Consider the following 72,089-nt stretch of genomic DNA (forward strand, 5'->3'; position numbering starts at 1 on the left):
AAAAGCACTGTTGGTAAAAGCCGGAATGTTTGATCGGCTGACCAAGGAAAAAGTTCAGGTGATGATTGCCATCACTTTGTGGTATAAGGTGGACTGGAGTCAATTTCTTTTCAAAATCATGACGGATATGATTGTTCGGAAGAGTTCTAGTTTTGCTGTCCAGATCAGCACAATGCTCAAGGACGCTGGTTTTGCCTTTACTACTGAGCATGATGCTTCTTACGTCACTATGGCTGATGCTAACAACGTGCTCGCCTTAAGGCCAAAGCCATCCGTTGCTGAGTTCATTGCTTTGAAGAAGGAAGTGGGAGATGCACAAACTGAGGCTCAAGGACCTCAGAAGAAGATAAAGAGAAAAAGAGTGGTTCTCTCCACTGATTCTGACAAGACAGTGTCTGGGGAGTCTGCTGCTCCTACCAAAGTATCTCTACCAGCAACCCCTAGCAAGAAGAAAGCTCGCACTACTGTTCGCATCAAGAAAACAATTGCAATCAGTGATTTAGACACTCTCTCCTTGAGACAAGTGTTTCTAGAAGCAACCTCTTCTATGCCAGAATCAATCCATGTTTCTAGACCAGCAGCTACTTCTACTGCTACCACCTCATCTACTGCCCCAGTTTTCAGACCAACTTCTGGAGTTGTTATTCGGGAATCCTCCGCTGGGTCTTCTGCTTTTAGACCACTATTGTCTATGCCATCCTCTGATAAAGTCAAAGGAAAACTTGTTGAAGAACCACAATCTCATGACCCAAATCTTCTGTTTTAACCGGTGTTGATCTTCACATCGAGGAAATTGAGAGAGCTGCCAATGAAGGCACGACGTTCTTCGATGAATGGCATAAGGTTCGGATTTTCCATCCTTTCTCTTATTTCAGGACAAAAGGAACTTTTGGAAGATTGATGAAATACGAGAAGAAAGTATTTGATCTTGCCAAGACTCAAAATGTAATTGAAGCAATGAGAAGACGAAGCTTCATTCTTGAGCAACTTAAACGACAAAAGCTGGAATCTGTGTTGAAGACTCTTCAATCAAATTTTGATGCATTGATTCCCACTGCTGCTCAAGATCAGAATGTGATCTTCATTCTCACTGATCGACTGAAAATGATGAATGAGAAACTTCTTGCTCAGGAACAGGCATTTGAAGACTCTTCACAGTATTCAGTAGGTTTCGTTCCATTTTTTATCAGACTAAGCCAGTTGAGGAACAGGATTACAGCTTCACCAAAAGCTAAGATCTCCAGTACTCATGCATCACCGACGGGACTTACTCAATCTTCATCTCTTATTTCTGTTCGAGATTTGGCTTCGGTGGACGAAGTCATTGAATCCATTGTTATTTTTACCTCCGCTACATCAGAAGCAGTTCAGACTGCAAATGTAGTCCCACCAGCAGTCCAACCAACAGTTCAAACAGCAAATCAACCCTTGACATATTCAGATGCTACTCGATCTCCATCATTTCCAAATCTAGAGATCTTCTCTACTGAATATCGAGTGGAAATGGAAGATATTTTATATGATACATCTTCATCCATTCCAGACTCTGAACAACTGGAAGCCTTGGAAGCTGCCAAACCACAAGAAATTGCAGCACCTGGATCATCTACTGCTGCTGAAGAAACCTCTTCTGAACAGTCCGTTGCAATTGCTACTGCTTCTACCGCATTTGACCCTTCTACTGCTTGGTTGTTCATCCTATTGATTTACCCTCTCAAATTGCTCATACTGCGCATCTTGCGGATATCAAAGAGAGAATGCTTGCCAGAAGCCCCTCTCCAGAAGAAGAGCAATTCAATCTTGAGTTTGAGTTTGACACACTCAGACGGAGTGTTGAAAGAATCTCAAAGATCGTCAAGCAGCTATCTCATGAACATGCTGGTGAGGTCTATGCCACCACAAATTTTAGAGAACGAGTCACGAAGTATGTAATCGACACAGCAGAATCATTGACAAAACTTGAGGTTGGATCCAACCTTTTCAGAACTAATATCCTGAAAAGCCACGCTGACCTCGTGGTTGGTCAATCTGATGTTCTTCGTAGAATTTCTAATCATGATGAGTCTCTTCACTCCGTATCTACCAAAGTTGAATCAATGGACTCCAGACTCGAAACTATCAACACTCAGATTGAGTCATAATCTCAATCGATTCAGGCTTTAAATGAACAAGTTTCGAGTCACACACCACTTCTGGAGATACTGAACAATGGCATTGCTAATCTTACTGGACGAGTGGATCTTTTACTCATTCGAGTGCAGGTTATTGATGCCAAAAAAGGTGAAATAGAAAGCAGACAAGCAGAAGGAAGAACTGGAGGACTTCAAGCTGAATCATCCTTCAGAAATCTAGATCCTCCTCAGGATGAGGATACTATGTTCCGGGACATGGGAACAGATGACTAGAATTTCTTACTACTTTATGAACCTTTTTCAAATGTTTGTTTACTTATGAATCATCTAGTTTTAATTGCTACTTGCTTTATTATTCATCGTTACTAACTTCTAGGTTTTGGCATCACCACAAAGGGGGAAATTGATAGACATAATTTAGTTGTGGTGATGAGAATCAAAAACAGTAGGAATAACAATTATCAGAAGTCAATGCAAAGCAGAAGCTATCGATTCGCTTTTAAGCAGTACTTTAGTTAGTACTCAACGGCTTAGAAAAACAGAAGCAGTATTAAGCAGAACTTGGCTTCACTAGAACAGTACTTAACGGCTTTTACTCGGATTGTTTCAATCTTAAATGTTACTGTTACTTTATCAAGTACGAGTATTAAATACTTCATTAAATGCTGAACAAAGTCATTTAATACGCATTACCTATTTTGGTATGAAACAAGACTGATTGTTTTGTAGTCTTTTTTCAGGAACCCTTTTAAGCATTTAAGTTGTTTCTATCTCAGGTCAAAAGAGCCGTTCTAATTATAGACGTTGGATTCAAGTTATCTATATATATGGATCAATCCCATTTAGAGAACAACGCTGATTATTTTTATCGAGAAACATATTATATATCCAATGTTACTTTGAGCAACCACGAACCAATCGTTATCTTCAAGCTCAATTTGTAGAAAAACAGTACACGCTTCATATCTTACATCTGATCTTTGGAGATCATTTTGTACTGCTGTTTCTTCACATCTTCAAGCTAAACATGTTACAATAATTTTCAAAGAAGAGTCTGTAATCTGGAAAAGAGTCTTTTCCAGAACCTTGTTGTATTGAATTACATTGTGTCGAGTTACTAAGAGTTTCAGTAGGCAAAAGATAATTGCTAACTGAAGTGGGTGTGTACAAGTGTGTACTGTAAAATCCAAAGTCTTTTAGTCTTTTAGTGATACCTTCTGGAAACAGAAGAAGGGGAGACGTAGAAGATTTTTTATCTTTGAACTTCCAGAAACAACTACTCGTCTACTGCCTACTGTTATTATTGTTTTTCACCTTACTCCATCGGATCGTTTCCACACTTATATTTGTGATCTGCTGGATTTACGCTTGAACAAGAACAGCTACAATCTCTAACGGGATTCTAGCATACTTTGCAAAAACTATCGTCAAAGGAAAGAGTTTATTCATCCCCCTCTCCCCCTCTAAACTTTACATCGATCCCCAACATTGTTTATTTTCTATTTAGACTATTATTCTTAATTGAATTTCAATCACAACATAAAAATACAATATTAATCACAACCTAAAAATACAATATTAATATATTATACAAGTAATTATTAATGCTTGCTTGCTTGCTTCCTTCACTGTTGGCCTTCTTTATTTTTATAGATTGATTTATTTAATAAATCTATTAATAATAATAAATCTATTATATATAATTATATGTTTTAAAATTAAATTTTTTTTTTGAAATATGTGTTTATATAATTTTGAGAGAATTCGAAATGAGTCTTCCTGAAATATCCCTTTGATCAATTGATTTTATGTATGTTTTCTTGAATGCAAACTTTCAATATTTTGAATGCAAACTTTCAATATTTTGTTATAAATTATATTTATTTTTTGGTTGTATTTATATTAGTATTTTTGAAATGGAACAATAATTTAAAAATAAAATATCCGAAAATCCAATGAAGGGAATAAAAATCTAAAATTAAAATAGCAGGAAATTTATGAATTTGAAATGATACGCGCCATGTAATCAATTGAAATTGCTTCAAAATGTATATAAAAATATAAGGAATGAGACAGTGAAATTTAAAACATATAACTAAAATATGAGTTATCTTATGTTAAATCGAGAGTGTTTTGTTTTGCTTCATATTTCAATATCATTAAATCATGTGAGTCTTTTATATTTTTATGGAAGTTACATATATGTTAATGATATAAGGACTTAATTTTCTCCCTTCAATCCCTTCATATCTCTAATTTTTCAATCATCCAACCAAATAATACAAAATATTTAATAATTACCATATATTATAAATATTTATATTTTATATCCTCTCATATCTCTAATTTTTCAATCAGCTAACCAAATAATACAAAATATTTAATAATTACCATATATTATAAATATTTATATTTTTTATTCGAATTAAATTAAATATTAAAAATTATAATAATAATAATAATAATAATAATAATAATAATAATAATATAGTGGAGCATCCGTGCTTACAAAGCACAGATAATACTCCACCTCACTCTAATCTGTGCTTACGAAGCACGGATTAAAATAATTTTGCAAAATTATTTTATTTTAAATTATTTTTTGAATATTTTTTATTTTTAAATTAATTATAAAAAAGAAAACCCCTATCTCTCCTAGAGGCTACATCAATTACTCTATTTACTTAAATGTGTTTCTTTGAAAATTTATAACTTTGTGTTATTATAAGATCTTTTTGTTACTTAGTTTTTACATCTTATTTTAGAATTAAACCAACGAAATTTTAAATCTTATTTTAGTATTAATCTCTCCAATTGGATAAAATAAGTTGTAGAAAGAAAAATCGAAAGATAATCTAAATTTAATTTAAATTAATCAATTGAGGGGAAGAGAGAAGAAAATATTAGGATAAAATAAATAGGGAATAAAAGGATTTATTGAGGTTGTTTGATTACTTTGGTCAAAGTATAGATAATTATTAAATATTGTCTTGATTAATGTAAACTATTTTATAATAAATAATTTTTTCTTAAATTATTTATCAAAATCTAAAGTAATATATATATATATATATATATATATATATATATATATATATATATATATATATATATAACTCTTTCTCAATCCTAACATATATTATATATATGTTAGGATTGGGAAAGAGTTTAGAGGGGGGTGAATGAACTCTTTCAAAGTTTTCTCTTTTAAAAGATTGATTTCAACCGTTTTTGAGATGGTTGAAAATTCTTCTCAAACGGTTGAAAATTTGAGCCACTATTAAGTGCGGAAAACGGTTCACAATTTCTACTGACAGCTTAAACACGTTAGTAGGCTTAACAACAAACTGAGGCCGGAAAAGTAAGTTCTTGCGAGAAATAAAACGACACAAGGTTTTTTTACGGATTTTCGGAGATTAAGTACTCCTACGTCACCCCTTCTTCCTCTTCAGGAAGAATTCCACTAAAAGATTTTGGCTTTACAAACTTTTTGCAACAGCCCACTCCAATCAGGACTTATCACACTGCCTGTTTTGGAACTCTTAGTGATCTTTTTACACTTCTGGATTTTAAGAATACTCAGTTCACTAGAAACCAAGACTCTAAAGGTTACTGATATGAATAAACAATTTGGTTTATGTAGCACGAAGATGATCCTTAGATGATCGAGTGTATTTCTGTTCAACGCGTGCTGATTGAGCGATGAAGTATGTAGAATTTTGATAGCGCTCTAGATCTTTTGAGTATGCAAGCTGATGATGATTTTTAGCTTTGAATAGAGTGATATTTTTCTTGTGTTTTTCATCTTGCATACTTCTCTGTTAATATAGCTGATTTTCCTAACGGTCGGGAAGGACAAACAACGTTAACCTATTCCCCTGAACAGATGTGTCGCTGTCGTCTTTTTGAGCATTAATTGTTCTTCAATCGACGCATTTAATGTTCTTTTTGCTCAGCGTAGTTCTGAGACACTTTTCTTGAGGAGTTCCTTATATGGTAACTGTTTTCAGCATCAGAACTTAGTAGTCTATAGTTGATCTTCCTTTTCTGGGATAGAGACATAACTGCAGATTCTTGGGACTGGTGGAAAGATAATTTGATTTAAGGCGGTGTAATACTTTGAATGTCTAGAGCCGGTCAGAGAATGTCTTTCAATAAATGAGCAATAAATAGTTTTCTTTAATGATCCGGTTCTTGAAGAAGATCATTTAAGTCCAACTTCCAGCGATCTGAAATTCAAGCAGTTATACTTCTTGTGTTTTATCTGGTTGAAATATATTCCTGGTACTAAGCTGGGCGGTTGAGCCGATACCTGTTACAAATATGAAACGCAGTTATTTCCTCTTGATTTTGTCATACACCAAAATACTAGGGTAATAATAGTTTCTTAAAAATTTCTCCCTTTTTGGTGATGACAAAACCTAGCTGAAAGGCTATACAACATAATGATCTAAAAAGAGATAAAGAGAAATATTGTACTTCATTAAGTAAATGAAATTACAATCTTTAAAATGGCCAACTTAATATTTCTTTTGACCTGAATTTTGTTCTGCTGCTTTGGCTATGTCTTCCTTCTCTTTTAACTCTTGCAATTCTTTCATTACAGATAATTCTGCTTCTTGAATTACCCTTTATCGCTCTCTTTCCCCTTTTTTGACATCACCATGAACAAGGAACGTCATAATTTCTGCAAGATGAGCACCTTGGACATCGATATGTTGTTCAACATTGGTTTGAAGACGAGTAATTTGTTCCGATAAGACAAAGCACATGTTGAGATGTGCAGAATTATGTCTATCCTTCCGGAGAGAAACATTTGTTTGCATGGTGGAAAAATCTTTGCGGAGATAAGACTTCAATGTTTGAAAGGCTTCCTTTAGATCAAAATGTTTGCTATTTAGAGCCAGAATGGATTGATCCACAGTGATAAGTCTGGTCAGAATCTCTTGTTGGCAGTTTTCTTCTAGATATTCTTGATCTTCAGGTTCACCTTGATCAGATAATAGCCTGTTCTTAAATGAAACCAATTGAGAGGAGGATTCTTTGCCAACACATTTTGACGGCTCAAGCTCATGGAGTTCAGCCGTTATGTTCACAATGATGTGGTCAATGTCTTCAGTCGAAGCAGAGTTTTTAGAGCCGGTGACTTCTGCTTCATCTGGTTTTGCTGATGGAGGAGAACGAGTAGGTATCAAGGAAGTGGTGAGCGCGGCCTCCTATAACTCTTTGGGAGAGGGGAGAGTGGCTTGATGAGTATCATTAGTAAAAGGGGTTTTTGGAGAAACCGGTTTCTCTTTAAATGTGGCAGCTTTATCAAAGTCAGATAAAAATTTAGCTGCCTCGTCAACACAAAGAGTTTGAGCTTCTGAAGAACAAACCAGAGGCTGTTGAGCAGATGCAGTAGTGGCAGAGATTGTGTGCGAATTGGATAGGAGGTCCGGAGCATTCTAATGGCATTGTTGTTCAGCACTGGGAACGTCCTCCGTCGTGATTCTTTTAGAGAAAGGTAAGATGTTCTCTTTATCCCTTACCGAAATGGTTTCAATCAGACTTTCTGATGAGGTTTATTTAGTTTTCTCGTCAGAGGAGGAAGTTGGATGAGTATGGTATTTGAATTGTGCTTCCAACGTTGAAGAACTTAATTCTTCGTTCAGCTTGATTTTGGAGTTCTTCGTTGGACAAGTGGAAACAAAGTTGTTTTGTCTTAACTGGATCAATGCTCGGAGAGCACTTTCTTTCATCTGAATTTCTAAAAACTCGCGACGGCCAAAAGCGATTGGTATTTCAGATGTTTCTGTCCATTCTAAGATGGACCGTTCGAGCTTAGCGGCAGTTTGATCTTACCAGTTTGAATTAATGAGTCAAAGGTGGTGGTTGTACGAAATTCAACCCATCGATCGAACATCGCCATTTTTTTCTGAACAATTTCATTAACTCGTTCACTGGTGAGAACGATAGCGGTATAAATTGAGTTTCTTTTTGGTGGTTCTTCAATTAGAATATTCTTCCCCTTGTCTGTGGGATGAAGGATTGGAACTCCAGAGAACGATGATTCAATGTTGGGTTCAGCAATCTGAATTCCTTTGATCTTGATGGAGGGAATCTCAGGTATTGGTGGAGGAACCAATGGTGCAGAGAGATGCTTAATCATCTTGATCGTAGTTGGTTTTGGCTTATCAGTTCGTTTCTTCTTGAAGACTTGGGAGACAGGAATGTCGTCTCTGGATTCATCATCGGAGTTGGATTTTAAGATAAGCTTCCTCTTGGTTTCTTTTGGAGTAGAAACAGTCTTTGATTGCTTCTTTTGTTTCACAAATTCTACCCCAGTCTCTGTTTTGACGGAGATTATCTCCTCATCAGCTGGTCCATTTTTCTTGATGAATTTTTCAGCCGTTACCCAGTTGAACAGCTTGGTCTTTCCAACTTCAGTCATATCAACCGGTTGAACCCCTGCATCAATCAGCATGTGACAGATTTGAACCACAAAGCCTTGCGATTGGTTTTCTTTCTTGACCATAGCTACCAGTATCTTGAATAGAACATCAGACCAGTTTATCTGCAGATTAGATGAGATGGTAGCCATAAAAAAAATTTCTCTAAAGTTATCTTGTCATATGCACCAGCCTTGGCAAGAACTTCTTTTGCCACAATATCAGCCATCAGTCTAAATTCGATCTTCCAATCGCGTTTTTGACAAGTTGGAGATGAAATTGGAGAGTTTTTGATTGAGAAAGTACTTCGCCACATTTCAATATTTCCCTCTGGAAGTGTGGAGAAATCAGTAATTCCAGTCGCGGGTAATCTAAACAAATCAGCAAACATCTTCTGGGTGAATTGGAGGTTTTTAGTTTGAACAACACAAACAATTTCTCTGTTCTTCATGTATGCAGAATCGAAGAATTCCTTCAATAAGGTGTCGGAGTATTTGTTACTGCAACCCAGAAAGGAACGAAGCCCAGAAGATTCTAACATATGAAACATGGCTTGCATAGGCTTGTTAGGCATGGAAAATACTGATGTCAATATCTTTTGTCCGAGAGTGAATAACAGGATTGTATGTGATTGCTATTGCACTGGTGTTGTCGCAGAAGATAAGAGATTCAGTGGCTTGGACGCCATAGTCTTTTAATTGTTGTTGTTTCCACAGCATCTGAGCACAACAACTTCCAGCCGCAAGGTATTCTGCTTCAGCGGTTGATGTAGCAATTGATGTGTGTTTCTTACTAAGCCATGATATTAGTCTTTCGCCTAAGAACTGACATGAACCGCTCGTACTTTTTCTGTCGATTTTGCATCTAGCATTATCTGCATTTGAATAGCCTTCAAGATTAAGATTTGAATCGTTGACCAGCTCGAGTGGATGATCCTTTTTCCACTGGAGACATGGTCCATATGGATTTGGCTCGGTTGGTTGAATGATATCAACTTCTTGTTCCAGTGCCCTTTCTTCTATTTGAATATTTTCCGGTTGTTGGCTGTCCTCTGGTTCATTCATTTGTTTTGTTCTTGAACGGTTGGAATTTCCTTGGAGATGATTTCGCTTGTTTTTCTCATATCTATCTCATCATCACTACTGGATTCAAGGTTAGTGGCGTTAAGATTACTCATTAAATCATTTTTGTTGCTACTACTATTGTCTTGACATATAGATGATTCATCAAACAATATGTATGGATTTTTCAACAGTGAGAGTTCATTGGTTATAAAATTTTTATGCTTTGCTCACTGCTAAATATTCTAAAAAGATACAATTATCAGCTTTTACATCAAATGTGGTGAGATGTGTCTAGCCATTAATATGAATGAAACACTTACAACCAAAAATACGTAAGTATCCAACTTCTGTCTACTTTCCGGTCCATATTTGATATGGAGTCTTTTCATTATTTTCATTGATCATGGATCGATTTTGAGTATAAGAGGCTGTGTTAATGGCTTCTGTCCTAAACCTTTGTGAAATACTGGATTCGGCCAGCATGGTTCTAGCTGCTTCCTTCAATGTGTGGTTTCTCCTTTCAGCTACACCGTTCTGTTGAGGTGATCTTGCAGCTGACAGTTTATGTTTTATGCCAAGATCTTCAAGATAGGATGACAGGAATTGGTTCAAAAATTCAGTTCCTTTGTCACTCATGATTCTATCAATTGCTTCACTTTTCTCATTTTGAAGTCTTTTGAACAGCTTTATTAGTTGAGCTGCGTTTTGATCTTTGGAGTTTAGGAATGTTACCCATGTAAATCTGGAGAAGTAATCAATTACTACAAGAGTATATCTCTTTCCCCCTAAGCTTATTACCAGTATCGGTCCAAACAAATCCATATGAAGAAGTTCCAGACATCTTGCTGATGAGTTTCTTCCTTTGCTCTTGAATGTTGAACGGACTTGTTTGCCCAATTGACAGGCATTGCAAATTCTATCTTTGGCAAATTCAATGTTAGGCAAGCCATATACTATTTTAAGTTTGCTAATGGTAGCAATGGATTTGAAATTAAGATGATTGAGTCGCTTATGGCAAAGCCAATTTTTATTTCCATTTAAGGCGATAAAGCAAGTAGGTGCATTGAGACAATCATCATTCCATTTTACTTTATATGTATTTTGCTCTCTTTGACCAGTTAACACGATATTTCCAGCAGCGGTTTTAACAATGCCTATGAGTTTTTGAAATTGAACGGTATAATCATTGTCACATAGTTGACTTATGCTTATCAGGTTATAACATAGATTTTCTACAAGAAGTACATTTTAATGATAACTTTGTCGTGGATAATCTTACCTTTAACAACCACTATCCAGGAACCAGATGGATTCCTCCAAGTCCTTTTTCTTTGATGCCTAGCATTATTGAAATAAGATATTGGTTCCATTTCCTAGTTGGTTCTTGAGCTTTTTAGACCCTTAGGAGTCCACACTTGAATTATCCTGAAGAATTTTTCATGATGTGTCCTAAGGTGAGTGCTGTTATGTGCATAATCAGGTGGTTTATGCAAGTGTTTTTTCTCTTCCAGTATGTTGTTTTGGCAATCTGTCATTGTCACTCAACATGTACCTCTTTTGAACAGGTCAACTATTGTGGTAATGGTTAGGTCTAGTTTTTGAATGATATCCGGTTGAACCTGACTTTCTGCTAGCCTAACCTGAACCGTTGTGAACGGTTGTATTTGTCCTGCGTGTGAGCCATGATCGGTTGGATTTAGCATTCTCAATTTCAATGTATCCTAAACCATATCGCCTTCTGTTATTTTCAAGATTTACATTCTGAGTGCTTTGATCTTCAGACTTACCATGTTCGTATACCGTACTAGATCTGACAAATTTAATTGGTTTTAAACTCTCTTTTTCTAGTAGCGGTTGAGTTGGTGCTCCAGAGATGCTGCATTCATTAATGTTATAACCTAGTCTGGTTCTGTCTCCGACCGGTTTCTGCATTTCTTGCATCCTGTTAAGAGAAAGAGAGGATTTGTTCCAAGTGTTGACTGTGTTTATCAACCGTTTATTTTCTTTTAACATGGCATGGAACAATCGTCGTAGGTCATCGTTCTCAGCCGCTAGCAGACTTAGCTTTACTTTTAAATTGTCAAACTCCTTTTGCTGCGAACAGCTATATAGAGTCAACTTGTTTTTCAAGTTTTGTTTTTCTGCTTTAGCTTCATTGAACTACTGTGATAGCCCTTTAAACTCATTTACCATGTCGTGTAGTACTGTGACAAGATCTTCTCGTGTAAATTCATCAGAGTTAAAATCAAATACCATTTCATCTGTAGATTCTTGATCCTCTTTGGCCATGAGACATTCTACTATCTCATCTTCGCTTTCACTTGAAGATTCTTCAGAGATGGATCTTTCTGACTCTGATTCAGCCCATTTTCTTTTATCTTCTTCGACAACTAAGACTCGCTGATTCTTCTTTTTGATGAATTTGTCTTTACCCCGTCTTCTGTCACCTAATTTCTTTTCATCTTTTCAAGGACCTCTTGCATTCTGCAATAAAATGTCCTTTTTTTTCCACAGTCAAATCAAGTTTGACGATCATTAGTATGGTCCTTTTTGAAATAAGGTTTATTCATTTGTAGTTGATTCTTACGCATGAACTTGCTGAAGTTTTTAACAAATAGAGACATGGATTCATTGCTTAATTGCTCGGCCGATTTCTTACTTGTGGACTCTTCGACTGGAAGAGTCACTGTGGTAGCTGCCAAGGCCTTCGTTTATTGAGAGGTGGATGGTTCTTCTTCAATTCATATTCCAAGCTCGAACTCATACGCTTTAAGGTCGGCGAAGAGATCATGAAGTTCCAGCTTGTTCAAATCTTTGGATTCTCGCATTGCTATTGTCTTTACGTCCCATTCTCTTTGAAGAGCTCTCATAACCTTTAAAGCAATTTCACGGTTAGAATATTATTTTCCTAATTAAATGAGTTCAACGATAATACCGCTGAACCATTCATCAAATTCTGCAAAAGTTTCTCCTGGTTTCATCTTTGCATTGTCAAACTTTTGGATAACAACAGTCAACTTGTTTTCTTTTGTCTGATCGTTGTCTTCCCATGGTTGAGTGAGTTTTTCCCATATTTCCTTTGCAGTAGTGCAAGTCTTGATTTTGGCGAACATATTTTTGTCTGGTGTCTTGTAGAGGATGTCTTTTGCAACATTGTCCAGATTTGCCTTATTTTTATCCTCAGCTGTCCATTCGGATCTGTGCTTTTCGACCATTTGATGAGCACCTTCAGTTGTGGCGGCAGTTGTATTTACTTTCAAGATTTTCATCAACCCATCAGTGATAACATACTACATATCGTCATCTTGGGCTGCCAGATGTGCCTGCATACGAATTTTCCAATCATCATAATCTTCTTTAGAAAACATAGGAATTTTGTTGAAAGATGCCATAAGTACTTAAAAGATATCAGTGTTTGAGAAAACCCTGCTCTGATACCACTTGTTAGGATCGGGAAAGAGTTTAGAGGGGGGTGAATGAACTCTTTCAAAGTTTTCTCTTTTAAAAGGTTGATTTCAACCGTTTTTGATGCGGTTAAAAATTATTCTCAAACGGTTGGAAATGTGAAGCCACTATTAAGTGCGAAAAACGGTTCACAATTTCCAATGAGAGCTTAAAGACGTTAATAGGTTTAACAACAAACTGAGGCTGGAAAAGTAAGGGCTTGCGAGAAATAAAACGACACAAAGTTTTTTATGGATGTTCGGAGATTGAATACTCCTACGTCAACCCTTCTTCCTCTTCAGGAAGGATTCCACGAAAAGAATTTGGCTTTACAAACTCTTTGCAATAGCTCACTCCAATCAGTACTTATCTGTAACGTCCCGAAAATTTAGAAGTCAACACGAACCACATGCACGAATTATTAAATTCTCTTGTATTTTAAGTAATTGTTTTAATTGCATTAATTAATTATTTTGTGCATATTTACATGTTTAAAATATATTTTCTAAATGGTTGCATTAAAATGTATTTTTAAAGGTTATTCGAGTTGCGATCGAGGAACGGAGACAGGGGGCTGAAAAATAGAAAATAGTTTTTATTAAATAATTGCTTTTAATTGTTTAAATTAAGGGTGATGCTTTTGTTTATTTTTGAAAATAAGGGGTTTTGAGATGATTTTATACGTCGGGACGTAAATTTTATCAGAGTTGATTTTTCAATAAAAATACGAACGTAGTAGCAACCCGGCTAATAAATTCACAAACTTATTTAAGCAAAATTATTTTAAATAATTTTTAAAAGCACTAACGGGCTTAAGGGGCCTAATTAACCATGTTAATGGTTCTAAGCTACCATTAGCCTTTGTTATTAATATTTAAAGGGCAATTAAACCCTTCCCCACACCATAACTAACGGCCACACACTTTCACACGCCTCTTTTCTAAAAACTCACCCCAATACACGGCACACAACACACACAACAATTGAAGAAAATCGAGAAAGCTAAGGAGAATTCAGGCCGAGGTCTTGCTTCGTTCTTCGCCAATCGTCAACGAATAATCGTGCGTTTAAAACGCAAAGGCACGCCATATTTCTTTCCTTCAAACATCAATCACATCATAATATTTATTGGAACATGTTTTGAAAGAAAACAAGGCACACAACTTGATATTTTCGTAACTACGCATATATGTGTTCTAAACTCTTGATTTTTCATCCAAAAACATGTTAGTTATGTTGTCAAAGGGGCTGCCATGATTAGGAATTGTTAGAGGATATTTTTACACGTTTTAAAGGGTCCTAGACATACACAAAACGCTGCAAACTAAATAGAACACAAGCTGGAACCACCTTACTGTCATGGTTTTTGAGGGGCACGGTTTAAGGGCTAAGGTGGCTAGGCTTGGCTTTGGCTGGGACCAGGGACTAGCTAGGGGCGTGGATGAGTCAAGGTAAGAGTCCTAGTCATGCTAGGACTCGAGGCAAGAGGCTGGGGAGGAATCCTAGCAAGCTAGGACTCCACCCGAGAGTTACAGCAAGATGGAGCGCAGGTTTCAGTAGGTTATGCAAGGGAGAAAGGCTCGGCCTGAGGGATTGGGCTGGGCTAGGTTAGGTCCTTAGGGTCCTAGAAGGGTGCTAGACGGGATGTTTCAGGGCCTTGTTGGGTTGGCTAGGTCCTAGGAACAGAAACAAGAGTCCTTGTCAAAGTGGTTTTCTCGGCCAGTTCGGGTTGCTGGGAGGTTTGGCTGCGGTTTTCAACTGGGGCTCGAGTCCTAAGGGTTTTAAGGGTCCAGGAGGTTGCCTAGGGGGTCTGGTCATGAGCTGGTACAAGGTGGCTCGATGGGGCTCGAGCCCAGCACAGAAAACGTGAGGGAGAAGCTCTTGGCAGCAAGTTAGGCGTGAAGTTGCTGTCAAGGTTCAGGGGCTTCGCTGCTTGGGTTTCAGGACTTGGGTGTTAGAAAAATGATTTTTGTACTCATTTAAAATCGATAAAATAATTTGAACGAGCTACGTAGCAAACAGAATTATTTCTCGATTACCAATTAGGGTGAATGAGAAATTAATTCAAATATATATATATATATATATATATTATAATATTATAATATATTATTATATTGTAATATTATATAATATATATATATATATATATATAATTAAAAAAATTATTGAAATCACACGGCCATTTTGTCTTGTGCGAATGGCCAAGATTGTTTTAATTCAATTATGAAGTGATGTGATGAAGTAATGCATCATTTCATGAAGGCTTTTCATTTACTACAAATAGAACCCCTCTCATTTGCATTCATTGCACCAAATTTTCTCCTCTTCTCCTTTCTCTCTAGTTTAGTTCTATATGCGAATTTTTAAGCACTAGCGCTTAAAGTTCAAATTTTCAAGATATAAAATCTTGAGTTTGAATTTTCTAAGCTTATACGCTTAAATTCGAACTTTAGAATTAAATTCGAGAGTTGTCTTCTAATTTTGAGTTTTTTAAGCATTTGCGCTTAAACCCAAGTTTTGCAAGACTTAAACTCTTGGAATTGGATTTTTAAGTTTAACGCTTAGAATTTGAAATTAGAAAGTTTGCATACCATCTTGATAGCGTTCTAAACATTTCAAGTTCGTGTGACTTTAAAATTTGTAGTGCTACTATTTTAAAGTCATAGTCGTTGTATCTTGGTAAACGAATTTCCAACAACCGTGGGCATCGGGCGGGGCAATATCGTTTTAAGGAAAAAGAGTCAAACTCTTGCCTCGACTATTTTCTCATAGCCATTTGGTTCACCCATTTCTATCCCTTAATTTCCCAAGTCAAAAGAATACCTTACCGACAATCTTAAAATGATATTCGAACTAAAATGGCCTCAAAAAGTACAACGACGACTCCAACTGTCCATCATGGAGAAAAACCTGAAAAGTTCCATGGTATTGATTTCAAGCGGTGGTAACAAAAAATGCTCTTCTACTTGACCACCTTAGTTTTGGCGAAATTCCACAAAGAAGATCCACCTAGTGTTGATGAAGGAGAACAAGATACTCAAAAGAGGGCAGCCGTTGATGCATGGAATCATAGAGACTTCCTATGCAAAAATTATATCTTGAATGGACTAGACAATGCACTATACAACGTATATTGTCAAGTGAAAACGGCAAAAGAATTATGGGAGTCACTTGACAAAAAGTATAGATCTGAGGATGCCGGCTTGAAGAAATTCATTGTCGGACGATTCTTAGATTTCAAGATGATTGATTCCAAGCCGATTATGGCCCAAGTGCAAGAGTTACAAGTAATTCTACAAGAAATTTATTCGGAAGGAATGAACCTTAGTGATTCATTCCAAGTGGCGGCCATGATTAAAATGTTGCCTCCTATGTGGAAATATTTTAAGAATTATCTAAAGCATAAACGCAAAGAGATGAATCTTGAAGACTTGATTGTGCGCCTAAGAATTGAGGAGGACAACAGGGCATCTGAAAGGAAGGCTGGAAAGAGCAATTTTGAGGCGAGAGCAAATTTGGTGGAACAAAACTCTAGCAAGAAGAGAAAGCACCAAGTAAATGGTCCAAAGAAAGGAAAGGCCAAAAAGTTTAAAAGAAATTGCTATAATTGCGGCAAGCTTAACCATTTGGCACGAGATTGCCGAGGTAATCAAAAGAAGTCAAGGGACCAAGTGAATATCACCAAAGATGAGAAATTGTCAAATGACATGACGGATCTCATGCTTTCTGATGTTGTGTTTGAATCCAATCTAGTGGACAATCCAAAAGAATGGTTCATCGATACAGGAGCAACAAGGCATGTTTGCGCCGAAAAAGAAATGTTCTCTGCCTATACCCCGATTAGTGGACGACAACTCTTTATGTGTAACTCTACTACGTCAAAAGTCGTGGGACTTGGAAAGGTGGTGCTCAAGATGACATCCGGCAAGGAACTAACTCTTATTGATGTGCTACATGTTCCGGACATTCGAAAGAATCTTGTGTCGGGATCAGCACTTGTCAAGGCTAGATTTAGACTAGTGTTTCATTCTAGCAAATTTGTACTATCTAAGAATAATATGTTTGTAGGAAAAGGCTATCTAGAAAAGAGCCTTTTCAAACTGAATGTGATGAATCTACTTCGTAACATTGAAAGCAATAAAAGTACGAATTTTATTTACTTGGTTGAGTCGTGCGATTTATGGCATGATCTTTTGGGTCATGTAAGTTATAATTCATTACGTAAGCTATTAAATTTAAATTTATTGCCTTCAATTGACGTAAACAAAAAACACAAATGTGATATTTGTGTTGAGGAAAAATTTACAAAGGCCTTGTTTCCATCCGTGGAAAGAAATACAACTCCTCTAGAGTTAATTCACACTGATTTATGTGATTTGAAGTTTGTGCAAACTAGAGGAGGAAAAAAGTATTTCATTACTTTCATTGATGATTGCACAAGGTATTGTTATGTCTATTTGCTACGTAGCAAAGATGAGACTCTCGAAGTCTTTAAACACTATAAGAATTAGGTTGAAAACCAATTGACTAAACGAATAAAAATTATTCGCAGTGATAGAGGTGGAGAATACGGAGCACCATTTGACGAATTTTGTTGCGAAAGTGGCATTATTCATCAAACTACTGCGTCATATTCACCACAATCAATGGTATTGCTGAAAGGAAAAATCGCACTATTAAAAAAATGATGAACGCAATGTTATTGAGTTCAGGATTACCCCAAAACTTGTGGGGGAAGCAATCCTTTCAGCCAACTACATTCTTAATAAAATACCACACAAAGTTAAGGACGAAACTCCTTACGAATTATGGAAAGGCCACAAGCCTTCCTACAAATATTTAAAAGTGTGGGGGTGTTTGCCAAAAGTTGAAGTGCCAAAACCAAAACAAGTAAAAATTGGACCAAAGACAATAGATTGCATATTTATTGGATATGCAAATAATAGTATTGCATAACGATTTTTGGCACATAAATATGAAATAAGCGATGTGCATGAAGGAACAATTATTGAATCAAGGAATGTTGTCTTCTTTGAAACAACATTTCCTTGTAAAGAAAATAAAGAAACAAGTTATCGAAAAATGACTTATGACACTACGAGCGATGGAGTTCAAGAAGAACAACAAGAACCACGACGTAGTAAGAGGGCTACAACAGCAATGACCTTTGGCCCTGATTTTCTAACTTATATGTTGGAAAATGAATCAAGAACAGTTAGTGAAGCACTATCAAGTCCTGAAGCCCCTTTTTGGAAGGAGGCAATGAACAATGAGATAGAATCTATCTTGCAAAATCATACATGGGAATTGGTTGACCTCCCTCTGGGAAATAAACCATTAGGATGCAAGTGGATTCTTAAAAGGAAATACTAGACTGATGGATCTATTGAAAAATATAAGGCTAGATTAGTAGCCAAAGGATATAGACAAAATGGAAGGTCTTGAATATTTTGATACATACTCGCCAGTGACGAGAATAACATCTATTCGCGTATTGATAGCAATTTCATCATTACATAATCTAGAAATACATCAAATGGATGTGAAAACGACATTTCTCAATGGGGAACTTGAGGAAGAAATATATATGGAATAACCTGAAGGGTATATGGTTCCTGGACAAGAGAAAAAAGTGTGTAGACTCGTTAAGTCATTATATGGGCTCAAACAAGCGCCAAAATAATGGCATGAAAAATTCGAGAAAACTATGTTGTCAAATGGCTTCAAAATTAACGAGTGTCACAACTTGATATAGAACTAAACTGACATCAATGGTTGAACGAGCTACGTAGCAAATGGAATTATTTCTCGATTACCAATTAAGGGTGAATGAGAAATTAATTCAAATTTTATTGAGTGAAAAAATTGAATCGAAAGGATTATATATATATAATAATTATAATATTATAATATATTATTATATTGTAATATTATATAATATATATATATATATATATAATAAAAAAATTTATTGAAATCACACGGCCAAATGGTCGTGTGACTACGTGAATATGGCGCCTCTTACGTCTTGGCCATTCGATTATGAAGTGATGTGATGAATTGATGCATCATTTCATGAAGGTTTTTCATTTACTATAAATAGAACCCCTCTCATTTGCATTCATTGCACCAAATTTGCTCTTCTTCTCCTTTCTCTCTAGTTTAGTTCTATATGCGAATTTTTAAGCACTAGTGCTTAAAGTTCAAATTTTCAAGATATAAAATCTTGAGTTTGAATTTTCTAAACTTATACGCTTAAATTCGAACTTTGGAATTAAATTCAAGAGTTGTCTTCTAATTTTGATTTTTTTAAGCATTTGCGCTTAAATCCAAGTTTTGCAAGACTTAAACTCTTGGAATTGGATTCTTAAGTTTAACGCTTAGAATTTGAAATTAGAAAGTTTGCATACCATCTTGATAGCGTTCTAAACATTTCAAGTTCGCGTGCCTTTAAAATTTGTAGTGCTACTATTTTAAAGTCGTAGTCGTTGTATCTTGGGAAACGAATTGCCAACAACTGTGAGCATCGGAGCGGGGCAATATCGTTTTAAGGAAAAAGTGTCAAACTCTTGCCTCGACTATTTTCTCATAGCCATTTGGTTCACCCATTTCTATCCCTTAATTTCCCAAGTCAAAAGAATACCATACCGACATTGGGTTGGTCTGGACTTGGTCTGGGCGTGGTCCAGGGAAGGTTAGGGTCATGAAGGGTCAAGTGGTTAAGGGCTGGAAGGGGTCCTAGTCTGGATAGGAGTCCTAAGGTCCCTATGATACACATGCAGAATATTGGGTCGACTTTCAGGAGGTTTTGAGCGGGCCAGGGCTGGTTTTTTGGGCTGGGATTGGTCAATAGGGTCCCTAGATGGGTTGGCTTGGATTTGGCTCAAGGTGGCTTGGGCGTGGCTCGAGTAAATTGGGAGATGGTTCGGTGGATTCGTTAGTGTGTCGAAAACGAGATTTAAGAACTAAAAATGAATCCATGGGTCCACGGGTATGGCTCACGACTTGGAAGGGTAGAATAAATCTTAAAAATGCTATGTTTAAATTTTGGGATAAAAATAACGAGTTTTGGATTTATTCGGGATTTAATCGCCGCACGAAACGCTAATTAACGAGTTAATTGAAAACGCCTAGTTTTAAGCTTTATAAAATTATGAAAAATTATGTTTAAGCTTAAATATTATAAGTCTAAGATTTTAATTTGGAATTTTATATTGAGGTTTGGTTTAAATCGGGATTAAAACGCATTAATACGTCACATTTAAATATTAATTTAAAAGTTCTCGATTTAACCTAAATAAAAATATGAGAAAAATTAAGAAAAAATAAAAAACGTGAATTTTACGTCTAGAGGTAAAACAGTCTTTTTACACTTAGAAAATAGTAAACGTCATGGCAGTACCCTATTTTCTGTTTTATATGCTAATATGATTATTTCACATGTTTATGAATTTTAATATATTGAAATTATGATTTTTAAATGTTCATGAATTATTAAGGGTTAAATTGGACATTTAAAAGATATGTTCCATACTTGGTTTCAAAATAAAAATGATATTATATGCATGTTTTTATTAAGTGATGGAAATACGACATGTTGAAGGACGTGGAGGGATTGTGACTAAATATGTGACATGTTGGAAATATCGTGAGGGTTATGGTCCAAGTGGGAGCCCGACGATCGTGTTTCCTTGGATACGGATACGGATACGAATACGAATACGAATATGTTAATACGTTGGCCAAGGCCCAGTTGACCGGTGAGAGTGTTGCCGGTGTCCCCCGCCACCCAGTACTGTGGTTTTCTTTAGATGGATTCATCGCCCAATACGATCAAGAATATGAGTCACCATCACGATCTGAATTCAACAAACACGAATATGAATATGAATATGAATATGGATATGTATACGAATATGGATATGGATATGAATATAAATATGTTTATGATGATACGAAAATGTTTATGAAAAGTTTATGAAAATGTTTTTATTTAAAGTTCATGCATCATGAAAAGATTTACGAAAATGTTATGTTAAGGTTTATGCATCTTCACGAAAATGATATTTTAAGTACAAGTATTTTTCACTGTTGTATGTGATCTGTATATGTATTACTTGTTATCAAGATTATGGTGTGTTGAGTCTTAAGACTCACTAGGTGTGATTGATGCAGGTGATTATGATAAAAATGTTATGGAGGTCTTGATGGTTGACTTTGCTGGACTGAAGGTGCACATAACCCGAGAATCTACGCTAGTTTTTCCGTACTAGTTTACGATTCATGATTTTAAGTGAAGTTAAAGATATTTTTACGACGATTTATTTATGAGTGGTTTTTGAGATGTTATAGTATGGGCTATACTTTTAAAATAATGTTTTTAGGTTGATAAAATAGTTGGTTGTTTTACTTTTAAAATGGTTTCAAAATATTTTATGATTCTGCCGAATGCTATGTGAGGTTTGAGAAAAAAAATTAGCACGTTTTAAGAAAATGATTAAGCAGACGTTTCAGTTGGTATCAGAGCAATGGTTCTGTAAAGGGTTGTGCCACCATCAGTGCCGGAAAGCTCAGTCGTCAAGCCTCAAATTGTAAGTTTTACATGTTTTATATGATTTTATGTTGTTACCTGCATAAGTACATGAATTAAATGTTCACGTCACATGTTTAATAGCTTTATGAGAATATATGATTTATATGCTTTAGAATTTTTATACGTGATATGATATGAAATAAAAAATTATTTTATTTCAATGCATGTTGGTTTTGTGCTGGAATTGGACTATGTTGATTTTTGGGTTTTAGTATTGACAATCTACTTTTTGGGCCATAAGTTAATCGTGAATTTTATGAATGCTTTTGGGACACGTAGATTTTCTAAGAAAATATTGATGATTCGTGGTGACTAGTTGAATTAATTTTTGGGAATTTCACCTTAGGAATAATTATTCGAGGATTGCAACGACGTTGGGAGTATAAAAATGAATAATTTGGGATGTTAGGTTTTAATGAAAATGTATATTGGTTATGAAAATTGATTTTTGGGTGAATAAGTTTAAATTTTTGAAATTATGTTATGGGAAAACTGTAGAAGAAAATTAAGAACACCAAAAATTTATGGGTTAATCATAGGATTTTCGAAATTAAGGATCAATTGGATAATTTTTTTGAGGAAATTAAGAAATAATTTTGCAATTATTAAGGAATTTGGGGGCTAGTTGAGCAATAAGTGATAAATGAATGGGTTAAATGATAAGAATTTTGATGATTTGGGCTCGAAAGGATATTTAGAACCTTGGGATATCTTAGGTTATAACGTTATAAGGAATGTTAATCAAGGGTTTTTAAGGATGAAACAATATTAGGTTTGAAAAATCTAAGCGTTAGCGGAGGCGTTTCGGATTTTAAGATTGAAATTTGATAAGTTGATGAACATTTTGAGTATAAAATAAGGAAAATAATATACGATAAGAATGGTCATCCATCTTTAATGTTGGGAATTGTAAGAAAAATTGATATTCGAGGTTATAATAGTAATAGCACTAAGTCATTATGGACCTTTTTAAGTTGTGAATTGCAAAATAAGGAATTTGAAGGAAAATTTAATTGAGATCAAGGAGACGTAAGAACATTCTAGAGTTTAAGTTTATCAGAGTACCGCAGCGGAAGCATGGATTTTTGGGATACTATAACTAATGCTAAACTTTTGATTATCGAGGATAAGCGAATTTCGGGGACGAAATTCAATTTAAGGAGGGAAGATTGTAACGTCCTGAAAATTTGGAAGTCCACGCAAACCACATGCACGAATTATTAAATTCTCTTGTATTTTAAGTAATTGTTTTAATTGCATTAATTAATTATGTTGTGCATATTTACATGTTTAAAATATATACTCTACATGGTTGCATTAAAATGTTTTTTTAAAGGTTATTCGAGTTGTGATCGAGGAACGGAGACCGAGGGCTGAAAAATAGAAAATGTTTTTATTAAATAATTGCTTTTAATTATTTAAATTAAGGGTGATGCTTTTGCTTATTTTTGAAAATAAGGGGTTTTGAGGTGATTTTATATGCCGGGACGTAAATTTTATCGGTGTTGGTTTTTCAACAATAATACGAACGTAATAGCAACCCGACTAATAAACTCACAAACTTATTTAAGCAAAATTATTTTAAATAATTTTTAAAAATGCTAATGGGCTTAAGGGACCTAATTAACCTTGTTAATGGGCCTAAGCTACCATTAGCCTTTGTTATTAATATTTAAAGTGCAATTAAACCCTTCCCCACACCATAACTCACGGCCACACACTTTCACATGCCTCTTTTCTGAAAAACTCACCTCAATACACAGCACACAACACACACAACAATTGAAAAAAATCGAGAAAGATAAGGAGAATTCAAGTCGAGGTCTTGCTTCGTTCTTCGCCAATCGTCAACGAATAATCGTGCGTTTAAAATGCAAATGCACGCCATATTTCTTTCCTTCAAACATCAATCACATCATAATATTTATTGGAACATTTTTGAAAGAAAACAAGGCACACAACTTGATATTTTCGTAACTATGCTTATATGTGTTCTAAACTCTTGATTTTTCATCCAAAAACATGTTTGTTATGTTGTCAAAGGGGATGCCATGATTAGGAATTGTTAGGGGATGTTTTTACACGTTTTAAAGGGTCCTAGACACACACAAAACGCTGCAAATGAAATAGAACACAAGCTGGAACCTCCTTACTGTCATGGTTTTTGAGGGTAACGGTTTAAGGGCTAGGGTGGCTGGGCTTGGCTTTGGCTGGGACCAGGGACTATCTAGGGGAGTGGATGAGTTAAGGAAAGAGTCCTAGCCATGCTATGACTCGAGGCAAGAGGCTGGGGAGGAGTCCTAGCAAGCTAGGACTCCACTTGCTAGGACTCCACCCGAGAGTTACTGCAAGATGGAGCGCAGATTTCAGTAGGTTATGCAAGGGGGAAAGGTTCGGCCTGTGGGCTTGGGCTGGGCTAGGTTAGGTCCTTAGGGTCCTAGAAGGGTGCTAGATGGGATGGTTCAAGGCCTGGTTGGGTTGGCTAGGTCCTAGCAGCAGAAACAAGAGTCCTTGTCAAAGTGGGTTTCTCGGCTAGTTCGGGTTGCTGGGAGGTTTGGCTGCGGTTTATAACTGGGTCTCGAGTCATAAGGGTTCTAAGGGTCCAGGAGGGTGCCTAGAGGGTCTAGTCATGAGTTGGTGCATGGTAGCTCGATGGGGCTCAAGCCAAGCACAGAAAACGTGAGGGAGAAGCTCTTGGCAGCAAGTTAGGCGTGAAGTTGCTGTCATGGTTCAGGGGCTTCGCTTCTTGGGTTTCAGAACTTGGGTTTGTCTGGGCTTGGTCTGGGCGTGATCCAGGGAAGGTTAGAGTCATGAGAGGTCAAGTGGTTAAGGGCTGGAAGGGGTCCTAGTCTGGATAGGAGTCCTAAGGTCCCTATGATACACATGCAGAATATTGGGTCGACTTTCAGGAGGTTTTGAGTGCTCCAGGGCTGGTTTTTCGTGCTGGGCTTGGTCAGTAGGGTCCCTAGATTGGTTGGCTTGGGTTTGGCTCAAGGTGGCTCGAGCATTGCTCGAGTAAATTGGGAGATGCCTCGGTGGGTTCATTAGTGTGTCAAAAACGAGATTTAAGAACTAAAAATGAATCCTTTTGTCCACGGGTGTTGCTCACGATTTGTTAGGGTAGAATAAATCTTAAAAATACTATGTGTAAGGTTTGGGATCAAAATAACGAGTTTTGAATTTATTCGGGATTTAATCGCCGCATGAAACGCTAATTAACGAGTTAATTGAAAACGCCTAGTTTTTAGCTTTATAAAATTATGAAAAATTAGGTTTAAGCTTAAATAATTATTATAAGTCTAAGATTTTAATTTGGGAATTTTATATTGAGGTTTGGTTTAATTCGGGATTAAAACGCATTAATACGTCACATTTAAATATTAATTTAAAGGTTCTCGATTTAAGCTAAATAAAAATATGAGAAAAATTCATGTAGGCTTAGATAATTATTTGGGACATGTTAGAGTCATTGGAATAAAGAAAAATTCAAAAACGTGGAATTTTATGTCTAGGGGTAAAACAGTCTTTTTACACCTAGAAATTAGTAAATGTCATGGCAGTACCCTATTTTCTGTTTTATATGCTAATATGATTATTTCACATGTTTAAGAATTTTTATATGTTGAAATTATGATTTTTAAATGTTCATGAATTATTAAGGGTTAAATTGGACATTTAAAATATATGTAGCATGCTTGGTTTCAAAATAAAAATGATATTATATGCATGTTTTTATTAAGTGATGGAAATACGACATGTTGAAGGACGTAAGATATTGTGACTAAATATGTGACATGTTGGAAATATCATGAGGGTTATGGTCCCTAGTGGGAGCCCGACGATCGTGTTTCCTTGGATACGGATACGAATACGAATATGTTAATACGTTGGCCAGGGCCCAGTTGATCGGTGAGAGTATTGCTGGTGTCTCCCGCCGCCCAGTACTGTGGTTTTCTTTAGATGGATCCATCGCCCAATACGATCAAGAATACGAGTTACAATCACGATCTGAATTCAACAAACACGACTATGAATATGAATATGAATATGTTGATACGAATATGGATATGAATATGAATATGTTTATGATGATACGAAAATGTTTATGAAAAGTTTATGAAAATGTTTTTATTTAAAGTTCATGCATCATGAAAAGATTTACGAAAATGTTATGTTAAGGTTTATGCATCTTCACGAAAATGATATTTTAAGTACAAGTATTTTTCACTGTTGTATGTGATCTGTATATGTATTACTTGTTATCAAAATTATGGTGTGTTGAGTTTTTAGACTCGCTAGGTGTGATTGATGCAGGTGATTAAGATAAAAATGTTATGGAGGTCTTGATGGTTGATTTTGCTGGACTGAAGGTGCACATAACCCGAGGACCTACGCTAGTTTTTCAGTACTAGTTTACGATTCAAGATTTTAAATGATGTTAAAGATATTTTTACGACGATTTATTTATGAGTGGTTTTTGAGAGGTTATAGTATGGGTTATACTTTTCAAATAATGTTTTTGGGTTGATAAAATAGTTGGTTGTTTTACTTTTAAAATGGTTCCAAAATATTTTATGATTCGGCCGAATGCTATGTGAGGTTTGAAAAAAAAATTAGCACGTTTTAAGAAAACGATTCAGCAGACGTTTCATTATCACACTGTCTATTTTGGAACTCTTAGTGATCTCTTTACACTTCTAGATTTTAAGAATAATCAGTTCACCAGAAACCAAGACTTAATAGAATAACCAAAAGGTTACTGATATGAATAAACAATTTGGTTTATGTAGCACGAAGATGATCCTTAGATGATCGAGTGTATTTCTGTTCAACACGTGCTGATTGAGCGATGAAGTATGTAGACTTTTGATAGCGCTCTAGATCTTTTGAGTATGCAAGCTGATGATGATTTTTAGCTGTGAATAGAGTGATATTTCTCGTGTGTTTTTTATCTTGCATACTTCTCTGTTAATATAGCTGATTTTCTTAACGGTCGGGAAGGACAAACAACGTTAACCTAAGCCCCTGAACATATGTGTCGCTGTCGTCTTTATGAGCATTAATTGTTCTTTAATCGACACATTTAATGTTCTTTTTGTTCAGCGTAGTTCTGAGACACTTTTCTTGAGGAGTTCCTTTTATGGTAACTGTTTTCAGCATCAGAACTTAGTAGTCTACAGTTGATCTTCCTTTTCTGGGATAGAGACATAAATACAGATCATTCTTGGGACTGGTGGAAGATAAGTTGATTTTAAGGCGGTGTAATACTTTGAATTTCTAGAGCCGGTCAGAGAATGTCTTTCAATAAACGAGCAATAAATAGCTTTCTTTAATGATCCGGTTCTTGAAGAAGATCGTTTAAGTCCAACCTTCCAGCAGTCTGAAATTCAAGCGGTTATACTTCTTGTGTTTTAGCCGGTTGAAATATATTCCTGATACTAAGGTGGACGGTTGAGCTGATACATGTTACAGATATGAAACACAGCTGTTTCCTCTTGATTTTGTCATACACCAAAATACTAGGGTAATAATTGTTTCTTAACAATATATATATGTTTTGAAAAATTCTAGGTATTTCGAATTGTTTGTTGACACGGACAAAGTCAAGGAAAACATCTGAAATTATTTCAATATTGAACCTTAGATATATAAGAGTTCCGAATCGAATCTCTTTAGAAAGAATATCTTTTGTCTCATGGTAGCCTGCTTCGGTCCCCTTACAAAATTTTCGTTATTGGGTTAGACATACACTTCACATGTTTCTAGCGATTCACATGGCATCATCAAATGATACAATTCTTGGATAAGAATCTACAACGCACTAGAACGCCCTTGTTGACGATTTTTTACTATGACAGCATCTAGGTTCCTCGAACAATGTGATATCTTACATCGGGTAAATCCTTGACCCTTCTCCCTCTTACTAAGACTGAAGAATCTTCTTGTAAATTATGGCTAATACCGGGTATATAAGCAGTCCAGTAGCAATTAAATCTGGTGATATATATCGAGAATATAGAATATATAATTAAGGGGGCCAAAATAAAATAGAAGCCCAGCAGCAATCAAATCTGAACCATTTCTCATCAGGTGCAATCAGATCTTAGGCCTGTTACGCGAAGTTAATTTAGACTCCTATTAAAAGCAATTTCAAAAAATAATCGATCGTTAGCTTAGTCGAGTTTCAAGTTTTATAAACTTAAACGATTTTAATATGACATTAATCGTAAAAGGTGTTTTTAGTTTTTAATATTAATTTTTTTTATGAAATTTACTTAATCTAGCCATATAAATTGTGTATTTTTAAAAAATAACATTCTTTATTAAAGATTATACAATATTGCCTTTTATAGTTTAATAATCGTTAAATAACCTTTCTTTATTTCTTTTTCACATCTCAATAAAATATTGCAACATAGAGAATAAGAATCAATTTTCAAAATAATTAAAACAAAGTTATTTCATTATGAATACTTGTTTTCTTAATCAATAATTGATGATCCTGATAATTATAATTTGACATTAAAAAAATAATAAAAAATAAAATCATTAATAAGGATAACTAATTAACATAATATTCTTAATGAAACAAAAAGTTGTAATAATAAAAAAAATAAGGATGCTTAACGAATTTTTATTATGCCTTTTAATATATAAATATTATTTATGGATTAAATCATTAAATAATAATAACAACTACTATTGCTATTATGTTCTAGATCCAACTCATATGACATTAAATCTATATTACTTTTATCCATATTTATAAAAATATTGACCTTTTTATTAATTTGTAATATGACAAGTTTTAAATTTTCGTGCACACTTATGTGAGCACCGATTATCTGTCACTCATATATTATATATGATAAAACATAGAAAAATTAATATAGTTTTATGTAAAAAAAACAGTAAAACAATATTAAGAATATAAAAAAAAAACACCTCAATCTAACACATAAATAAACACTATGTCAACCTCACATCATCAATAACCGGACCACATAAAGAACCCGAATGGTCGCTCTTGGTATGATAAAACGAGCTCAGAAACCTAACCCTAGTATGGGTTGATGTAGCCTTGAACCTAAGTTTTGCACTTTTGAATCCTCCGGTGCCCTTCGATTCGTAAGGAACTTGAAGAACCACTGCTCCCGCACTTGCTTCAACCATCATCGACCCTTGGCAAGAGTTCTTCGCATCACCCACTAAGAATGTGAGCACATAATTTTTTCCCACTATGGTTTTCACCCCTTGTGACACCACACTTTCTCTTCCCGCCACCAACTCGACCGCTCGTTTTCCTTCGGGCACTCCGAAATGGTCAGAGTCTATGTACTTCACGGCTTTAAGCGATTCGATCGACCATCCAAGCAATGGGGAGTGATCATCCTCGATGTTAGGAGGTATCAGCACACCCCATGACGCATTGGGGAAAATATACGGACCATTTTCAAAATTTCCGTTCTTCAGTATATTACCTGAAAACTCAAATTTGATCAAAGTCATTGATCTACAAATCCAAGGCATGAAAAATAGACGACTCACCTCTTTGTATTTTAGGGGGATACAAAGCTAAGAGTGCAACCGAGTCGATAAGTGGACCGCAAGCCGGATCCTTCTCGAAACCTGGGTTATGGATCACGATTTCGATCTCATTGGACTGGGCCACAAATCCCCAGCTATACGAATCCCAACCATCACTGCTATACACAGTTTGGATGGGCAAGATGGCCCAATTTTTGGGCCCCGTAGATACATTTAATTTCTCTTCTTGAGCACAAGTCCTGCCTGCACTAAAAGAAATGGAGTAAAACATTCCATTTGTGACCTTAACCTTAGTCTTGATGGACGCTTCGTCCCCGAGTCGCACCGCGGAGGCTCCCTCAGGAACTACCAGCAACATATCGCCTTGTCTGTGGCCGGATTTTATGTACTCGACATAGCCGGAGATTTCCCAAAATGGTATAGCACGAGGGTCAATTATCTTGGTTCCCTTCATTTGGGAGGGTTTAGGCCCATGTTCAAAATTTCCATTTGGCAATGGTCCTGTTTCAGACAAATATAAAAATAAAAAATACTTCATAAAGTACAATTTAAAGCCACAATATAAATTATTTACAACTAGTCTAGCAATTATATTGAGATTTATTGAGTTGGAGATGTTATATATCATAAATATATAATTACTTTATTGAATTATACGTATGAGATTTCAAAATTTAATAGAGCATTTTAATTTGAGCAACACAAAAAGCTAAATTAAAAGCAGCAATAATGTCGAGAGATCCATAAACAGTTGAAACTATAAAGTAACCATGAAAAAGAATCCCAAAAAAAAAGTGCTAATATTTAGCGGTTCGGAATAATCCTCCCCGGCCCGAATCAAAAAAATATTTAGTTTCTTTTATTTAAGCGTTTTCTGCTTCAAAAGTATTAGCATTTAAGGGTCATCAAACTAGTTAGCTTTGAAAATAAAGTTGGATGAATTTTGAAAGCGTACCGTCTATAAAAGATAATGCAATATTAAGGCTGGCTAAAAGTATCAATGACACAGCTAGGCTGATGCTCTTCATTACACTTTTTAGTGTGTGTTTTGGGTGAGGAATGGGAGAAGAGAATGGATTGAAATATGAGAAGGGTTGGAGGGGTATTTATGCATGTGTTTTTGTCCATAAGAAAGTATTCAAATGAAGAGGAAATGGATAATCACCCATGTTTTTCCTGGCCTCTGTCTTTTATTTTTTTATTTTCAAAAAACAATTATCTTCGACTGTGATTGAGGTCAATTTCATCTGCAATTAACTCGTTCTGTGGCAGGGTAAAATAATTTAGGTATGATCTTCTTTGATTACGTTTATGATCACTTATGAGAGAAAAAAACGAACCTTCTTTTTTTTCACCTTTGATTTTTAATAGATTTAATTCATAAGCATGTTCATTTCAAGCAGACACCACTCATTTTGCTTCGTGGTGCGAGTAACAATCCACAAAGTTCGTTCTCTGGACTTGTTCGTGTAAAGATTGGAACTTGGACCTAACTCAACCCCCAAAGCTAGCTCAAGAGGGGAGGATTGACCAAACCCATATATACAACTCCCGTGTTATTTATCCAACCGACGTGGGACAATTGACAGTTCGAGTATTAGCCGGTCACCCGGTTAAACATCAAATGTGATTTTCTGGGGAAAAAAATTAAAAAGAAAATGATTGTGTTGAATATTGGGACCATGTAATGGAACTCAAGGGGAGACCATTATGATGCACGTGCAATTCTAGGAGCAGACTGCTGGAAAATATATTGATCATGGCCAGAAATCATGGTTTTGAATATTTTCTTGTTAAGAATATGAAAACATTAATTACACTCAACAAATTATATTATTAAGTTTTTTTTATATTGAAATTTGGTTTATGTGGGGAAGGTTGAAGACAATCCACTTTAGCCACCTGCACACCACATGGTCAGGGCAAACCAGCGAGATATTCGGTAAAAGATTATTGTATTTCTTAAAATTTTATATAAAATATTTCCTCAATAAAAATAATGTATGATATAACATAAAAATTCATGTGATATCGTCTCTTCGTTCAACTTTGTGAAATACATTTTTGATCTGACATAACCCATAATATAATTTTTTTTAAATATCTAATTTTTTTTTTTGAAATATGTGTTTACATCGATATTGATAGTTCCAACAACATGTCTCGTGGTTGTTCATATTCTTTTTTTTAAGATGGACGAAGATCAGTTTATAATAATCGAATCTCGAACATTAGATCTCGTTCCAAATATGAAATCTTGATATCAAGTGAACGATTACTTCATGGTCAATTTAAGGAACACATTTTATGATAAAATTATGTTGTACATTTTAAAAAAATTAAGCCACATTTTTTATCCTGTGGCTGCACATGCATGTTATAGTTTAATGTTGATCGGTTCCAGGAAGGTCATGGGAGTCCAAGATTCGGTTAGCAGCATATAAACAATATATATTATTTCGATATGTTGTTTATTCACTGTATCTACTTTCGTGATTATCAATGAGATGTCATTCTTCTATTGAATATACAATTAAGATATATTTCATTACATATGATATATATGTTTCATCTTATTAATGGGCATACACAATACGTAAGTAGTATATTAAAATTATATATTTATATATATATTGCTAAACTATGATATGAAGTGGTCATGTTTTTTGGAAACTTGATGAGGTCATGTTTGGAAATTCAGAAACATACAAGTAATTGTTACTATGTTTTTTATTTTTTCAATAAATAATTTAAAAAAATATCTATGTTTGTTAGCAAAAAACTACCATTTTTTATATAAAAAAAAAACCAAAATCACAAATAAATACATATAAGATTAAGAGTAGGTATCTTGTGAGACGGTTTTACGAATCTTTATCTGTGGGACGGGTCCAATCCTACCGATATTCACAATAAAAAGTAATACTTTTAACATAAAAAGTAATATTTTTTCATAGATGACCCAAATTAAATATTAGTCTCACAAAATACGAACCGTGAGAACGTCTCACACAAGTTTTTATCTAAGATTAAATGTTGCAATTTTACTTGTATATGAGCTTTATTCAACCCAAAAACAAGAATATAGATTTCTATTTTTTACTTTCGAATGGTTTCTATTTTTGTTATTACCGAGTATTTCATTGAAAGACCTCTTATATTTTGTTTTTGAGTAAGTCTTTTTGTGAAACAATATTAATGAGATGGTTTATTTGATTTATACTTAGAGTGAAAAATAATATTTTTAACATAAATAGTAATATTTTTTCATAAAAGATTGATTGTACCACAAAATTTTTTGAGTTTCGAATTCATGGTTTAGTCAGGTTTTGATATCTAGATGAATTTGATCCATCCAATTATGATCTGATGGTTATAATTGCGCTCACGCTATCAATTCAATCCAGCCACACCCTTCGATCATTCTAGTCATGTCATTCAAATTCCTAATGTTTGCTTGCAACTTCTCAATAAAAAGAACATTACATGGTGCATATGCATTTAGATTTACACTTTTGATTTCAAATGTGTCTTTATTTTTTTAATTATTTAAACACGGAAATTCAAATAAGTTCGACTTATTCGAGATGAAATAATCAAATCGATTAAGAACTAAGTAATGTTTTTTTAAAAAAAAATTATAGTTCTCTTATGAGACGGTTATCCATGATATGAGTTGATCCGATTAGTGTATAGAGTAAAAAATAATATTTTTAGTATAAAAAATAATATTTTTTTCATGTATCGGATCGAATAAGAAAACCGTCTCAAAAAACTAAAATATGAGTGTCTCGTAAGAATTTTTATACTTAAAAAATACAATTACTTGTTGTTTGATTGAGTCATACTTAAAGATACACTAATGTAGACTCCAACCCCATGTGATGCTTTGACGAGGGAATCGTATTAATTTTTTTGATAAAATATTATGCAAATCTTACATTTTGGTCTGCAATAATTGCGGGTTAATATAATCTTGTCGCATGTGCAATAATTATCGGGAAATAAAATAAATCATTTAGTTAATAAATCATTTTTAAATTATGATCTTATTAATATTATTATCTTTGAAGAAAAAATATGATCTTATTAGGGAGACTAAAAGAGTCTATTTCTATTCGTTTCTTTTTGAAAAAAAAAATAAAGAAATATATAGACAATAAGACAAAGGTTCAATTTAGAAGCATCTATTTTTCGAATATACAATAAATAAATATATATTTCATCAAAATTATTATTTTTAATTTAATTAATAAAATATAAATTTTCACATATTTTACAAAGAAATATCGGTAAGCATCATTAATTATGTTATTTTATTATTATTTTTACTATTTTTTTCTTTTTAAAAAAAAGCAGCTAATTATTTTTAGTTCCAGATACTTTTTTTAAATTTTGGGGAGGTGACAATTAACTTTCGAACTCAATGCTTTATTTTAAATTTAAGATATTATTGTTAGACAGAATCATTCATCGATTAATGATTAAATTTTTAAAAAAAATTTAAAAAAAGACCGTTACAGCATTGACATTTGACACTCATGCTGGCCCTTTTTCTAAATTATACAATTCCCAGCCTTGTGGCCTAAATTCATCTTACGAAAATAAGACTTGAAAGCCCATCGTATTGGGCTTACAATTGATGGGAGTATCGGTCCGATTTATTGTAGTTATCCGATCCAATGCTTTTTTAAAACATTATATTTTTTTGTCGTACGAATTTTCGATTTGATATTTTATATTGTCAAATATTTTAGTTTTATTTCTTCTGATTCTTGTAATTTCAGTGTGTGACACTGTAAACATCAGTGTCATATCAGCACGTAAGAAAAAAAGATTAAAATTGGGACAAAAAAAAAACATTGACATGAGACAAATATTTATGGAATTTGTTATTTGTTTGTTCCGATTTCAAAATTGAGAAGAAGACAGTATAAATGATAAATTCAGGTTTTTAAACGAAACGAAAGCATAATTATTGATTATGAGAATATTTTAGTAAAATCCTCAATTGAATCGATTAGACTAGCTATTTTGGTTTACCCAACTCTTGTTAATCTTTAGAGTAGGTCTCTTGTGAGACGGTCTCACGAATCTTTATCTGTGAGACAGGTCAATCCTACCGATATTCACAATAAAAAGTAATATTTCTAGCATAAAAAGCATGAATTACTCAAATAAGAAATCTGTCTCACAAAATACGACACATAAGACCGTCTCATACAAGTGTTTGCTTAACCCTTATTAAAGAAAATTGAGTCTCGTGTCATTTTTGTGCTAATTTGTCCGTATGAAAATCAAGTTGACTGTCATAATTCTTTTTTAAAATTATTACGACGTGGGGAAGGGAATTTTTGCTGTCATTGTGGTTTTTCTCCCGCAATACTACACAGAAGGTTAAGTCACTCGGAATCACGACGCAGACTGTCATAATTTTCATTGCACAATTTCAGAAAAACAATTTGTTTTTTCCCTTGATACATTTAAACTCATGAGTTGTCTGGGCTCATTAGTTCTTTGTAGATGGCGAGCGATCTAAACAAACTAAGTCGAGTTGAATAATATCATATTTGAGCTCGAACATAAAATATATGTAAGATAACGTAAAATATGAATAATATCGTACTAAAAGCTAAGATGCCTGAGAAAAAAAAAAAAAATTAAACATTTGATTTCTTGACAAAGCTCATCGTACCTTACCATCTAAATTACTTTGGGTCTAATCACTTTGGTCTTTTAATAATATAGAATTATGCTATATATAAGTCGGTAACATCTATTTTATTTTTCCTACCACAAAGGTCTTTTTTTTTTTTTTCCTTTTTTTTTGGGGGGAGGGAGATTAAATACACAATCTTTTGTAGGGGTGTCAATCGGGTGGGTTGAAGTCGGGTTTCGGGGTCAATCCGCGAATTTTTTTTATTTTTTTTTCAACCCGAACCAACCCGAACCCGAAGCAACCCGAAAACCCCCAACCCGAACACGAACCCGTATAACCCGACTCAACCCGCCTAACCCGTCTAACTCGAATTTTATTTATTTTTTTTAATTTTTTTTAAAAAATTAATGAAAAAAATTCAAAAAAATAAAAAATAATAATAATATTTTAATTTAAATACATAATAACAAAATTTTCGATTTAAATTTGAAAGTTTAATCGTAGAAAATTAAAAGTATATTTACCAAATCAAATAAAAAATTGTTAAAAAAATAAAAATATGCAAAATAAATATTAAATGATGAAAATTTATCATATAAATATACAATAAATTTTGTTCAAACATAGCATATATAAAAATATAGGTAATATTTTCAAAAAAAAAAAGTTCGCGGGTCAATCCGCGACCCAACCCGACCCAACCCGAAACCTACCTAACATGGCACTAACCCGAATCCACCCAACCCGAACTCAACCCGAACCCGAAAAACTCCAACCCGAACCTGATTTTTTTCGTATTAGGTCGTGTCGAATTTTGACACCCCTAATCTTTTGGATATTTAATTTATGGATTGTGGGGTCCAATAATATAGCTGTTTAAAGCTACACAAGACTTGATTGATGGAAGTTTGTACCATATGGGACCCTCTCGAACCTAAACGGTTTTCTCGTTTAAATTTCAAATATTAAAATATTATTTCCACGACAATTTCTAGGAAATGTATAATTGAATTTTATTAAATTATTTTTATATGACGTTAGGATTTGCGGTCCTTATTTTTCGATATATATCGGATAAATTTTTGAATTAACACAATATTTTGCAAATTATATTAGTCTAATAAATCATTCTAGACAATTTTTTTACGATATATTCGCTCGCAGAAATTATTGGTACTGACGACTAGAAATTCTTGATCATTATTATTAATAGCTTTATCATCCTAAGAAGAGTGGATCTAACGGGGAGACAAGAAAATTGCCCAACACTCGATTGATTAAAATTCAATCTTTTTAAGAATTTTTTCTTCCAAATTCTCCCACTGTTGCTCCAATAATTTGGATAGAATATTTTTTTAAAATTATTATATTATTAGAGTATGTGTCAAACGAGTCAACTTGTGACTCGAACTTTATTGACTCTCATGTAATAATAATATTTATTTTAATAATAATTTATGATTTTATCTAATTATGATATTTACTTTATTTGTTACACATGCAAGCTGCATAGATGATTAGGTTTTTGAAGGCGATTCACCTCAGTTGTGTTCATCTTGATATATTTGACCATGAGATTTGGAAAAGATTCTGCAATATATTGAAAATTATCGAGACCAATCTTTTCTAAAGTCGTAATCAGACTAATTTTTTTCTGAGACATTTTTAATTAGACTGATCATTTTTTCTTCGTTTAAATGTTTTGGCATCACCTTGGTCATCCATCTTTGATGTAATAAGAGTGCAATACTAAACGATGATGATAACCTTCTTACCAAGGTTCTTCTGCTAGAACTTGTTTGTTATTCTAGAGCTTGGATTCTTGTTTGAATATCATTTTGTGTTACAAGAATTTCTTCTTGCTTTTCAAGGATTTTTTCCCCAATTTTTGTGGTACATAATACAACATACTGTCATAATTATATATAGTATTTTGGATTTATCTAATATCTATGGAAAGTTTAGAGGATTCTATTACTATTTCCAAGAACTTATTAGATTGAATCATAATTTTATATTTGGATTATAATAATTTCCACTTTGTTCCTAATATCTAATATTTGGTAGATCTTCTTGTTTCGAATATATCAAAATATTGGAATAAGTTCTACAAATAATTAATCTCCAACATGAGTTCTGTATTATTTGAGAAAAGTCTACTCTTCAAACATTTAATTAGGTAATAATAATAATTTTGTGTATTTGAAATAATTTAACCTAGATTTGACATCATTTTTTATCCAGTTATAAAATCAAAGATATTTTTGATCACTTTTTCAAAATTTGAGAGTTTAAACTAAGGTTTTAGTCCTAGAGAATAAATCCTAAATTGAAACTTGAATTATATATTTTTCCTAATTTATCATTGCATATTATATTATATATATATATTTTTTGGATATCAATGGTTTTTTTTTTATAACTATGTTCACGTTGCTACCAACAATCGTGTCTTCCAATGGATTTTTTTAACTGTTTTGTAGGGAGGATAATGCATGAATTTATTGGACATATTTGTTTTATCCAACATTTGGCTCATGTTTTATATAAAATTATAGTTGTAAATTATTATATTATTAATAAATATAAATCTATGTATTATGCATCTAACTTCATCGTCTCATCATTCGAACAAATATACTCATGTTCTTATATATCAAGGACGTCGCGAAATAATCATTGAAATTTTCATAAATTATCTCCTTTTTTACAATGTAACGCATTAAATTTTAATCTTTAAAAAATATGAAGTATTTTATACACAATATGTTAATACATTTTTTGTATATTAAACATACAAAGAAAGTTTCAGAAGAACACCTAAAAAAAAAAACTTTATTTTTACTAATATACTCGTATTTAATGATATTATCAAACCATTATTTGAAATGTGCACATGATGACTGTGATAATGTGACTCATTATTTTTACACAAAATCCATTTGATATGTTATCACGAGTTAAATTTATAACATAGATATTTGATCCGACTTAATCGATGAAAAAAATTAATATTTTTGATTTCACCAAGCCATATATCTGCGCATCGATAACTTTCTTTATTAAAAGGATTTTTGATTTCTTTTAAATAAAAATATAACCTTTTATTTAAATCCATAAATTTCGTGAGGCGATTGGAGTTAAATTTATTTATTATAACTTAAAAAGAAGGGTCAAATCTCAGTCTTTTGACTAATCGGTTCCATTTTAACATCTCGAGGTTAGTGGTGGGTTATTGGACAATCTGATTTTAAAATATACGTGAAACGAATTTCGAAAAATTAAATATCCGGGCTGGTGGAAATTTATTATGAATATTATGATTTGCCTCTCAAATAAAAAAATACGGCACGACGGATACCAAGTATTTTTGTCACACACTCAAAAATTGGAATGTATTCTTTTAACTAAATTGACTTTTTCTAATACTACGGGAATAACTCGAACTAATGTAACAAATGTTTTGGTCAAATTGATATACAAAAAATGAGAGAGATAAAAAAAATATGAACACGTATATTTGTTTTTGAAAGTTCGGAAATCAAATATTTCTACGTCTCATCTTCTTCTCTTTCTGGAAGATTCCACTAAAAAACTTTGATTTATTCAAGCATGTTGTAAAAATCAAGTTCAACTGAAATCACACTCTCAGTTAGAACTCTTATCATTCTGTCGGGACAACAAATCATAACCGATCTTCCAAACGACAAGCTTAGATATCAACTCCCACTGTTGGATCAATTTATTTATATGAGCTTATATGTGAATAATTATGTATTGTGGGTTGTCTACTAAGTTAAGCCCAAAATAAAGTGATCAATTAATGTTTCGGGTTATTGGGCTTTAATGTATCTAATGGGTTGTGGGCCTTTAATGTGTAGAAACATAAGTGTAATTTCTGTTTTTATGATGGGCTAAAACAGAAATATCAGAAGATATTGGTAAACATTATCTATAAATATGGGTCATGGTCCCCAGATCTCGCGTTGTCACTTTCACTATTCTCTCCTCCATTAAGAAAATAGTTCTGAAGAGAAACTAAAGGATTCTCTCAAGGAAAGAGCGCGTCAATGAGGACAGTCGTCGAATCTGGGGCGTTACAAGTGGTATCAGAGCCAGCCTCTCTTAGTACGGTGTGGTTCGGGGACGAACCAAGCGGAAGCTGGTGGGCATGTGAGGCCCGGGGCCGAAGAGGGCGGGGGGTGATCGCCGGTGCCATCAGTTGCACGGACAATGAGCGGCTCCTGGCAGGCTTCTAGGTGAAGGGAACATGAATGAACCGAACCCACACGGGAATGAGAGGGATTCCGAGACTGTTCAATGTAATGGACTGTACAGTTGAAGAGGGCTTAAAAGATTTGATTTGTACTACTCATATCACGAAGGTGCATCTTCTTTTCGGTAGCTCATCACATAAGAACTCCAATGTTAAGCGTGCTTGACTTGGGGCAATTTTGGGATGGGTGACCTCCTGGGAAGTTTCCCAGGGTGCGTGTGAGTGAGGACATAAGCACGCTGGAAAGACTCGTCTTGATACAGTGAGGACAGTCGTCGAATCTGGGGCGTTACAGCGTAGATCTGGAAGATCAAGACACGTTTTAAAGAATTCAGGATTATGGCTTCAGGTACGCTTCCGCTTAAGATTTCAGTCAAATTCTTGATGATTTATCATGATGGATTCTGCGGTTTATGGGTTTTCCCCAACAAGTGGTATCAAAGCCATTCATGTTTGAATCATTGAGATTTGTTTAAAGTTTTTGGATACTTTTTGGATCCAGATCTAAAAAATTAAATTTTGTTTAAAATATTTTTGATATGGCTTCAGATCTGGAAAATATATTGATATGTTTTCAGATCTGAAAATATTTTGATACGGTTTCAGATCTGAAAATTATTTTGGTTTAGATCTGAAAATTTTTTTTTGATAAGGTTTCAGATCTGGAAAATATTTTGGTTGAAAACCAAATCTTTTAAAGTTTCAGTTTTGGTAAAAAGATTTGGTTGTAAAATTTTAAAGATTTGGTATAAGATTTCGATTTTCCTTCCGATTTTTGTTCAACAAAATATTTTAGAGGAAAATCGAAAATTCGGATTAAATTTTTTTAAAAAAAAAAAGGTACGGGTTCAGGTCGGGTCGTACGGACCCGGGTCGACCCGAATCGTACGGAACCGGGTCGACCCGACCCGTACGGAATTTACGAAAAAATAAAATAATTTTTTTTTCGGTTGAGGTTAAATATTCATTAATTAAATAATGACAAGGTTATATGTATTTTTAAAATTGATTAATTGAAATAAAATGTCGTCAAAGTGACCTCTTTTATGGAAATTAATTTTATTTTGAAATACAAAAGGATTTTGGGTATATGTGATTTATATGAATATTGATCGGCCCAAAGGAAGGTTAATATTTAATATAATCACATATGCAATTGTGGTGATAAACATGTTATAGTTTTTCGATTTTTTTTCATGTGAATAATAAATCGGCCCAAAGGAAGGTTGTTATTTGACATGATAGTTACTATCAGTGTTTGACTACTGCGTCAGGATATCACTTACAAGTTAATCTTTTGTCCAAAGATGAAACATTAATGGAGTGCTCGATATTCTGTTTATGGGGGTTTACATTATTTGAATTTATTGATTATTTTATTTGGATATTTGGTTGAACATGTATATTTGGTTTTTTTGTTCTCTATTCAGATTTGACTCCTAGCAAATATTCACTCCAACATAAATTATATTCCTATGTTAAATGGCTCGAATTTTAAATCGTGGCAAGAGAATTTGTTGATAGTTCTCGGAGTCATGGATTTAGACCTTGCAATAAGGATTGACTCTCATCCCACTATTACGGATAAGAGTACCTCTGATGAAAAGAGAGAGTTTGAAAGGTGGGAGAGATCGAATCGCATGTGTATGATGATCATGAAGAGGGCCATTCCAGAAACATTCAGGGGCACAATGTCTAGCGACATTGCTACGGCTAAGGCTTTCCTTCAAGACCTCGAAAAGAGGTTTGCTAAAAGTGAAAAGTCTGAAATTGGTACACTTTTGGCAAGCCTCGTTTCAATGAGGTACAGAGGTAAGGGCAATATCAGGGAGTACATTATGGAAATGTCTCATCTTGCTTCAAGGTTGAAAGCACTGAAGCTTGACCTCTCTGAGGACTTGCTGGTGCATCTGGTTTTGATATCTCTTCCTCCTCAGTTTAACCAGTTCAAGGTGAGCTATAACTGTCAGAAAGAGACTTGGTCTCTGAATGAGCTCATCTCGCACTGTGTCCAGGAAGAGGAAAGGTTGAAGCAAGACAAGACAGAAAGTGCTCATTATGCCTCTACCTCGAAGGATAAAGGAAAGAAACGAAAGTATAAGGAAGCTGCGGATACACAGCCTCCGAAGAAACAACAGAAGAGTCCTAGTGATTCTCAAAGTTCTGGTTGTTTTTTCTGTGGCAGTGATGGGCATATGAAGAAGCAGTGCAGTAATTATCACGCTTGGCGTGCTAAGAAAGGTATGCTTCTGAATATGGTTTGTTCTGAGGTTAATTTAACTTCAGTGCCTAGACACACGTGGTGGATAGATTCTGGTGCAACAACTCATATCAGTGTGTCTATGCAGGGTTGCCTGGATTGCCGAAAACCAAGTGATGCTGAAAGATTCATCTATGTTGGTGACGGCAACAAAGTTGAAGTTGAGGCAATAGGAAAATTTAGATTATTGTTAAAGACTGGAATATATTTGGATCTTTATGAAACATTTGTTGTGCCGTCTTTTAAATGGAATTTGATTTCCATTTCTGCATTGGACAAATTTGGTTATTCTTGTTCTTTTGGAAATGGAATATTCAGTTTGTTTCTCGATTCAAAATTGGTTGGTTCTGGTTCTTTATCAGGATACGATAATCTCTATTCTTTGGATGTTATTGCTTCATTTAATGAATCCCTGCAAACAAGTAGAGGCACTAAAAGAAAATTAACCAGTGAGAATTCAGCTGCGTTATGGCACAAAAGATTGGGTCATATCTCTGAAAAGAGAATAAGGAGACTCGTGTCAGACGAAATTCTCGAACCTTTAGATTACACAGATTTTAATAATTGTGTTAATTGTATAAAGGGAAAACAAACCAACAAAAGGAGATTTGAAGCCAACAGGTGTTCATGCATCTTAGAACTTATACATACTGATATTTGTGGGCCATTCCCTTCGGCTTCTTGGAATGGTCAATAGTATTTTATAACGTTTACAGACGATTTTTCAAGATATGGCTTTATTTATCTCATTCATGAAAATGCACAGTCATTGGATGTGTTCAAAAACTATAAAGCTGAAGTTGAAAATCAACTTGGCTTAAAGATTAAAAGCGTTAGATCTGACCGTGGTGGTGAATACTATGGTAGATATGACGGTTCAGGTGAACAACGTCCAGGACCTTTTGCTAGATTCCTGGAGGAATGCGGTATCGTCCCACAGTACACTATGCCGGGTTCGCCCACTATGAATGGTGTTGCTGAAAGACGAAACAGAACGCTTAAGGACATGGTGAGGAGTATGATCAGTCATTCTACCTTACCAGAATCACTCTTGGGAGAAGCACTAAAGACCGCAGCATATATCCTTAACAGGGTTCCAACTAAGGCAGCGATCAAAACCCCTTATGAACTTTGGACGGGTAAAAAGCCTAGTCTTAAGCATCTGCACGTTTGGGGATGTCCAGCTGAGGCAAGGCCTTACAAGCCTAATGAAAAGAAACTGGACTCAAGGACGGTTAGTTGTTATTTTATTGGATACTCTGAAAGATCCAGGGGGTACAAGTTTTATGATCCCACGAGTAAGTCGATTTTTGAGTCAGGAAATGCCAGGTTCTTTGAGGATGTTGAGTTTGCGGGGGGAGATAAAGTAAGGGATATTGTCTTTGAAGAGGAATATGTAAATATTCCCACAGGTGTCTTGGACATTGGTCAGGATCATATTCCTCACTTTGACCAAGACACAATACAGGAAGACAATATTAGAGATCCTCTCATTCCAGATGAACAAACTCAAGCACCTCCAGAACCTATGCCATTAAGGAGATCCACTAGAGAGCGAAAAAATGCAGTGCCAGATGATTACATTGTATTTCTTCAAGAACATGAGGCAGACATTGGATTGATGGAGGATGATCCTATTAACTTCCGTTAAGCCATGGAAAGTTCTAACTCTCAAAAGAGGAATGATGCCATGAATGAGGAGATAAAGTCCATGAAGGACAATGACTTATGGGATCTTGTCCCATTGCCTAAAGGTACGAAGCCCATTGGTTGCAAATGGATATTTAAAACCAAGAGGGATTCGAAAGGCAATGTGGAAAGACATAAGGCTCGTCTTGTCGCTAAAGGCTTTACACAGAAAGAAGGCATTGATTATAAAGAGACTTTCTCTCTGGTTTCTTCGAAAGACTCTTTAAGGATTATAATGGCTTTGGTGGCGCATTTCGATCTTGAGCTTCATCAGATGGATATAAAGACTGCGTTTCTAAATGGTGACATTGATGAAATGATTATATGGTGCAGCCAGAAAATTTTGTGTCCAAAGACACAAATAATATGGTTTGCAAATTAAAGAAATCCATCTATGGGCTCAAGCAAGCATCTCGACAATGGTATTTCAAATTTCATCAAGTGATCATCTCGTTTGGTTTTGAGATGAATTTGGTCGATGATTGTGTGTACCATAAGTTCAGTGGGAGTAAGCATATTTTTTCTGGTTTTATATGTTGATGACATTCTGCTCGCTAGCAACGATATAGAGTTGTTGCATGAAACCAAGAGATTTCTAGCTAAGAATTTTGAGATGAAGGATCTTGGTGATGCATCTTTTGTACTGGGTATTCAGATACATCGGGATCGTTCTCGGGGTATTCTTGGATTATCTCAGAAAGGCTATATCGAGAAAGTTCTCAAGCGATACGGGATGCAATATTATAAACCAACAGATACCCATGTGGCTAAGGGAGACAAATTTAGTCTCAAACAATGCCCAAAGAATGATTTTGAGGAAAAAGAAATGCAGAAGGTTCTCTATGCATCTGCAGTGAGGAGTCTGATATATGCTCAGGTTTGTACAAGTCCAGATATTGCGTACGTGACAGGAATGTTGGGACGATATTTAAGTAATCCAGGAGTGGAACATTGAAAAGCAGTCAAAAGAGTTTTACGGTACCTACAGAGAACAAAAGATTACATGCTCATATATCGGAGGTTGGATCAGCTTGAGATCATTGGGTATACTGACTCCGATTTTGCTGGATGCCAAGATAGTATGAAATCTACGTCGGGCTACATCTATCTCCTTGCTGGAGGTGCCATTTCCTGAAAGAGTGCTAAACAGTCACTTATAGCCTCTTCCACCATGGCAGCTGAGTTTGTAGCGTGTTATGAGGCATCCAATCATGGAATATGGCTGGAAAATTTTGTCACTGGACTGCGCATTGTTGATGGCATTGAAAGGCCACTAAGATTACATTGTGACAATAAATCAGCAGTTATGTATTCCAATAACAACAGGAGCTCGACGAAGTCAAAACACATTGACATCAAGTTTCTGGTTGTTAAAGAAAGAATTCAGAGTGGAAAGTTGTCTATTGAGCATATCGGTACAAACTCCATGGTTGCAGATCCGCTTACTAAGGGACTACCACCCAAACAGTTTCATGAGCATACTGCTAATATGTGTGTTATGTCAATTGAGGAAATCCAGTTTTAGTGGGAGTTTGTTATTTTAAATGCTTTTCAATTGTAGACATTTTCAGTTACAGTTATGTAAATTTATTTTCTGCAGAAATAAATTTCAAGTTAAGTCACACTCTGATTATGATTTAAAGTTTGATCTCAATAAGGTTAAAGGGAGGACCAGTTGGAAATAGGCATGTTACGGTCACATTGCATGAAATTTCCATGCTACACATCCACTTCACGATCCATGTCATTCAGTTGTGTTGGCATATGTTACCATTGATGGGTCTAGTTATCTTGAGTGTAGCGAAGATTGCTTTGATCCTATGTTGATGTGATTGATGGACCGGATTGGTTATAGATACATTTCAGAATGACAACAATTTTGAGCTCATAAGGTTATTTTCACAAACATAATTATAAAGTTGCACATATAGCCCAAGTGAGAGATTGTTGGATCAATTTATTTATATGGGCTTATATGTGAATAATTATGTATTGTGGGTTGTCTATTAAGTTAAGACCAAAATAAAGTGATCAATTAATGTTTCGGGTTATTGGGCTTTAATGTATCTAATGGGTTGTGGGCCTTTAATGTGTAGAGACATAAGTGTAATTTCTGTTTTTATGATGGGCTAAAACAGAAATATCAGAAGATATTGATAAACATTATCTATAAATATGGGTCATGGTCCCCAGATCTCGCGTTGTCACTTTCACTATTCTCTCCCCCATTAAGAAAATAGTTCTGAAGAGAAACTAAAGGATTCTCTCAAGGAAAGAGCGCGTAGATCTGGTAGATCAAGACACATTTTAAAGAATTCAGGATTATGGCTTCAGGTACGCTTCCGTTTAAGATTTCAGTCAAATTCTTGATGATTTATCATGATGGATTCTGCGGTTTATGGGTTTTCCCCAACACCCACTTCTACAGTTGTTCGTCGTCATCTACTGGATCGGAATGGTCTGAAGGTTGATTCCGTGTACAACACCACGTTGCTGCAGGACGAGCACATTGATCCCTGATGAACTAATGTAGCCGTTGAAGCCGTGCTCTAATGTTCGAAGGAGCTCCTTGGTCGAGTAGTATATATGACAATGAAATATGAGCTTGATTATGGATGCATCTCCGCTTCATATGATGGACATATATGGTGATATGAAAACTTCGATGCAATCTCGATAATGTTGGTAATCTTTGTCTGTAATTTTTTCTTGAGAACTTCGAAGTTCATATAACAACTTCTCCAACGATAATAAGTGATTTCTTCAAAACTACTTATCGTCGTTTGAAAAAGTTTGTTGTATTTTATTCTAGACTTTAACTGTATTTAATGATTTTTGTCCTTTGTTCTTACCACCGTCTTTTTAACATCGATACATTGGTTCTGGCTCGAATGGTTTTCTAAGCTTGGATCTACGCATGTCTTGGACTAAAACGATTTACTAGTTTTTTGTTTGAAAAAGAAAAGAAAAGGAAGGATGAAAGACATAAAATAATAATCAGACGACTTTGCTATAATCTACTTTCACTAAAATTAGCGGTCTACACACACATTGTATATAATTTTGTCTTATATACAATTGATAAACTTTTAATTTTAAAATTTAAAAACATGGTGTAGTTGTAATAATTTGACAAATAATTGCACGATTTAGTGGTGTGATAGGAAACAAAAAATTTTTTTTTAAAATTTTTTAATTCCTCTTTCTAAGCAGTTTTGTTTTGTCAATATGAATGGAATCATTCTTATAGTTAAAAATAATTTTTCTTTAGATAAAATTTGTATCAAATAAAATTATAAATTAACTTAAAAGGGTTATATTTAAATATTTGAAGTGGCTATATAAAAGAGACCAAGCTAATTACTCTTACATATTTTAGTTGACCTTGAATTTATTTAGAAATAAAAGGTTGTTTACAAAGTCTCTTGTGAACGTCCATTAAAATAAAATAAAAATTTTTAAACTTTCGTTGCGTTTGGACACGTAGAAAACCGAAATCTCATTGTCGATACCAAAGACAAAATCTAGTTAAGCCATACAAAAAATGAGTATATCTTATTTCAGATAGTCTCGCAAATTTATATTTATAAAATAAGTCATATTTGAAATATAAAATAATATTTTTTATGAAATAAATTGAATAAATATGTGTTCGAAGACCATATCATAAAATTTTTTTCCTTATAAAAAAGAAATAATAAGGTTCGATTAGGACTAATTTTGAATTTATATTTAAAAGGAAGTCAGAAGAAAAGGTCAGTCTGTAGGTTGCACGCCCCGACTTTATTCAATCTTCGGGATGCTCAAAAGGGACAAAGGAGTCCAAAAACTAAAGCTGACAGGTATGCAATAGGTCAGCCGAGGGGAATCAGTGTCGCCACATTAATTAATTCATTAATTACTCTCCTTAAACCACTAACCCCCACCTATTAATTGTGTTTTATTGCATACTTAATTAAATTAATACTATGATTTCTTTCTATTGTCTTAAATATATATTTCAGTTTTTACGTTTAGTTATATATTTTTAATATTTTTTAATATACTTCTATTAATTAAGTCTTAGAAAACATATAACAATTTCTGAATGAATTAAATAAAGTTAAAATATGAAGTTAATAAGCAAGCTTTTTTTTTTTCAATGGGTTTATGAATAATTGTAAAAAAAAACATATATTTTGGACTGAGGAACTAATATACTTTAGAACATAGTAGCAAAACAATATAATTAAAATATTGAAAAATATATTATACTTCAAACATTACGTTTCAATCTTGTATTATTTTCAAATCGAATCCTTTTAAAAAACATAACTAGTAATGGTCATGCAAATCTAATATTTTTTTAGCTATATATTAGTTCTCAAGTTTTATATTTTAATTCATTTTTCAGTCATGAAATTTTTTACAATAAGTTCTTGTTTTATTATATCTAGAGATTTTATTTTTTTACCGCGAAATGTTTGGATAGTCGATTTCATTGAATAAATGTGAAGATATTTAATAATTTTTTTGTTGATCTATAATTAAACTGTAATGTTTGAGTTGTTGTATAGTTTAAAAATTTAGAAAATAATTTTACTAAAAAAAAAGAGGTGAAAATAACAGTGGGAGGGTTGAAATTGGAATTACACCTTTCCTACAAACGCCAGTTCAGATTCGATGAAAACAACTGGAGATTATCAAGAAAATGAATAATCCCCAAATTTGAACACCCACAGCACACACTGATTATCTCTCTCTCTCTCTCAGCGGTAAACATCTGAGAAATAAGAGAATCGCAACTGTCAAGCAGGGATTCATTGGAAAATTGAGAACTACGATAGATTACTTGAAGTTTTGGATGAATTTTGTTGGATTGATGCGAAGGTGTGGCTGTGGTGGCGCCGGAGGATTGCCGGCAATGGGTTTGGCACCGGGAGATGGGTGGTGCGACGCCGTTCCCTCTGGATCGTGTTATTTCTTATTGCTTTAGCGTTTTGATCTCGTACCGATCTCGTACTTTGTAGGTATATTCGGAAAATTTTCTAATATAATTTTGTAGTTTTAGATTGGTTCTTTGTTGTATTTTGGAAAAAAATGGTGGTGAAAGGTGGTTGGTGGTGGGAGAAGCTTCGGAGATGTGTACGGACGGTATATTTCGTGGTGGCGATGGTGGCGTCGCTCTTGGTAGTGTCGTTGCCGGTGGTGGTGGCGATCAGCGATGCAGTTTTGCCTTGTTTGCTAATTTCTAGCTTTACTTGCGTTAGATGCTATAGTTTTCGGGAGCATTTGCAGAGATATTCATTCAAGAGCTCGCTCATCGATATTCCTCTTGTTTCTATCATCAGATCTATAATCATCACATGTATGTTTTCTTTTCTCATTTGCTGCTTTTCCTGTGATAATTGATGAATTATTCAGTTTCAGTGAGTGAATGCGTGAATGCTACTCTATATAAATGATAAAAGTCTAGCTTTTTATTTGTGTTTTCTTTCTGTGCACAGCTAGAAACGGACATGGCTAAAGTAACTGGATGAAATTATGCATTTTTCAGTAATCTTGTTTTATATTTGGGTGTGTATTTTTATGTGTCTTTGCTATATGATAATGTTACTTAAAGAGGTGACATCTAATTTTACTCTGAAATAAGTGGACGTATCGGATTCCAGATTCCGTATGTTACGAAAATCTTTTAGTGATTCTTTGTTCTTTCTCAAGTCCAAACTTTAGTTCCTTCAAACTAGGCTGTATTATTTTAGCGTTTCATTTTTCTTGAGTTCGTTGACACCATTAGGAGTTAGGACATAGTTAAATTGAGGTCTGCAACATAATGAAATCATTTAAGAAGAGTTAATCTCTATTAACTGGTTGTTTAACCCCATTTTAGATTTTCGGTCTTGTTTTTCCTTTCCGCTGGTAATTTTGTGTGATAACTATGTCATTTGAGAGATCATGTCGAAGAATTTATTTTGTAAATTTTTTTTTTTTTGCATTTGTTCTCCGCGGTGGGTTATGTTTTGCGTTGCCAAACAGCTGTTTAACCAGAATATTTTCACATTTTAAGGCATAATTTGCAATGCTAAATTCACTTGATTTTTTATTTGTCAAATGAGAGCAGGTGTATATACGTTGTGCGATGGTCCAGCACTGTCCCATGGGCCCTATCTAGGAACTGTAACATTCTGCTCCCTCGTTTCAATACTTCTTCTTTCCATCAAGACTTGTGTTTTCAGTGTCAATTCTCAACTTGAATCTGAAACTCCAACTTCCCTGTCAAGAAGAAGGCTCCATCTTAAGAAGTCTTGGGGAATGCCTGTTTTGTTTCTCTCGTCCGTTGTCTTTGCTCTTGGACACATTGTTGTGGCCTACCGTACAAGTTGCAAAGCCAGAAGGAAACACATGTTTCACCGTGTGGATCCGGAAGCTGTAAGTTCATGATATATCTAACCCAACTTCTTGTATTTATAATTACTGCTTTGCTGCTAATGTCATAATCATGAGAAATGCAAGGTTAAGTAAGGTTTATTATTGTCAAACATAGGAGTAAAGTGAAACATGAAGCATGCTCTTTGTTGAAGTATGCGTCCTGAGGGATAATATGGTGAAATCTGAAAAATTGACGAAAATTTAATATCACGAAACATACCCTTTACAGAGTATTGAACAGTGATAAGACCAACAATCATTAGTTTATTGGCAAGAATGAAGCCTGTTATCTTTCAGTTCACCTTGTACTTAAGATCTCTGTGTTTAAGGCACACTTAAAAGCACATTGGACCTTCAATGCACATCAGAATTAGGGGTTTTACCGTTAAGATGCCTGCTTCATTGAAGAGTTGCGCCTTGGCTCGTGTTAAGTCTCAAGGGGTAAAACTGACTGTGCCTGGAGCCTAGGCACCAATCATGGGTTTTCAATAACTGTGATGTTCACCATAAGTTTGGGAAGATTTAACTAGTGTAATATGAACAATAATGCCATGATGATTTAATCTCAAATTTGATGAAAGTTAATGAACTTTTGGTTTTTGTATGAGTATTTTCAAATTATGTTGTCTCCATTAGTTGATCATGCTCTTTGCAAAATGCAACCTAACATATTAAAAAATGTTGCACCAAATAATCAGCTTGTATCACCTTATGTAATTATCAGGTTCTTTCTTGCAAATTGATTTTCCCTGGTTACCAAAAGGTTCCGCGATCACCCACTCCATCTGCTGGGAAAACCTTCAAAGATGGTGAAATGAGGAGAAAAACACCACTATCAGTGCATAATGGTGGAGAACTTCCAGTTAGTTTACTAGCTGATGTAGACAGCTTATTTATTTCATGCCAAAGGCTAACAGTTCACTACAAGATAAGCATGCCAGGATCGCCCCCCCGTTCCTTATCCTCCACTACCCTTTTTGACCATCCCTCATTAAGCGTTCCACTTAAAACCCAATTTAATATGCACAGGAGCATCAGTAACCAGTTCCATAACAGTTCATCAACTCTGTATACTCCCCTCATCGCCAGTTCTCCATCATCCCCAATATCTGAAGGCATGCCTATTTTGAGCTTAAATGAGCTGTATGAGGATGATGAATTACACAAACTTGGGTCTCCCCCAGTGGAACAAGATATAGAAGTAAATGAACAATTTGGTATTGTTTTAGTGCATGGGTTTGGAGGGGGGGTCTTCTCTTGGAGAAAGGTAATGGGTACCCTGGCCAGTCAGGTTGGTTGTGCTGTTGCTGCTTTTGACAGGCCAGGATGGGGTTTGACATCAAGACCAAGGCACAAAGATTGGGAGGAAAATCAGTTGCCTAATCCTTACAGACTTGACAATCAGGTAATATTGTCATCATCAGTTATTATTTTATGGAAGTTAATATGAATGCATCAAACTTTACTGATATTCCCTGTGTCTCACTGTCGAACACAACATTTTGTTTTCAAAGAAGTCAATTGGGGAATATGTCTGCACTCAAATCAAACCTGTCTTACTTGAGCTCACTCAGTTGCATTAAAATTTACGGCTTGTTTTGTCAGGTGGACCTGCTTCTTTCATTTTGCTTAGGGATAGGTTTTTCTTCAGTTGTCCTTGTTGGGCATGATGATGGTGGACTGCTCGCTTTGAAAGCTGCCCAAAGAGTTCAGTCATCAGCAAATATGAATGCTGTGAGTTGGCTTCTTGTTGAATTTCGTTACATCTGTAAATTCTCTGAGTTTTCTGTTTGCATTGCACTTGTAAATTGTGATTCCTACGTGAAATCTTCGAACTGCGTTAGTGGGTACAATGGAAATTTACATATTGCCGATTCTGCCTTTGCAACCCAATCTTGCAAGTGAATCATGACAAGTTTAAAGTTTCTGCTGTAAAATATTGAATGTCATTTTTGTCCAAGATCACGAAAACTGAGATGCAGTGGATGAAAATTTGACAGATGATGGTTCACTCCTGGAGTTTCAGGCAAACAATTGAATTATGCTTTGTTTCATCAATCAGTAAATTAGAAAGCTGATTTATGCTCATGATATAGTACCGGTTCTTAGTTTGTGATTATTGATGATCAAGATCATAGTTTATTTCTGTATGATAATGATTCTGCTGTGGAAAATTTGTGCCTTCTGTTGTCTCTTTCTTACTAAAGAAATATTCCGTGTGTCATGTTTTTCAGCTTGAAATAAAGGGTGTTATATTACTAAATGCAAGCTTGTCAAGAGAGTTAGTTCCTGCCTTCGCAAGGATATTGTTACGCACCTCACTCGGAAAGAAACACTTGGTGAGACCTCTGCTTCGAACAGAAATTACTCAAGTGGTCAATCGGCGTGCTTGGTATGACACTGCCAAGCTAACAACTGAAGTCTTAAGCCTTTATAAGGTACTTTTGGTGGTATCTAAAATATTCCATGCATCAGTTCTCCGCTAAACTTCATCATTTTTTTTATCTGTGCAATGCCATACATTGACATTTTGGTATTTTTCAAAATGCTTATTTACATATGCCATAACACATTATGTTTGAAAACACGTGCTTAGATCCTGACTCGGGGTATTTTATTTTCATATAACTAATGCTTTATATATATTTGTGGTGATTCTGTCAGCCATTATACAATCATATTCGTTTAACTTATATACAGTGATATGTTATCTCCGCATAATACATAATTCATAAAGCTGCTTTTTCAAATTTTAAAATAAAATAAAATTTGTCCAATATTTCGTGATTATTCTGATTTTCTTTTAGTTATATCATATGGCTGATTCGGTAAATTGGCATGACAGGCCACTGAATCAATCCTCTGAAAATTCTATTTATTTTATTATTCTGTATGACCTTAGGCCCCATTGTACGTGGAAGGCTGGGATGAGGCGCTTCATGAAATAGGGAAACTATCCTACGAAAGTGTGTTATCACCACAGAATGCTGCGGCATTGCTTAGTGCTGTTGAATCATTGCCGATTCTAGTTATTTCTGGGGCTGAAGATGTTCTCGTCCCTCTGAAATCTGTTCAAACTATGGCTTGTAAACTTGTAAATTCTGTAAGTTCTTTATTTTATACTCTCATTTGCACTTTTTCTAACTAATTCGTGTTTCTTTCTTTTTTTTTCCCTACAATTTTAAACAGTATACCTACATGTAACAATGTTTCTTATTATTATTATTCCCATCCTCTAATTATTCATAACCATGTATCCTGCAGAGATTGGTAGCTATATCCGGGTGTGGCCATCTTCCTCACGAGGAGTGCCCCAAGGCATTACTCGCAGCTATATCACCATTCATTAGCAAGCTTATATCGAAATCAGATTTACAAAATCAATAGGATCCAATTTTTTCCTCCTCCTCTCCGGCTGCTATCCGCCAGATGTAAAATGCATAAGCTTCTTAGCCACGAGCTATCTTAGTATGGGCTCGACTCAGTAGTGTTACATTTAGTGTTCAATTTAACGGCCTTCAATGTTTTTGGTTCTCCTTGTAAATTAGCTCCCAAAAGGATGAGCTCAAGTTCCTCTCTCCGTTTGGGTTGTGTTTTTTGACGTGTAATCGGAAATTTCCTTGTTAGCTCTTTTTTTCCCCAGTTTGTTTTATGTTTTTCTTCAGTGGTATCTCGTGATACTGTTAATTTAGGAGTTATTTACTACTTGAAGTGAAAGTGGCACTCGCAACGTACGTTGTTTCTGAGGAAGTGAATGCCAGTGATTTGTAGGGTTTTTCATTTTTCTGAATTTTCTTTTGGAAAAACTACCAGTGGGAGCACGGTCTCTGTGACACCCTAATGCATCACTCTTCGTGGTATATTTGTTGAAATGAAGGTTTTTATTTATACAACTTAATTTTTCCTTTAAACTGGGCCATTTTGTATATAATTTTATAAAATATTAAATAATTAACTTTTGCAAGTCTTTTTTTTACATATAATTTATAATATTTGTTTAGTGTTTTTATATTTAATATTATACGTAATATTTGTAATTTTTAATTTTTCTAGGCATAATGTTTTTATTATGATAAAAATCTCATATTTCAATTATTAATGTTTTTTTTAAAAATCGGTTACTTTGATTATTGATTGAAATAACTGATTTTATTTCAGTTTTAGTAAGAAACGGGTCGATTCGATTAGCCTAAAAAGAAGTTCAAACTCAGTTTTTTAGTTTAAACTCAGTTTTTTTAAAATCTATACCATATCACAAAACCATAAAAAAACAGTCTCATCATCCCAATATCATATAAACAACTATCCAAACAAAAGCTTCAACAGCAACATATACTCAACAATAACATAATATTGTTCTAATATTATATATTGATTCGACCAGTTTTTCATTATTAATTTTTAGTTGGCCAACGTATAATTTTCGGGTTTTCCATCTTGGTCATAAGCCTTAATATATTCCACCAATCGTGTTTTTCCTATCTCGAATTTAATCCAATGCTTTCCTATATCGATTCCAAATATTCACCACATTTTCACATTTAATGTATCAAGCCATACATTGTATAATCATTCTGAAGTATTTATATCATTTCAAAAAAAATGCTTCAATTGCATTTCACATATATGATTTGAGCAGTATATTGCTTGGAGGGAAACCTCGGGATCCTCTAATTGTATCTTCCATAGAACCATTCTCGTGTATCACTTCATCCATGATCCATAGCTTCTATCCAAAACAATTTCTTACAATGATGGTTGGGTTGCCTTGCGCTCCTCCATCTCGGAACGATTCAACCTCCAAACAAATGAACTTAGTGAATGCTGAGGCACGAAGGCGGGTGGTGATACGTCCATAAGAGCCCGGGTCATGAATGACCCGAGAAACTAAATGGATAGCCCAAATCAGAGTCAATATGCATAATGCTTTTTGCAGCAGCCGGGACATTTTCTCCCCGGGAAATCAGAAGCTCGGGCTCTCATGCAAGATCCCAGGGAACCTTCTACCCGGGTTACCTCGAGAAGCGCACCACACTCAGTGTATCAGTATGTGCTACCTCATGCTTGACAATCATTACTGTCAGAACTACATGGGTTTGGTGTGTCAGGGAAGTCATCAGAAGCAGGGTAAGGGCAGCCGTCTTACCATACTTAGCAGGTGGGCACTGAAAACAAGGTAATCATGAGATTTCCTCATATAAATAGCAGTTATGCATTTCAATTAAAGCAATATGGATTCTGGAATTTTGAATTCTCAATCACTCACGTATATCACCACATATACAATCATTTTACTCTTCTTCACCTGCTGACTTAAGTATCGGAGTGGCTACGCCGGACACTCATCCGGCTCACATTCACGAGTTCATTTCATTGTCTGCAGGTTACAGTTGAAGCCATTATAGAGAAATAACTTAATTACAAGTTGTATTTCCTTGCTCACTTTCCTAAACATAACACTTATATAATCATTCGGTGAATTGTCTCGACCCAGCTCAATCGATTGACCTGGATAAATATCATTGACATCGTCTGTGAGAAATTGAGCTCAAGACAATGATATGGATCCTACCAGAATAACCAACCAATATACTTCCCGGGCTCCAGGAGATGATGCACTTGTCTTTGGACAAGGTGGTATTCCACCCACAGGACCTCCAACTGTCAATACTTCCCCGGAGGAGTTGGCTCGGATTATATCCGAGGCAGTGGAGAAAGCTGTAGTCCGGAGAGACCCCTCTCATCATGCTACATAGCCGGGAGGAGAACAGGAGAGAGAGGAGGTAGGGGAGGAGGAAGCAAGGATGAAAGAAAGAGAATCTTGCGCCAAGTCCAAGTCCCCGACTGTGGCGGAGGAGTTGCAAGAATTAAGGCATAAGATGATAGTGTTGGAGGGGCAGATGGAAGGCCGGAGTCATTCTCGGGTAGTCATCAAAGGATGTCCGTTTGAAGCTATTGTCCGGGAACCTCTTCCCGGGAACTTTATATCTGCCAAAGTTAAGGATTATGATAGCAATGCAGACCCCGAGGAACATTTGGCCAAGTTCGAGAATATGGCCATGTTGCACTGTTATGCTGATAGAATCAAGTGCAATGTATTTTTGACCACTCTGGTTGACTCGACTCAGAGGTGGTTTGAGGGATTGGCCCCTCAGAGTATCCATTCTTTTGAGGATTTTCAGAAGGTGTTTCTACACCATTTTAGTAGCAGTAAGAAGTACAAAAAGACTGCATTCAGTCTTTTTGAAGTTAAACAAAGCCTGGAAGAGAGTCTGAGGGCTTATCTTCGAAAATTTAACAGAGTTTCTTTGGATGTCCATTCTTGTGCCCCTGAGACTAAGACAACTGCATTCACCCAGGGGCTGAGGGAGGATGAATTTTTCCGATCACTAACAAAGAAGACGCTCGGGGATTTTGAAGATCTGCTAGCCCATGCAGAAAAGTATATTAATATGGAGGAGGCGCAGAAGCAGAAGATGTATGCGGTGAAGAGAGAGAGGGGAGACCGGGTATCTAAGCCTGAGGAGAGAGGGCAGAGAAGGGGTAACCCGGGGTATTTTTCTCATCACGTGCCCCCGAAGATTACCTGGGACATGAAGGTCCAAGAATGTAGTAGGGATTTGCTTCCATCTCAACATTTTACCATGCCTGAGAAGAAGGGATTTTGTACCCTTCACAAGGTGTGTTACCACAACACAGAGGAGTGCAAAACGCTAAAGAGAGATTATGTCCCACCAGCTGTCCAGGGGCATAATCAAGCAAGCAAGAGGCCGAGATTGCCACCTTGGGCAGCTCGGCAGCCCGATTCCAGTGCCAAGGAAGATTCGAGAAGTGCCCCGAGGGGGAGAAGAAATTCGGAGCCCGAAAGGAAGAAGTCTTCACCTCCTGTCTTGGGGGTAATTAAAATGATTTCCGGAGGATCTACTGATGGAGACTCCAATTGGGATCGTAATTCAAGGATCAGAAGAGATTGCATGGAGTGGAAGGGGTGAGGAGGAGCGAATCAGTTATCAGTTTTGGCCCAGAGGATCTTAAGGGCGTTAATCTTCCCCACAATGATGCCCTAGGTAATTCGAGCCAGTGTAGCAAATTATGATATTATGATGGTCTTTTATTGACTCAAGAAGCTCTGTAAATGTCATTTTCAAAGAGGCCCTCGCCCAGATGGATTTTCAGGGGTACCAGTTGGAGACAGTGGAGACAACACTTTTTGGCTTTGATGGCCACACTGTCTATCCGGAGGGGGAGATTGTCCTGCCCTTAACTTTGGGCACTGGGGAGGTGAGGAAGACGGTGATGACCACTTTCACTATTGTGGATGCCCCATCATCTTATAATATCATCCTGGGGCGGCCGACCATGAACGAGCTCAGGGCCTTAGGATCCACCTACCACCAAAAGATTAAGTTCCCGGTGGGAAGCCAAGTGGGTGAAGTCCGGGGATATCAACCTTCTTCCCGGAAATGTTATGTAGAAACGGTCCGGGTGGACCAGAAGAGAGCAAGGAAGGAGGGAAAGAGACCAAGTGGTTGTGAAGAGGTGGAGAGGGTAGTCGGGAAGGGGGGAGTCCAATTTGTGGCAGAGGAAGAGTAGGAGGTGGTGGAAATTGGACCAGGAAAGGAGATCCGGGTGGCTCGGGACCTTGACTCATCCACCCAGGTTAGTTTAATAAATTGTTTAAAACTAATGTTGATGCTTTTGCCTGGTCCCAGCAGAAATTGATAGGGATCTCACCCCTGATAGTTGAGCATCACTTGAACATCCTCCCTAGATCTCAACCTGTGAAGCAGAAGAAGAGACACTTTGGTCCAGAGAAGGACAAAGTTGTAATGTACCATACTGTTAACTATTTTAAAATTTGCGGAAAAATAAAATTTTCTTAAATGCGAATAAAATTTCAAATTGTGATCATAAATAAATTGTCCATCCAAAAATATTTGCAATAAAAGAGATCACAAATAAGGTTTGCTAAAGAAAAATACTTGTTTAAACAGCATAAACCACTTCATAAAAATCAGAATATTAAAATTGTCATGCATCAAATCTTAAAACATTGGCGGTCCTCGGGTTTAGCCTCATGCGCAGCCCAAGCCAGCTCATTGGTCCCCAACCCTCGTCTTCTCAAAGTCATCATCACCTGCATCGATGAAGTCTAGTGAGTCTAAAGACTCAACATGTATAAACTGGAAATAACAAGTAATACGTAATAAAACTACATGCATCTTTAAAATAGAGCGTACATACTTGAAACGTGAGCGTAATAGCATAAACATACTTGAAACTTGAACGTAGTAGCATAAACGTAGACGTGCCATCATCATAAAGCTTTTCTTAAACATACTTGCATCATACATACTTGAGCATACATAACATCATTTTGCGTAGAGATATGTTTCAAAGCAAGTGACCCACACATAAATGTGCCTGATCAGACTAAACCACAATACTGGGCTGGCGTGGATGTCCACTATCACATACATAAGATCCCCGGTCATGCTTTATCGGGTGGATTGGTCCCTGATCATACTTTACCGTTTTCCAATCCTGATCAAAACCCGGTTATACTTTACCGGGGTGGAGAGGTCCTCGGCCACGTTCACCGGCTTCCAAACCCGTTTCATAATTTGGTCACAAGACATTTAGCATACCTCAAAAAAAGTATTTTCTTTTACACGTCGAACATACTTACTTGGCGTTGAGGGATTCGTTGGATCTCGTTTGGAGCCACTGAATCGTACCCAACGTCGAAATAATTAAATAACTTATGACTTTCTAGACCTCTCGGGAATTGACTGTGTTTTTTTCATCATACTAAACCATGATCTGGAACCCCGAATCAAAACTTGAGGTGAAGTCTAAGTTATTCCCAAAATGAAGTACACGGACCCCGTGCCCGGGTCCGGCCCTGGGTCCATGTAGGCTTTGTAAAAAAGTACATGAAGAGAAGTAAGGGCACGGAACCGTGTCATGGTCCGTCCAATGGTCCGTGTACCTACTGGATTTTGACACTTTGGAAGAAACAAAGGCACGGCTCCCGTGCCAGGGTCCGTGTCCGGGTTCATCTAGCCTCTGGAAAATCAAACCTGTGGGAATTCCTTACACGGTGCTTATTCCTCCCAACTAAATAGACTTGACTAAGAATCGATACCTCGAGACCCATCCTAGGATGCTACGGTATTGACTCCAACCCGTACCAACAATCCAAAGGACCCCAACCTCGACAATCAACAAAACGACACAACCCGAAATTCGACACCATTTTCTTCCTAAGACTTCTATTACCTCCCAAGCCATCCCCGACTCGAAATGAAACCTCAAATGGTGCCTAAACACATCCCAAATTGTGTCTAAATGCAGTAGTATCGGCCCGGCGATGCCCAACGAATCCTGCAACTCAAAAACTTCAAGAATTCATCAATAACATATTTCTCAGAAAAATGCAGTTTGAGCGGTTCTACAAAAATGATCATAACTCACTCATTTCTTACCCAAATATTTTGAAGTTTTGTATCAAATCGAAGGTATCGAGGAGTACTACGTTTTATGTGTTGAAATATTTTGCAAAAACTAGATCGAAAAATTGCAGTACTCGAAAATACAGTAAAAATGAATTTGTGAGATCTAAAAACGTTGCAAAAATCGATCCAACAATTTTCTGCTCAAACTTTGTACATCACACATGGATTTTTATGCATAAAAATATCAAAACATAATATGACTAGATCGACGCAGGAAAAAAAAGAATATACATGTCCTTTTGATATTAAAATTTACTGAACCGACGATACCGAAGCGGGAAAGAAGCGAGGGTTGATCTGGGACGATCGTGGAACGATTTTCTTGCAATGAAATCAACGAAAACTTGCTGGAAAATCAGAGGAAGGGGCGGCTGCTCTTGGCAAGTAGAACCCTAGGTTGTTTTACTTAAAAAAACGAAATGGAAGTGAGGTGTGAATATTTGTGTGTGTGTGCAACGTGAGGTGTGTGTGCAAGGGGTGTGTGCGTGCGTGTGTTAGGTAATTAGGGAGAGTAAAATTTGCGTAATTACATAATTAACCACTAATTAATGTTAATCAAACACTAACTTTACTGAAAATTCCTTAATTAAAATAAAATGCACATGTACTAAATCTTTAAAAGTTTAAAATCATAAAAATCACCTAATAGATAAATTAGGCTTTTAAAGTGCTAAAAATTAAATAAATCTTTTAAAATGCCCTAACCCTAACTTAAAATAAATTACCACGTTTTAAAATTGCCAAAATCTTCACCGGTCTCTTTTCCTCAATCCCGCATCGAATAATCGCCTGAAACATGAAACTCAAGAAAACATTTAACGTGTATCACATAAATATAAGTAATTTAAAATAACGCAAATTAAATAGATCATGCATCGCTATAAATCATTTTAAACTTAAATAAACAATTTGACAATTTAATAAATACATGGGTTTTACGTGTACTGAATTTGGGCTCTACAAAAGTAATTGATGTACATGTTCAAGATTTGCTGAAAGCCGGTCACATTCGGGAAATACATTTTCCTACCTGTCTCTCGAATGTGGTGCTGGTACCAAAATCTACCGGTAAGTGGAGGATGTGTGTTGATTTCAGGGATCTCAACAAAACTTGCTCCAAAGACCATTATCCTCTGCCCAGAATTGATCAGTTGGTGGATTCCACCTCTGGGTATGAACTTCTTAGTTTCATGGATGCTTACCAGGGGTATCATCAAATTCCCCTGGCAAAAAATGATCAAGACAAGGCCAGCTTCATCACTTCGGGGGCACATTCTACTATGTTGTCATGCCTTTCGGGTTGAAGAACGCCGGGGCCACCTATCAGCGTCTCATGAACAAAGTGTTTGAGAAACAGTTGGGCAGAAATGTAAAGGTTTATGTGGATGATATCTTGGGCAAGTCCACAGAGGTTTTTGGTTTCATCTCTGACTTGGAAGAGAATTTTGCCACTCTGATGCAATATGAAATTAAGCTCAACCCGGCCAAGTGTATCTTTGGCGTGAAGAGTGGCAAATTTCTGGGTTTTGTAGTTACTGACCGGGGGATTGAGGTGAATCAAGAGAAAGTCAAATCACTGCTAAACATGTCGTCTCCTCGATCTGTCCGGGAAGTGTAGAAGTTGACTGGGAGAATTGCTTCTCTTTCCCGGTTCATATCCCGGTCAGCACATCGGAGTTATCCATTTTTTCAGGTTCTTAGGAAGGCACAAAAGTTTGGGTGAGATGAGAAGTGTGAACATGCCTTCCAATACCTTAAAAGTCATCTGGCAGAGCTTCCTGTCTTAGTGAAGCCAGAGCCCGGGGAGAAATTATTTATTTATCTGTCCACCACGGAGTATGCTGTCAGCTCGGTACTTGTGAAAGAAGAGGGCTCTGATCATAAGCTTGTCTATTATGTCAGCCATGCTCTTAGGGACCCGAGCTTCGACATAGTAAAGTGGAGAAGATAGCTCTCGTTCTTGTTATGACTGCCCGAAAACTGCGATCTTATTTTCTGTCGCATCAAATTATTGTGCTGACTAATAGTCCTCTCGAGAGGATTATGACTCATTCAGAAGTTTTCGGGAGAATGATCAAGTGGAAAGTGGAGCTAGGAGAATATGATATTGAGTATAGGCCCCGGGTTGCCATCAAAGCGCAGGCCTTGTCAGATTTCTTATCAGAGATGCTTCAGCCTGATGAAGAGCATGTATGGAGGGTGTTCGTGGATGAGGCGTCTAGCCTCTCTGGATGTGGGGTAGGAGTAGTGATAATAGCTCCCCCAGGAGAGAAGATTAAACTGGCAGTAAGAATTGACTCCCGAGTGACTAACAACGAGGCAGAGTATGAGACTGTTCTCGTCGGTATCTGACAGGCCCGGGAAGTTGGAGCCTCCCGGATCATTCTGTATTCTGATTAACAACTGATCACTCAGAAGATAAAGGGTATTTATGAAGCTAAGGATGACATGATGATTAAATATCTCAAGATCATTCAATCCCAGGCAGAAGTTTTTGTGGATTGGAGTATTAAGAAGATACCCCGAGACGAGAATGGGGAAGCAAACGCTTTGGTGAAGATGGCCGCCTCTTTATCAGAAGTCAGTACCCGAGAAGTATTGCATGTTTCCCGGCTAATCCTCTCCACGGAAGAAGAGACATTGTCAGCACCATAGGATTCTTGGATGATACCCCTGATCAAATTCATTGTAAGCAATGAATTATCTGAAGACAAAGCTCGAGCTCCGAAGATCAAGAGACAAGCTCCCATGTTTGTTCTCTTAAATAATATCTTGTCCAGAAGATCATTTCAGGGACCTCTGTTAAAGTGCTTATCTTTGGGAGAGGCGGATTATGTCCTCTGAGAGATTCGTGAAGGGTGTTGCAGAGAGCATCTCGGAGGAATAGCATTAGCCCGGAAAGCAATGCTTGCCGGATTTTGGTGGCCCACTATTAGCCAAGACTCTGCCCGAGTGGTCCGGGCTTGTAAGGGTTGTCAACATCACTCTAATTTCCAGCACAGCCCGCCACTCTCATGAAGCCTATATGGGAATCTTGTCCCTTTGATCAGTGGGGCATGGACATTGTTGGTCGCTTTCCAGTTGCCCGGGCTCAGAAGAAATTTCTTTTGGTAGCAGTTGATTATTTTTCTAAATGGGTAGAAGTCGAGCCCCTGGCAAAGATTACTGAGCAGAAATTTTTGAAGTTTTTGTGGAAGAGTATTGTATGCCGATTTGGAGTCCGTAGGAGACTAATCTCAGACAACGAGAGGCAGTTTCAGGGAAAAAAGATCACGGCTTGGTGCCAATAAATGAAAATCACTCAGTCTTTCACTTCAGTTGCTTATCCTCAAGCAAATGGCCAAACAGAGGTGGTGAACAGAATTATTGTGCAAGCTTTGAAAACTAGGCTACAGGGCAAAGGAAAGGACTGGGTGGAGGAATTGCCTAGTGTTCTCTGGGCATACAGAACTACTCCCCAAGCACCTACTCAAGAGACTCCGTTTAATATGGTATATGGTTCTGAAGCAGTTTTGTCGGTTGAAATCGGAAAATCTTCTGCCGGGGTAGAATCTTACCTGGATGACAATGATCAAAGCCGGGCAATGGAGTTGGATTTAGTAGAAGAGAAGAGAGTGCATGCTCTGATTCGAATGGAAACTTACCGATGCCAGGTTATGAAATCATACAACAAGCGAGTTCGAATCCGAGACTTTCAGATAGGAGATTTGTGATGAAAAAAGTCAATCCAGCCGGAGATGTTGGAAAGTTGGAAGCTCGGTGGGAAGGACCTTTTAAAATAACCGGAAAGTTAGCTCAGGAGCTTTTTATCTAGAGGATTCTCAAGGACGCTCTCTCAAGCGACCATGGAATGTATTTCATTTAAAGAAGTATTTTGCTTGAAAGATGTAATTATCGATTGAAGATATAATGAAAGTCTTTTCTTCTCAGAAAGTGTATGAATATTATATCTAAACCTGGGAGGTACGAAGCTCCTGTTAATCTATAAGTCCCGGGACATGATCCTCGGTCCAAAGATCCAAACCTTGGTTATTAATAAGCTCAGGGCTCTACAGCCTGGCTCGGGGCACCACACCTTGACTATTCCCAAGTCCCGGGACATGATCCCCGGCCCAAAACTCCGTACCTTGGTTATTAATAAGCCCATGGCTCTACACCCTGGTTCGAGGCACCACACCTTGACCATTCCCGAGTCCCGGGACATGATCTCCGGCCCAAGGCTCCGTACCTTGTTTATTAATAAGCCCAGGGCTCTCCACCCTAGCTCGGAGCACCACACCTCGATCATTCCCAAGTCTCGGGACATGATCCCCGGCCCAAGGCTCTGTACCTGGGTTATTACTAATCCCAGGGCTCTAAAACCTGGCTCGGGACACCACACCTCTACCATTCCCAAGTCCCGGGACATGATCCCCGGCCCAAGGCTCTGTACCTTAGTTATTAATAAGACCAAGGCTCTCCACCCTGGCTCGGGGCACCACACCTCGACCATTCCCAAGTCTCGGGACATGATCCCCGGCCCAAGGCTCCGTACCTTGGTTATTAATAAGCCCAGGGCTCTACAACCTGGCTCGAGGCAACACACCTCGACCATTACCAAGTCCCGGGACATGATCCCCGGCCCAAGACTCCGTACCTCGGTTATTATTAAGCCTAGGGCTCTCCATCCTGGCTCGGGGCACCACACCTCGATCATTCCCAAGTCCCGGAACATGATCCCTGGTCCAAGGCTCCGTACCTTGGTTATTAATAAGCCCAAGGCTCTACACCTTGGCTTGGAGCACCAAACCTCGACCATTCTCAAGTCCGGGGACATGATCCCTAGCCCAATGCTCCGTACCTTGGTTATTAATAAGCCCAGGGCTCTCCACCCTTGCTCGGGGCACCACACCTCGACCATTCACAAGTCCTGGGATATGATCCCCGGCCCAAGGTTCCGCACTCTGGTTATTGAAAAAATATAGGGCTTTGTACCCTGACTTAGGGGTTTTACACCTCGATCATTTACTAAGTAAATGGATGTTTATTCAGCTCAGGAGTCAACATTCCGATTACTTATTTGAAGTTACCAGTTATTTCCAACACTTGGAAATTTTTGTGATTTATTATTCACAAGCAGTTATTAAGATTATTTCTAAGACTGGGTATATGTGAAGCATTAATGAATAAATGGAAACGTCGTATATTGAAGAGAAAAATAATTATTCATTAAAAAAGAGGCCGAAGGTAGTGATTACAAGGAGAAATTAAGGAAAAAATTACAAGCTATTCTAAATGTATTTGTTCAGACCCTGGCTGCTCATCCTCTTCAGGGTCCTCCTCCTCTTCTCCATCTTTGGGGAGAGGATGTTATGGCTCGTCCAAAGTCAGAAAAGTTTTCCCTATCCTTAGGTAAGAGCCCGACCTCTTCAAATTGTTCCCGGCATTTCTCAAAGCCGGTTTTGAAAAGGGGATAGGCCCGATCTTCTACGGCCGCCTTGAATTATGGAGAGAGGAGGAAGGAGGACTGTAGTTGCTCCTTATTCTGTTCAGCAGCAGTCAGGGCCCTCTCCAGGGGCCTCCACCCGAGACATCTGTCTTTCCATTTCCTCAGACAAGGATTTACTCTTGGTTTCAAGGACCGAAAAGTGTGCCCTTGCAGAGTCTCCTCCCGAATAAGTCTTTCGTTAAAGTCGTCCCGAGCCTTCTCCAACTGTTGGTTGGCCTTATCTAAAGCAGAGCGCAAGCCGGACACTTCATCTTCGTGAGTGGCTCAAGCCCGAGAAAATTCCTCCTGTAGTAGCCCCTGGGTGTCCTGGAATTTCCGGGCTCGATTATTAGAAATGGTGACTGCGGCGGCTATCTCTTCGAAGGCCGAGATCAGTAGTTGGACGCCCTATTCAAAAGGAGTTAGTAAAAAAAAGATGAGAGAGTCCAGTCAAAAGAACTTACTTAGAGAATCTTGTTGGAACCTTCGAAGAGCTTGGGGGTGGCCCGGGAGCTCCTCATATGCGCCTCCTCATCAGGAATAAGGAGTTGCTTGAAATCCTTGAGCCCAGTCAAGGTGGCTCCCTCCAGGAAAATGTTAGCCCGCGTGGGCTGTTCAGAAAGGAGGGGCTCTTGGGTAGGTTGTTGGCGGGGAGGAGGGGTCGATTGATTTGCTTGAGAGGAGCCCTGATCTCCCTCCTAGTTTTTCTCAACCAGAATCAGCTCGGGGCTTGTGACAGCCTTTCGCTTCCTCTGGAGGAGAGGAACACGGTCTTCAGTTTCTTGGGAGTTCGTCTGGGACGCCTTTTGTTGAGTGTCCACCCGAGCTGACTGAAAGGGGTCGTTTTAGGTGACCGAAATGCACAATGGAAGAAAAAAATTTCGAAAAACACATGAAAGATTTCGGCCACTTTGTACTAGGTGTAGCATATACAAAATCTCAACTTTGTCATACATAGGGTGTTGAGAAAATCGTTACCTATCAACCTCTTGAGGTTGATGATGGCTTTAACTTTGTTGTCAAACAACAAAGCTCTTGAATGAGATGGCAATCTACAAGCTCTCCTCATTTCCTTCAAGAATTAGGCCCACCACCAACTTTGTAGATCCACCTCACACTTGCATTAGAAAATGTAAGGCTTTTTCAAAGAGAAGTGACTTGTTTCTCCAACAATTGAAGAACACAAAATTGAGAGAAAATTTTGAGAGAGTTCCCTTCAAAAATTTCGGCCAACACATGAATAATGAGAGGGGGAAGACTTGTCTTGGGTGTGGGAAAAGTTGATCCAAAAAAGTTGCATGCCATGCAATATTTTAATCAAAAGTATTCACACCCCTTCACCTCCCAAGCATGCAAAACCTAATGGGCTTGTAACATTTACAAAGGGCCCATGGACTTTTTAATTGTGTCAAACATATTTGAGCCCAATTAAACTTTACTTGATTTTACTCAAGCCCACTAGTTAAATAATTATTTCCAATTGGGCTCTACAAGGCCCAATGTTATTTAATTAATTCAACACTTGAATTAATTTAATTATTTGGACTCTACTAGGCCCACTAGTGTTTTATTAATTCAACACTTGAATTAATTTAATTTAGTCCATAATAATGTTTATGAAAATCACAATTTTCAAATACATTATTTACTTGGCCTATTTTTAATTTAGGAACACATTCATAAATTAAAAATTACATTTCTCTCATAGAAGTCATACTTCTATTTTTCTCAACGCTTATAAACCCATTTATAAGAGCCGTTCAACACATTGAACTATTTTTACTTCTCAACGGGATCTAGAAAGCTACTACTTGTGTGAGCTTCAATGGTTCATTGATACAACTAGCCGTGGGTTCACATCTGCATGTGATTCGGACTAAACATGTCCTTATATGAGCATACCCCAATTGCTCCATTCTTACTTATCAACTCCTTGATAACAAGAACGTCAGAACTCAAGTCTGATAGTACCCAACCAATCATGTTAAACGCCTAGCAGCATCGCTTACATGATTCCCTAGGTATCAAATGATAGTGCCTGCAAGAACCATTCAATTATGGTTAGCGTACAGTACGGTCCCTTCAACTCATATATCCCGACCGATTCGACAACCATTGGTATATCGAGAGTTGTCAATGAATCGATACTATGTGTCATGTCGTAGTTGCATCGATGGTGTAATCTATGAAACCCCTTTCATAATTACCACCATATTCTGATCAAAGATTTCAACCTACATACACATGATAACACATAGGATATCCATACCCGAAGGTAAGCGGTGAATCCCCGACTACAATGCATCGACTCCTATATGTTTCGACAGAACACCCAACCTTGCCACCTGATGATCCCATGAGAGTCGGTAAACAAGTCAAAGTGTAATTGTAGCACATAGAGTCTCAATGTTGTCCCGGGTCATAAGGACTAATGGTGTACAACCATAAACTAGGACTTTTCCACTTGATAAGTGAGAACCACTTGGAAAGTCTTTTATGGAGGGTTGTTCAGTGCACTCTACAAGGAGCACCTATCTGCATGCTCGGACATCACAATGTCCCCTACCAATGAAACATGGTACTCACATCGCAGATACTAGTCTCGAACTCGAGCGGCCTATATCCTTCTTAGTGGCGGCTGAATCGACTAGGAACTGTGTAGAATATACAGTATTCCAAATATGAGTTTCATGATACTCATCATATGAGCATCTCATATTCTTTTCACTATTTGTATACTCAAGGACTTTATCTATGCAACTAGCATGGGTATACAGATAAAGAAGTGCCAAAATGATAAATTCAAATATTATTAAAATAAAGACTGTTCATACATAGAGTTTAATCATGAACCCTCGGCCAACACTTGGCTCGACAGGCACCTACTCTAACAATCTCCCACTTGCACTAGAGACAACTACCCATATGCTTCAAACCCATCGATCCGCGATGCTTCTCGAACAATGATCCAGGTAAAGGCTTAGTTAGTGGATCAACAACATTATCTGCGGAGCCGACTTTGTCAATCGTGACATCTCCTCTCTCCACGATCTCTCTGAGGATGTGGTACTTTCTCAATACGTGTTTGGACTTCTGATGAGACCTCGGCTCCTTTGCTTGAGCAATGGCTCCCGTGTTGTCACAAAACACCTGGACAGGAGCAAATCCATTAGGAATGACGCCCAACTCTTGGACGAAATTCCTTATCCAAACAGCCTCCTTTGCTGCAGCTGATGCAGCAATATATTCTGCCTCAGTGGTGGAATCCGCTGTACTGTCTTGCTTGGAACTCTTCCAAGAGACAGCAGCACCATTGAGCATGAATATGAATCCATAGGTTGACTTAGAGTCATCGATATCGCTTTGGAAGCTAGAGTCGGTATAGCCTTCCAATTTCAGTTCTCCACCCCCATAGACCAAGAACAATTTATTCGTCCTTCTCAAATACTTGAGGATGTCTTTCACAGCTTTCCAGTGTGGAAGACCAGGGTTGGATTGATATCTACTCACTACACTTAGTGCAAAAGCCACGTCAGGACGTGTAGATATCATCCCATACATGATGCTACCAATCGCAGATGCATAAGGAATGCTGGTCATCGCCGCTATCTCTGCATCAGTCTTGGGAGACATAGAATTGGATAGGGACACGCCATGACACATTGGTAGATGTCCTCTCTTGGACTCATCCATCGAGAACTGCTTCACGATGGTATCAATGTATGTGGACTGGGTGAGACCAAGCAATCTTTTTGATCTATCTCTATAGATCTGTATTCCCAATACAAAAGATGCTTCACCCAAGTCCTACATCGAAAACTTACTCGCTAACCATATCTTCGTTGATTGCAACATTCCTACATCATTCCCAATGAGTAGAATGTCATCAACATACAACACCAGGAATGTCACAGCACTCCCACTGACCTTCTTATACACACAGGGTTCCTCAGGATTCTTAGCAAAACCAAACTCTTTGATTGTACTATCGAATCTGACGTTCCAACTCCTAGATGCCTGCTTTAGACCATAAATAGATCTTTGAAGTTTGCATATCATATGCTCACTTCCGATAGATGTAAACCCTTTGGGTTGAGACATGTAAATCTCTTCCTTAATATCCCCATTAAGAAAGGCTGTCTTAACATCCATCTGCCATATCTCATAGTCATACCATGCAGCTATGGCCAGCAAAATCCTTATGGACTTGAACATTGCAACTGGAGAAAAGGTTTCCTCAAAGTCAACTCCTTGTCTTTGAGTATATCTTTTTGCCACCAATCGCGCCTTGAAGGTCAATACCTTCCCATCCGCCCCAAGTTTCCTCTTGTAAATCCATTTACACCCTATGGGAACAATTCCCTCAGGTGGATCCACAAGATTCCACACTTGGTTCGAATACATGAAATTCATCTCAGATTCCATCGCTTCAAGCCACTTGGATGAATCGGCATCAGATAATGCTTCCTTGAAGGTCCTTGGATCACATCCATGGTTAGGCTCATCATGGCCCTCTTCAAGAAGCAGACCATACCTCATAGGTGGTCTCGAGACTCTCTCGGATCTTCTAGGAGCTTGTATCTCCTCTCTTGGCTCCTCGGGTGTGGGTTCTACAACTGTGGGTGTCTCTCGAACCTCTTCGAGTTCTATCATCTCGCCTTTTCTATCTACTAGAAATTCCTTTTCTAAAAAGGTTGCATTCCTAGAAACAATTCCTAGAAACAAACACCTTTGTTTCTTGGGGATGATAGAAGTAGTATCCAACAGAATTCTTTGGATATCCCACAAAGTAACATAAAATGGATCGACTATCCAATTTATCTCCCACTACCTTCTTCACATAAGCAGGGCACCCCCATATTCTAAGATAAGAATATTTGGGTGGTTTACCCATCCATATCTCATATGGTGTCTTATGAACTGCCTTTGTATGGACATTGTTCAACAACATTGCCGCTGTTTCAAGCGCATTTCCCCAAAAGGATGGCGGCAACTCCGTGAACCCCATCATAGACCGAACCATGTCCATCAAAGTCCGGTTACGACGCTCCGAAACACCATTCAATTGTGCTGTAGCGGGCGGAGTCCACTGCGAGAGAATCCCATTCCCCCTAAGATACTCTTGGAACTCGGCACTCAAGTACTCACCACCTCGATCCGATCGAAGTATCTTGATGCTTCATCCCAATTGCTTCTCTACTTCACTTCTGAATTCTTTGAACCTTTCAAAGGCTTCAGACTTGTATTTCATCAAATACACATACCCATACCTAGAAAAGTCATCGGTAAAGGTGATGAAGTAGGCATGTCCATGCTTAGTGGTGATGCTAAGCGGACCGCACACATCGGTATGGATCAAATCCAATAACCCTTTGGCTCGCTCCACATGGCCCTTAAAGGAATTTTGGTCATCTTTCCTTTCAGACAGGATTCACAATTCGTGAGAGCATCAGACATATCAAACATGCCTACTCCCACTAACTTGTTCATCCTTCTTAGGGAAATATGTCCTAATCGAGCATGCCATAATTGTGCCGAATTTAGAGTATATTGTTTGCGCTTGTTTGTTGTTGTTATAGCTTGGACATTGTTAAGTGGAATATCTTTCAATTTTAAGGTGTAGAGATCGTTTTCAAGTTCTCCAGTACCAATTAAACATTCATTCTTGTAAATATTGCAAACACCTTTGCTAAATAAACAAGAAAATCCATCTTTATCTAACATAGAAATGGAAATAATGTTTTTCACCAACTCAGGTACAAATAAAACGTCTCTTAACAACAACTTAAAATCATTGTTCAAAATTAAAGAAACATCTCCAACAGCTTTGGCAGCAACTCTTGCCCCATTGTCCATCCTCAAGAAGGTATCACCTTCCCTGAGCCTCCTACTTCTTCCCATCACCTGAAAATCATTACAGAGATGTGAGCCACAGCCGGTATCCAATACCCAAGAAGTAGAGTTAATTGAAATGTTTACTTCGATATAGAACATACCGTTTCCAGAACTCTTCTGGGCAAGATATTCCCTGCAATTGCGCCTCCAATGTCCAGGCTTCTTGTAGTGATGAAAGATGTCAACAGTATTGTCAGCCTTCACTGGTGTGGCTGCCACTACGGGACCCGAAGTCTGCCTCTTCAAGGACACGCTCTTCTTGGGACGTTGGAAAGAATGCTTCTTTCCCTTCCCAGGTGGACCGGTCTTCGTACCAGATGAAGAGCCCACAAAAAGAACCGGCTTCTCTTTCTTGATGGTGGACTCAAAGGTCACAAGCATGTTCACCAACTCCTCAAGGGTCGGCTCCATCTTGTTCATATTGAAGTTCACCACAAAAAGATCAAATGAGCTAGGCAGCGATAAGAGCAACACGTCGGTGGTCAACTCCGAAGGCAAGATCAGATCCATGCCAATGAGCTTGTCCACGAGCCCAATCATCTTCAAGCCATGCTCATGGACCGAGGCCCCATCTCGCATGCGCATAGCGATCAGCTCCTTGACTGGTAGCATGCCTAAGAGGCCGAGTCTGCTCACCAAAGAGCTCCTTGAGGTGCATATGAATGTCAGCAGCATTCTTTGCATCCTCAAAACGCCTCTGCAGCTCATCATTCATAGAATCCTGCATATAACACCTAGCCTTCAAGTCATGGTCACATCAATCCTTGTAGGTCTGCAATTCCTCAGGAGTGCAGCTAGTCGGAGCCTCAGCAGGGGGCGACTTCAGTCAGTGTATATGCAATCTTTTCTGTGGGGACCCGGACGCTAATCATCATCTTAATTATCTTTGAGATTTAATTATCAATTAAGATAAACATGGTCTAATTTTTTTTTTAAAATGCGGAAGGTAATGGAATCAATCTATTATACAAACCAGTATAATAATACAAATCTTGTACAACATGCTTCTAGTTCAAACTAGTCTAAGGTCTAACTACTAAATTTCAAATATTAAACCAAGTCTACAATAAGTCCGGAATCACCACTCTAACTCATCTTCTCTCATCATCCTCTTGACCCCGATCCTGTCCCACCTGTTGTCATGCACACATACAAAACAAGACAGAGGCCGGATACTCCGGTGAGAATAAATCCCAGTATAAAACATGTATACATGCATATACACAATATAAATCATAAAGCATATTATCATGCATAAAATTCATAACAATAGGCTTCATAGTCTAGGAAACCAAATCAAAATAAGCATGCAGTAACAATGGATTCCATAATCTCTGGAATCAAAATAAAATAAGCATGCAACTCAATTCAATTCATATCCTGACTCGACTCGACTCTAACTCTAGGGATCTCGGTGTGAATAAGACGTCACTGTCTGTCACCTACCCTCCCAATCGGGGTAACTGTACGTCTTATTCCTAGACTCCAGTCCTGTCTGTATCGAATGTCTACAATCGGATTGAATCTGATCCGAAGCGTCGATACCACCGAACATCTAGTTTAGCAAGTCTGCCAATGACTCTCCTATTTCAATGCTTGAATATAAATCTATAAACAAGACATAATCATAATCAAATATAAATAATAAATCTAGTATGTGATTTTAGGGAAACTCCAACCAAGTCTGATTCGAGTCGTATCT

The 72,089-nt window shown here is 36.7% G+C and overlaps 3 protein-coding genes across 3 annotated transcripts; 2 read left to right on the forward strand and 1 right to left on the reverse strand.

Moving 5' to 3' along the window:
- Positions 1-28,544: 28,544 nt before the first annotated feature.
- LOC142539092 (BIIDXI-like protein At5g11420) lies at positions 28,545-30,288 on the reverse strand. The gene is made up of 3 exons (XM_075644381.1): positions 30,171-30,288; positions 29,216-29,716; positions 28,545-29,148 (listed from the first exon to the last, which is right to left on the reverse strand). Exons 1-3 carry the CDS (start codon positions 30,241-30,243, stop codon positions 28,637-28,639), a joined length of 1,086 nt encoding a protein of 361 aa, XP_075500496.1. The 5' UTR covers positions 30,244-30,288; the 3' UTR covers positions 28,545-28,636.
- A 17,474-nt stretch (positions 30,289-47,762) lies between these two features.
- On the forward strand, positions 47,763-53,177 carry LOC142541018 (uncharacterized). The gene is made up of 7 exons (XM_075647557.1): positions 47,763-48,446; positions 49,200-49,507; positions 50,232-50,912; positions 51,113-51,241; positions 51,742-51,945; positions 52,410-52,610; positions 52,772-53,177. Exons 1-7 carry the CDS (start codon positions 48,179-48,181, stop codon positions 52,892-52,894), a joined length of 1,914 nt encoding a protein of 637 aa, XP_075503672.1. The 5' UTR covers positions 47,763-48,178; the 3' UTR covers positions 52,895-53,177.
- A 7,136-nt stretch (positions 53,178-60,313) lies between these two features.
- On the forward strand, positions 60,314-62,315 carry LOC142538598 (uncharacterized). Its single transcript, XM_075643910.1, has 4 exons — positions 60,314-60,577; positions 60,940-61,359; positions 61,444-61,605; positions 62,076-62,315. Exons 1-4 carry the CDS (start codon positions 60,314-60,316, stop codon positions 62,313-62,315), a joined length of 1,086 nt encoding a protein of 361 aa, XP_075500025.1.
- Positions 62,316-72,089: the final 9,774 nt, after the last annotated feature.

Source organism: Primulina tabacum, chromosome 3 (genome assembly GCF_025594145.1).
Source record: "Primulina tabacum isolate GXHZ01 chromosome 3, ASM2559414v2, whole genome shotgun sequence".
Lineage (NCBI taxonomy): Eukaryota > Viridiplantae > Streptophyta > Magnoliopsida > Lamiales > Gesneriaceae > Primulina > Primulina tabacum.

Bases quoted from the DNA above. Each gene is read 5' to 3' on its own strand.
- LOC142539092 (XM_075644381.1), bottom strand. From the start codon at position 30,243: ATGAAGAGCATCAGCCTAGCTGTGTCATTGATACTTTTAGCCAGCCTT. The intron at 29,717-30,170 runs GTACGCTTTCAA...TGTCTGAAACAG, and splicing joins TGCATTATCTTTTATAGACG to GACCATTGCCAAATGGAAAT. The intron at 29,149-29,215 runs GTGAGTCGTCTA...TTGAGTTTTCAG, and splicing joins TCCCCCTAAAATACAAAGAG to GTAATATACTGAAGAACGGA.
- LOC142538598 (XM_075643910.1), top strand. From the start codon at position 60,314: ATGCCTTTCGGGTTGAAGAACGCCGGGGCCACCTATCAGCGTCTCATG. The intron at 60,578-60,939 runs GTGAATCAAGAG...CCATGCTCTTAG, and splicing joins TTACTGACCGGGGGATTGAG to GGACCCGAGCTTCGACATAG. The intron at 61,606-62,075 runs GTCAGTACCCGA...CCCTTTGATCAG, and splicing joins TGGCCGCCTCTTTATCAGAA to TGGGGCATGGACATTGTTGG.
- LOC142541018 (XM_075647557.1), top strand. From the start codon at position 48,179: ATGGTGGTGAAAGGTGGTTGGTGGTGGGAGAAGCTTCGGAGATGTGTA. The intron at 51,946-52,409 runs GTACTTTTGGTG...GTATGACCTTAG, and splicing joins AAGTCTTAAGCCTTTATAAG to GCCCCATTGTACGTGGAAGG. The intron at 52,611-52,771 runs GTAAGTTCTTTA...TGTATCCTGCAG, and splicing joins CTTGTAAACTTGTAAATTCT to AGATTGGTAGCTATATCCGG.